This window comes from Zingiber officinale, chromosome 6A (genome assembly GCF_018446385.1).
Source record: "Zingiber officinale cultivar Zhangliang chromosome 6A, Zo_v1.1, whole genome shotgun sequence".
NCBI classification, from domain to species: Eukaryota; Viridiplantae; Streptophyta; class Magnoliopsida; order Zingiberales; family Zingiberaceae; genus Zingiber; species Zingiber officinale.
Window position 1 is genome coordinate 104867987 of NC_055997.1, and position 72089 is coordinate 104940075.

The following is a 72089-nucleotide window of genomic DNA, read 5'->3' on the forward strand; positions in this document are numbered from 1 at the left end:
TCGAAGTCGCTTCCCTCGACTCTTGTCCTTGCTACCTTGTCCACAGTCCCTCGGGTGCTCTATCTTTCATCTGACCCGAATCCATCAAGCTGAGTCATATGCATATCTTATAAATCTGCACACTCACATACACATAATAAATACAAGGGTAAACTTAACTTAAACCCTTTGCCCAAACCATCAAAACCCATGGTCACCCCAGACCATCTTAAAGCAAGATTGCTCCAACAATCTCTCCCTTTTTTATGTTTCGCAATACATTTAAGTTAGGAAAAATAAATAGCAAATAAATATGCTAATACACATTTGGACTTATGTTGGTAAGACTACACACTTGGACTTACACTGCCATGAAATGGACTTACATTGCCAATGCTACACACTTGGACTTACCATCGAGAAATGGTTACAACATACATTGAAACCTATCACAAGACTCTCCCTACACCTAAACTCCCCATTGAGTTAGGAATTTCTCACAAGGATATTTAAGAACCTATCACAACACTCCCCCTACACTTATGCTCTCCATTGAGCTTGGAATTTCACCACCGTAAAGGTATTTAAGGTTTTCCCACTTAAACCTTACTTCTCCCCCTTTGCCTAATATCAAAAAGCTTTCAAAAATATTCCAATTATCGAAACTTATCATCCAAATTGACCCTAAACTCATGTATTTATATCCCAGGATCTCATACGCCTATACGAGTTGTCCCGGTCAAATACAATGCTAAAAAATAGTTTCAAACCTATATCAGTCAACTGCCATAAATCCCAATCGATTGTCCTTATCGAAACAAACCCACAGAACCATTTTATGTTCGATAAACACTCTTACCAAATGATTAGCACACTATTTTCAGCCTAAATAACATTCTGAACCCAACTTCAAAAATGCACAAAAAATTCTATAGATATCCAAAAATCCCCAAATTTCATGGAGAGATCTGATTTATGTATGTCTACTTGGAAAAAATATATTTAAAAATGTACATATCTTGAATCTCAAGATTCACACAAAATCCAAAACTAGCTAAATGGTTCAATTGAACCTTGACCTAAAGTCCTAGTTTTGACTTTCTCTTGATGTATTTACCCATACTAAACCACAATGCATTATTAGCATTGATTTATACGGTATCTATACAATCAAAATCAATTAACATGTAATATGCCTCCAACGTCATATTTCTCGCATGACAACACATCCCATATGTGACAATTCCCTAGGTTTGAGACTCAAATCCGTCTCTAAAACCCTTTGACACATTTGATAATCCATCTTGAGTCCCAAGTATGATCTACTTGAGATGTATACTAAAATCCTAGCTTTTTGTATGAATATTTATTTTGAAATGAGAATCACATTGATCAAATGTCTTCATTTAGTAAAATACAATTGTCCATTTAATTTATATTGTAGATAACATGGTGTGTGGCGTGTCACACAGAAGATCATGTTATCAGTTCCTTATAAATTATAAATAGTAGCTCACAACCAAGATGGATTGGGACAAACCATTGAAATGGTTGTAGTGTAATTTGGTATTAGTTTATCTTGACTATAAAATTACACTAGTACACTATGTGTGTATTGAGCAGGACCATTTGAGGTTGTTTCTTTTTATATTGACTGCATAAAAGAACATAACCTTTGTTATTATGGATGCACGTACTCTTAATCCCGATATAATAACAAGCACATATACTTAATATTATTCTTTAATTTATAAATAGATGAGATTTATTTGTTAAATCAATAGGCCCGATAAGTTGGAAAATAATATTATTTATATGGTGTGTTATTGATTATAAAAGAAAACTGTGTCATAGTTATCTAGGTTGATGATGTCTCCTTGAGGAGCTCATAAGGATTGTCATATAAACCCTACAGGTGGATTTAGTCCGACATGATAATGAAGTTGAGTGGTACTACTCTTGAAGCTAGATATTAATTAAGTGAGTTGTCAGTAACTCATTTAATTAATGGGCATTCGATATCTTAAACGCAGAGAGATTAATGCACTCATGATAAGAAGGAGCCCATAATGTAATATGGGATTAGTGCGGTAGTTCAATAATAACTCTTTAGTGGTATGAGTTATTATTGATGAACTTGAGTTGAGTATTCGGGGCGAACACAGGAAGCTCAAGTTCATCAGGAGGCCAAAACCAATTCCTCCTCTCGGTCCCTACTGTAACCTCTATAAAACCTCGTGTTCACCCGTTTTGATTGTCTTTCTTACCCAAATGAGGGGTCAGTCACATCCTTGCTTGGTGCCCAAGCAAGGGTTCGGCCAAGCCCTCTTGGTACCCAAGATGTGGGTTGGCCAAACCATGCTTGGTGCCCAAGCATGGGGTCAGCCATACAAGAAGAGAAAAGGAAGTTTTGTTGAAAACAAAATTTTATTAAAATCTTTTCTTTTATAGCTTTCTACAATGGATTAAAAGAAAGATTTTAATTTTGTTAAAATCTTTTCTTTTTTTTGTAGTTATCTACAATGGTTAAAAGAGATATTTTAATTTTGTTAAAATCTTTCTTTTTTTGTAATTATCTACAATGGTTAAAAGAGAGATTTTAATTTTGTTAAAATTTTTCCTTTTTTGTAACCAACCATTATAGGAATAAAAGGAAGATTTTGTTTAAAACAAAATTTTGTTATAATTTTTCCTTTTATAGCTATTTATAATGGTTTAAAAGAGAGATTTTAATTTTGTTAAAATTTTTCCTTTTTTGTAACCATCTACAATAGCAAATAAAAGGAAATTTTATTAAAAACTTTCCTTATTAGCCGCTAGCAAAGATTATAAAAGAGGAGGAGGGGATGCTCTCTAATAACACAACCTAAGGCTCCTCTTCTAATTTCTTGTGGTCGACTCTTCCCTCTTTTCCCTTTCCTCATCATAAGGGCCAACGACACTTGGAGAAGGACCTTCACCTTGTGGCCGGTTAATTGCTTGGAGGAGAAGAAGAAGAAGAAAGAGGCCTCTTCACTTTGTATTCTTTGGTGGCCGAAATCTTGGAAAAGAAGGAGAAGGTCGGGTGTCTTTGTCTTGGTAGATCGTCGTCCACACGACGCCCAAGAGGAGGAGAGGAATACAGCAGAAGATCAAGAGGTCTTTAGCTACAAGGAAAGGTACAACTAGTTCTTTATTCTACTGCGAACTAGTTTAGTTTTTCTTTGTATGGATCCTGAAATACCAACACAAGAGGCTAGCGATTTTGTGTTTTGATTTTATGCTTTGATTTTGTGTTTCGATCTTGTGCTTCGATTGATGTCTCTTTAGTTAAACCTAGAGTTTACTGTGAGGAGTTTAAATATTCAATTTCTTTGAAATGTTTTGTCTAGGAAGTGGTGGATGATTCCATAACCAAGAAGGTCGAGTGCCTCGCCAATGACCTGGAAGCCAATCATTGAAATAGATATTTAATCAACTTCTGTAATATGGTTTAACTTCTGAAGAACTCATGAGTTGAACTTGGAGTAAAAATGTTAAGTTTCATTTCCAATCCAAGTTTAACTTATGAAGAACACATGGTTTGAACTTGGAGTAAAAATGTTAAGTTTCGTTTCCAATCCAAGTTTAAGAACACATGGGTTGCTAGGAAAAGTTCTGTACTTGTACAAATTTTTATACAGGGGAAACAGAACGGTATTCCAAGTAGCACCCAACACCATTTACCATAGGTCCCAAAGGTATTTTGAGCTCACCCTTGAGCTCTTAACCTTAGCCACCTCCCTAGATGATTTATCCACCATATCTAGGCCATATCGGTGTACCTTGGGTGATACTTGGCCTACAAACTTAACCTTTTTGACCTTAGATAACTTATCCTTGGTTAATTTCTCCTTACTTTTAAATAGCTTTCCCTTGTCATTTCTTGACTTCTCCTTGCTATAATCATATATAGCCCTAGCATAAGACTTTCCCTTAGTCTTAGAGACATTAGATTGGTATCCCAAACTTGATCTATCATTGTTGGGTCTTTGACTACCCAACACCATATCTAACCCTCTAGATCCAACATTGAATCTCTCTAGGGTTTTCTCCAAATGATCAAGTTTTGCCTTTAAAGTTTGATTTTTTCTTTATAGGTTCCTAAACCTAGAGTCAAAATGTCCACTTTGGACATTCCTAGACCTACCTTTCCTAGGTATGTGTTTCCCCTTCTTGAGATTAATACCTTAGTTTTCCATTACCTTCTTCTCCTTATGTAATGAGAATCTAACATATCTAGGTTTATCATGCATAGATACTTTAGGGTTATGATCTACATTGACTCTATTTCTATCATGATATTTAAAACTAAAATTTTACATGGGTAAATAATGATAGTTATTCCTAGTATGAATGAGAAAGCAACAATTTGAATTACATTTCAAGTTAAGGTATATCTCCCTTACCCTTGAAGTTTTCCCTTGACTTAAATTCTTTTTCTTTTCCTATTTCTTCAAATGCTCTAACTTTTTGAGTTCTCCCTTCCTTGGACATTTGGTATGGCAATGACCCATTTCACTACATGTGAAGCATCTAATATGCTTCTTCTCCTTGGCTCCTTTCCTACAACCCATGTTAGTATTTAAATAACTTGATTGGGTTTAGGAGTCACTACAACAAAAACTGCAAACGACAAGACCCCTACGACAACGGTTTTAAGAGAAAGCGTTGCGTATTTGCTCAAAGACAACAGTTTTTGCCAAAATCGTTGTCTTTGAACTCCCAATTAAATATAAAAGACAACAGTTTTGACAAAATTGTTGTCATTGAGCGATTTTTTTTTTAAAACGACAACACTTTTTACAACGATTTTATAAACCGTTATCTTTATCCACATTTTTAGCAGCTATGACAACAGTTTTGAAAAAACCGTTGTAATTGAATTTGGTCATTCCCCCCCCCCCCCATCGCTGTTTTCCTTTCCCTCGCTGTTTTATTTTTGGCGCCGTGTTTTTCCTTCACGCTCCCGAACCTAAGGCAATTTTCTTTCCCTCTCCCCATACAATCTCTTCACGCCTCCCCTGGATCTTCCTCCACGACGGTGTGCTCCTCTCGTTCCCTGGTGAGCAGGTTTCTGAGTTCGACGAGGCCCTTTGACCTTCCATTGTTGCTTCTTTTGCTCGTGGAACCTTTTGATCGGACGAGGTATATTTCTTCGGCAAAGGTGGCACTCCTAGTTCGTCGATTCATAACCTAGGTCTTGTCTTCTTTGGATTTGTGCTAGAGCCATAGTCAAGGTAGTTTCATAACCTAGGTCTTGTCTTCGTTCATAAATTTTGTCTCAAAAATAAAACCTACTTTTGATTCCACTATGCTTGTATTTGCAAGCTCAACATTCTCTTTTCTTCTTATTTTTAGCTTTTGATTTGTTTCATCATGCCATTTGCTTGCTCATATGTCAAAGTTTGTGGTGTTTGATCTCTGAAGGTGTTGGTTTTAAGCATCGATTTCTGTTTGTTATTCACTTTTATTGGTCGAAATAGTGTGTTCGGATAGGTTTTCTAGGTCTTGCACGGCTTGCCACTTGATGGACGGAGATGGAATTTGGGGGAACAGAAAATTGGTAGAACGAAAATGAAGAAAGTCCTTCCTTTTTATTTTGATTACTGATTGAAGTTTATAGTTGTTTCACACATTACCCGTTTGATTGTTCTTCCCATTTCCATGAGCTTCTTGGCTTTTTGTTTTGTTCCATGTGAACGGAGTCGGTTTCTTGTGATAATTGCTCAATACACTTTTAATTTTGTTTCCTTTGGCTCTTTAGACATATGTTGACACTTTTGTACGTTCATGCTCATTTTTAGTTTTTTTTTCTTATCTAGTGCAAGTTTAGGCTTTTTACATCCTTTACAACTGCACATTGAATTATAGCTTGTTCTCTTATTGAATTTCATCATCTGAAGTTCATTATTTTTTGCTCATTATTTTAATAATTAATTAATGTCATCTTTATTATTTATGCTCATTTAATTTTATTAAGGAATATTTTTTTTTAAAAATAATTAGATTAGATCAAGACACATGTATTTTTTAACATAAACGCAAACATAAGATTAGATCAAGAGTTGAGATAATAACATGAACAAATAAGTTGAGAGGCATTGTAACAACTAGGGTGAGGGTTTGTTAGCCAATAATCTTTCTAATTGATCCTCTTGTATATATGTACACCCAAGATTTGTTAATATCACCATTTATTTATTAATTAGTTCTCACAAAATCACACAACACATTTATGTCCGGTTGGTTTATGTCGAGTATTACTCTATTACCTTGAATGTTTTATTATAGTATTTGGTACTTGAGATTGTGTTTTGAACTTGTTGTATAATGTATAGTTTTTTGAAGGTAGGTTTTGACGCGTTTTCGGTTGATAGTTATAAAAAATGGACAAAGATTGGATGTCAAAGAATAGGTTATCACTTGAATATGAGGTTGGGGTAGAGTTTTTCTTGTAATTTGCATTACGAAATGCTACTGATCTGAATGAAATACCTTGCTCATGTTCAAGATGTGGTAATCTGCAGAAGAGAAATGTTGACATTATAAGGGCACATTTGTGTTGTAATGGTATAGATTTAACATACCATAAATGGACTTGGCATGGTGAAAAGACTGAATACAATAACTCAATGAAAGATGAACAGAAATCTTTTGGCGAGGAACCTATTGATATGGTACATGCTGCATTTGATAGTTATGCAGAGAATCCAAACCAATTTCATAAGCTACTTGAAGATGTTGATAAACCTTTATATCCGGGGTGTGCCAAATTTACAAAGTTATCTGCACTTGTGAAATTGTATAACTTGAAGGCAAAATATAGTTGGAGTGACAAAAGTTTCACAGATTTACTAAGTTTGTTTGGAGAAATGCTTCCTGATGATAATGAATTGCTTTCATCATTGTATGATGCAAAGAAAAGCTTATGTGCATTAGGGATGTATTATGTGAAAATTCATGCTTGCCCTAATGATTGTATCTTATACCAGAAGGAGCATGAGAATTTGACTAATTGTCCTGTATGTGGGATGTCTAGGTGGAAGTTAGGTAAAAAAGGTATGATAAATGGAGTTCCTGCAAAGGTCCTATGGTACTTCCCTCCTATTCCAAGATTTCAAAGATTATTTCGGAACAAGGAGATATGTAAGGAGTTAACTTGGCATGCTGATAAAAGAGTACTTGACGGTTACTTGCATCATCCGGCTAATGCGCCCGCTTGGAAAGTAGTGGATCACAAGTGGCCAGATTTTGCTGCTGAACCTAGAAATCTTAGATTGGCCTTAGTTCTGCATATAGTTGTTGGCCAGTTGTGATGATCACTTACAACCTTCCTCCATGGTTGTGTATGAAGAGAAAATTTATGATGCTGACTTTGTTGATTTCAAGTCCCAAACAACCGGAAAATGATATTGACGTTTACTTAGCACCTTTGATCGATGACTTAAAAAGATTATGGGATATAGGTGTTGATGCATATGATGGATGTCGATAAGAGAATTTCTTGCTTAGGGTTGTCTTACTATGGACAATCAATGATTTTCCTACATATGGGAACATGTCAGGTTGTGTTGTGAAAGGATATTGTGCATGTCTTATTTGTGGTGAAGAAACATATTCGACAAGGTTGAAGCATAGTAGAAAAATGAGTTATACAGGCCATAGAAGATTTCTTCCTACAAATCATCCTTATCGAAGGCAAAAAAAAGCATTTAATGGGAACCCAGAGCTTAACCCCACACCAAAACCATTAACTGGCCATGAAATTTTGGATCGAGTTGAAAGAAGTAATTATCGTTCGGGAAAAGCAAATGGAAAGTTTCAGTTAAAGCAAGGCGAAACTGTATCATGCTGGAAAAAGAAATCTATATTCTTTGAACTTGATTATTGGAAACATCTACATGTTCGGCATGTTCTTGATGTAATGCATATTGAAAAAAATGTGTGTGAAAGTCTGATCGGTACTTTGCTTGACATTCCTGGAAAATCAAAGGATGAAGTAGCTGCAAGACTAGACCTTGTGGAGATGAATTTGAGGATTGATTTAGCACCAAAGATGGGGGAGAAGAGAACCTTTTTGCCAGCGGCTTGTTATACACTAAGTAAGGATGAGAAAAGAAAACTTTGCAAATATTTGTTTGGAATAAAGGTCCCCACAAGATATTCATCCAATGTTAAAAATCTGGTGTCGATGAAAGACTTGAAACTTATTGGCCTTAAGTCACACGACTATCACACTTTGATGCAACAATTACTTTCAGTCGCCATCCGTGATGTCTTGCCTAAAGATGTTAGAGATACTATCACTCGATTTTGTGGCTTCTTCAACGTGCTATGTAATAAAGTGATAGATGTCTCGAAGTTGAATGATTTGCAAAGACAGATTGTGACAGTGTTGTGTTTGCTTGAAAAATATTTTCCCCCATCTTTTTTTGATATAATGATTCATTTAACCGTTCATCTTGTACGGGAGGTCAAATTGTGTGGACCGGTTTGGTATAGGCAAATGCACCCATTTGAAAGATTCATGAAGATCTTGAAAGGGTATGTGCGAAATCACAATCGTCCTGAAGGGTGTATAGACGAATGTTATATTACTGAAGAGGCTATGGAATTTTGCTCGGATTACATGTCTAGTGTGCATACAATTGGGATCCCATCAAGGTATTGGCAAGTACAACTTACTAGGCCTCTATCTAGCTCAATATTACACTCAACTTGTCATGATGAGTTGCATCAAGCACATCGTTATGTCTTGGAAAATGATGTTGACGTTGATCCTTATATCGAGTAATTCTCTTACTTATTAATATTTATTGCACTGTTCTTACGTTCTACTAATTAATTTATCAGTATTCCATTAGTTAACTTATCCCTAATCTGTTCATTAGGGAGCACTTGGAATTTTTGAACTCAAGCTTTCCTCATAAAGCCGAATCCAAAAAGTGGCTACAAGATGAGCATAATCGGGCGTTTATTGGCTGGTTACGTGATCGTGTGAGAGTAGTTGGCAATTCCAGCTCTCAAATATCAGAAAGATTGAAGTGGATAGCGCGCGGACCTATCAATCAAGTGTTGAAGTACTCTAGTTATTTGATTGATGGAGTTACGTATCATACAAAAGAGCGCGATGATACACGAGCTGTTCAAAACTCCGGAGTAAGCTTAGTTGCACAGACAATGCAAGTTGCTAGTGCGAAGGACAAAAATCCAATTGTGTCGGACATGACTTTCTATGGAGTTATTCAAGAAATTTGGGAGCTCGATTATCACAATTTTCAAGTTCCGATGTTTAAATGTAATTGGGTTGAGAATAATACCGGTATTAAAGTTGATGACCTTGGATTCACGTTGGTAAACCTCAACAGAATTGGATTTAAATCTGACTCTTTTATCTTGGGGAGTCAAGCAAAGCAGATATTCTACATTGAAGATCCTCAAGATCCTGCATGGTATGTTGTATTTGCCACTCCTACTAGGGATCACATGGAATACATAAATGGTGATGAGTTGGAAAATGCTACAATCCACTATCCAAGTTTCACAGGAGGGTTTATATCAATGGAATCAATGGGCGTTGACGGCATAGATGAAAATGAACCATCATGCGTTCGTGAAGACTGTGATGGGACATGGATTGACAATAATTAAGTGTAATCTATTGTTTAACCTGTGTGTAAATTTTGTTTGTTGATCTATTTTGTTAATATATTTATTCTTATTGTAATATAACTGTCATTTGTCTTCATTCTCGCTTTATTTTCTCTATAATTTAAATGCCTAACAGGTTGCTGCCTTTTGCAGGAAATAGGGTTCTCATCAGAATTTGGATGTGGACACTATGGCAGCTAATGCAAAGAGATTACTGAGGATTCAGAAGGCTAAAGAAAGTTCTTCATATTCTACCACTAACAATAGTTGCGAGGGTCAAACTTCAATGAAATCTACAGAAACGGAGTCAACAAGAACATCGAGGGGGTGTACACATTTGGATAGGCTTGTTAGGCTAAGGGTCCAAGGAATTAAAAAGGATGTTAGCTTCAATAAAATTGGATAGCCAGTTGGAGAATTTGCGGGTGAAATGCAAAGCTACATTGGCGTTCTCGTTCGAGAAAAGATCTCAATAACTTACAAATCATGGAAGCAGGTGCCAAATGATGTTAAAGAGTTAATATGGGAATCGGTGAATGTAAGTTAGAATGCTTTGAGAACTTAAATGAGCTCTCGAATGGTTATGCTATATTTAACGTGCTTGTTAAATTTTTTATGTGTTTTTACAACTGACGTACAATATTGACCCAACTTGGAGGAAAGGATGTTTACATTCAGCAAATAATAAATGGCGCCAATATAAAGCTTTTCTCACTCAAAAGTTTGTTTTCAGCAAGCTAGATAAACCTGATGAGTTGAAAGATCCCCCGATTGGCTATGGTATTTCACAAGAGGATTGGAGTTCCTTTGTAATAACTCGCATGTCTGTCGACTTCAGGGTAAGATTCATAATTGATTTTAATTTTTAGAAGATAGTCCTAATGGTCCTTAACTGATGTTCTACAATCGGATCTTTATTTAACATAGTGTGATTTATTTATTCGCTGTCAGTTTTAAAATTTCCAATTCTCCACCTTCTGAAAAAACCCATACTAGGAGGTTTTTATCTTACGCAAATCTACTCGATGCTAGGGTTCATACTTTTACTCCTTTATGAAATCTTTACTTTTGTTATAACATAAAGTCGAAGAAACAAGCAATATGTTTTTGATAATGGCTTAGATAACATTATCTCTCTTTCATTTGCTTTGTTTCTTAATAGAAGAGATAATTGTTATAACAATACTTCTAACAGATAACATTACTTGTTTCCTTGTGTAATTCTAAGGCTAAGGGTTCTCTAACTGTTTGTTTCCTTGAACCTTCCATAGATTGCTATTTTTTCTCTACACCACAAACAATTTGCATTAAAGTTCACATATATATATTTTGAATGTTGATAGTGAACTTAATTGATTTTAATTTTTAAGTAGAGAGTAAGTGATGAACAAAAGAATATAAGAAGGCAGAACGTATACCCTCATCGGTTGTCCCGTAAAGGGTATGCACGTTTTGCTGACGAAATTGTGAGTATGTTGAAGCTGGTGGTTTATTTTTGAATATGATTTTGTAGGAATAGGGCATGATTCATTTTTTTTTTTGTAGGCATCTGATTTATGTAATGATGATGATATAAATCGAGCTATTGTTTGGAAGAGAGGACGAGTCAATAAGGAGGGTGAATTTGAAGGCGATGATCTCAAAATTACAGCAAAAAAGATTGTATGTGATACATGAAAAATAACTATTTTTTATTGATTAATTTTGTTGTTAGTAACTATTTTGTTTGTCTGGGCATGTTAGGATGATTACGTTCAACAAAAAAAGGAGGGGAAGCTGCGGTTTGAAGGGGCTAGGAAAGATATCCTCACAAATGCACTAGATTCTAAAGAACATGTTGGGCGTGCTAGGGGGATTGGAGGTCATATTACTCCAACAATCTATTTTAATATTTCCAAAATCTGGAATAGTCCTCTGTAGGATGGTGACTTAATCCTTCATCATCAAAAGGAGTTGTTAGATGCAAAGAAGCTAATCTCAGAACAAAGTGCACCGATAGTAGAACAAGATACACACATACAGAAACTTGAAGAAATGTTCAAAAAGGGTGGATGCCACTTTGAGTTTGAGGAGAAAGGTAGTTGCTCGGTGAAGTTGCCTACCACGAGTGAGGATAAGATCAAACCAGAGAAGAGTAAAATTTTGAATGATGAGGACATGCAAGTTTTAAGCAAGACTGAGTTTTTGCAGGTATATATGTATTTAATTGTAGATACTTTATATTATTTGCAATAATGAGTCCATCAATGTATGACATGATTGATTGTCTTCTAGGGTATGCCAGTTGCACTGTCATTGGAATCAAAGTCCAATATTGTGGCCTATGGTACAGTTGTTCATGCCAATGGGGATGGAAAATTACTTCATGGTGTCCCGTTATCCATGAATTGCATGCGCGTCTCGATTGATGAGGTTGTGGAGAATTCAGCAAGGTTGCCCTTTCCCATTCCAAATGAATGTGACACCATTGGTGGCGCAATTGGGACCCATGTTGCTTGGCCTGCACGTTGGGTAGTGATGAAAAATGAGGTAAATTTCTGACTCATTCGGCCACCACACTGTGAGTACAAATTTAATTCTTCATTGGGAATTTTTGAGGACTCGTTTCAGCAACCACAAATTTCCAGCTTCTGATTTGGTCAGTGTATGGTTTTCTGGTTTTTTTCTCATTTGCTTGGCATAGTTGTTTAGCTGGATTTTTCCAACCAAACCTTCTTAGATTTTGATTGAAGGTTGTACGTATTTGTTGGATACAATTTAGTAATACAAGATATATGAGAGCTAGCACACACATGTAATCTGTACATTGAGGTTCATGCATGAACAGGAACATTGATGGTAATTGAAACCCAATTAAAGGGTTGTTCAGAAAGATGCTGAACATAAGAGATAGAACTTTCTACTAACATATTTATATTTGCAATTTGTAGAAGCCTCAAAGGAAGAAAAGTGTTGCAAAAAGAAGTAATCCTGTCTTGCCATCAAATGTGTCACGGTCATTACATTTATTGTACTGTTACTCTATGCGTGTTTTGGACAGCCCCGAAAAAACTATATCAATTGTTTTTTATCATGATTTCTTTGACCATGAATACGAACTACTAGTGAACATTGAAGACATCACACCTATTTATGAGTTGGAGCCAATATCTGCTAATTGTCTGGTTGCTTACATGTGGTAAGTTTTCACATCACTCATTTTTTTCATTTTATTTGTATTAACATACTAACATTTTTTTGCTTGAATGGAAGGTTTCTCTTCAAAAAGATGAAAAAAGAAAACAAGGTCGATAAGTTCAGATTTGTGGATCCACAAACACTTCCAGTAATGCAATATGTATCCAAACTTGACAAAAATGAAAAGACTGAATACTTGAATAACTGGGCAAGTGTGTTGGCTGATAGGCTGAGTGGTGCAACAAAAAATCAGCTAGTTTTGACACCTCACAATGTTGGGTAAATAAATATTACAATTTCATTTTTAATAGATTTATTTCAACAATTCTGTTTAATTTATGCATTGACTATCTGTTTTGTGCATAGTTGTCATTGGATTTTGACTGTCATCGACCCTTATGTGGAGATGGTTTATTTGTTTGATTCACTTAATCATCACAATCATTATGAGGACTGAAAATATGTAGTGGATATGTGAGTACATATTTGTTTTTTAATTAAGCATTTAATTTAATTTATTACTCATTTGTCAACTCTTGTTGTACAAAGGAGCTTGAAATTGTTCAATTTGAACAAGCAAAGGAAAGGGAAAAAGAAGCCTATGTGGGAAGTCGTAAAGGTTTGTATATTATATATACACACATATATGTTTACTTGTGATTAATTTAAAACTATTTAATTGTGCATTATTCATTGATAATTTTTTGTTAACATAGGGTCCTCGACAACCTAATGCTAAACAATGTGGGTTTTATGTGATGAAATTTATGAGAGAAATTATTGAAGGAAATGCTACCGACGAGATGGATTCACTTAGCTCAATGGTAATATTTGACATATTCTCAATTTTCTCAAATAATTTCTTTTATTGGACTTTGCTTCTTCATTACTGATTTTTATACTAAATTAATCTGGGTTTGTTAATAGTTCAAGAAAACAATTTACTCCAACGAAGAAATTGACGAAGTACGATCCGAATAGGTGGATATTGCGTACTAAACTATATTCATTACTAGGTGATCCGGCGGAAAGAACAGGGACCCCCCCTCTGAGGGAAGTCAACGCCACGTGGAGGTCAATGTGCCCGACGTCCGACCGGAGAAGAGGAGACCGGTCGGCCGAACGGGGTCCCAGCTGAACCAAAGACGACCCGACGGAACTGGGGATTCCGACGCTCAGGTTGAACAGAGTCATATGGCCGAGCGGATAGCCCGTTCGGCCGAAGGCATAAAGTAGCATACTGCAAACAGTCTCCACAGAGCACATTACCAGGAATCTCCTAAGTGGACCAGTACATATGACCGACCGGACGTGAGGTGAGTGCCGACCGGCCGGAAGCCCGGCATGGAGTGAGAAGAGAAAAGGACAAGGAACATCTTCTGACAGCAGGCATGCTCTATGACCAGGCCATACTCCAAATCTTACGACAGAGGGTTCCGCTGTCCCATCAAAGACATGCTTGGACTGTAGCAGTATGGTGTCAGGTAAGCTTTCTGACAAGCCCTTACTGAGGTATGGACTTAGGACACGTATTTGCCTCGGTATGGGTGCATGAGCTCCTTCCCAGCTCTATATAAGGAGCCTCGCACTTCACCGGAGGTACGCATTCTACTATATTTGGAGCCACTTCTTTGTTGTCTGCTTGCCTGACTTGACCGTCGGAGGGTCGTCGCCGGGAACCCCTTCCCGGCCCGACTTCCCTGCAGGTTCGCCGGAGGACCATACGATCGGTCGGGGATCTACGTCAGCGACGCCGAGAGCGCCACGTGCCCAGCGTCCGTTGATTCAGCGTTTGGACAGGATCAATTTGGCGTCGTCTGTGGGAACGCTCCTGCATCCGATCGGAAGCAATGGACGAAGTTGGACGACCGCACTCGGTGATGCTCTCGACAGAAGAACTAGACGCTCTGATCGAAACACGAGCAGCTAAGCTTGTGGAACAAAGGCAGAAGTCGCAGGCCGAGCGGATTGAGCAGCAAGCAACATCAGCATCAGGAGGCCGAGCGGAAGCACCGCAGGCCACGGTTCCATTTCATCAGGCCCTATTTCGCACTCCTCCTGAAGCCGCAACAATTAATCGAGATCGAGGATCTTCATCAGATGAAGTACCAAGACGAGACAGCAGAAAAGGCAAGGCTCCCCGAGCGGATGCCTCGCCCGAACGGGTCAACCGTCAATTCTCAGAGGCTATCCTGCGGGACCCTCTGCCAAAGCACTATGTGCCTCCGACGATCGGTGAATACAACGGAGCCACCGACCCGGACGATCATTTGGGTAAGTTCGACAACACCGCTACCCTTCATCAGTACACAGATGGAGTGAAGTGTCGAGTTTTCCTTACCACCCTCTCGGGATCGGCTCAACGGTGGTTTCGGAGGCTTCCGGACGGATCCATCACAAGTTTCAAAGACTTCCGAACAGCCTTCCTCGACCATTTTACAAGCAGTCGGCGCTACCAGAAGACTAGCGTGAGCTTATTCGCCATCAAGCAAGAGCCTAGAGAGTCGCTCAGAGCTTATATCCAGCGATTCAACCAGGTGGCCATGGACATTCCAACGGCCACCTCCGAGACGATGATGAACGCATTTACGCAAGACCTCGTGGACGGGGACTTCTTCCGCTCGCTCATTCGGAAGCCACCCCGAGACTACGACCATATGCTGCACCGGGCCAACGAATACATCAATGTGGAGGAAGCTCAAGCAGCCCGAAGGAAGGAAACTCCAACCGAGCGGGCTCCCATTGCCGAGCGGAAGCCGCACACGGCTCATCAGCCACCTAGAGGACCGCAAGCTGAAGCAGCTCGCCCCCTACAACATGTAAGATCCCATGCCATTCAAGCAGTGTCTGCTGAGCGACCCAAGCCTAAAATGAAATGGACGCCTATGTTCTGCTCATTCCACCGGACGGACACGCACAATACAAGAGATTGTCGAAGCCTTCCCCTGATCGCTCATCCTGTCCCTAGGAGTGGTGGTCGTCGATCGCCATCATCCGACAGGCGACAACGCCCTCGTGAAGCCGATCGGATGATATCTGATAGGCGACAAAGACAGACTCCCGAGCGGCATCATACTCCGGGGCGTGAGGACAATCCCCGGAGGTCTAGGGAGCAGCCTAGGCCGTCAGCTCGGGAAGAAGAAAATAGAAACAACACTTCCCGAGGCGAAATCAACATTATAGCTGGTGGACCGACCGGAGGAGACTCTAACCGAGCAAGGAAGGCTGGCGTCAGGCAGCTCCAGATCCATGCTGTTGGCTGCAGCCAAGAAAGGGCAAGCGGACCCGAAATCAGTTTCGGGCCCAAGGACTTGGAGGGAGTCGAAGTGCCACATGATGACGCTCTCCTCATCAAAGAGGTAATAGCCAACTACACTATTTACCGTGTTTTCATTGACACAGGAAGCTCGGTCAATATTATATTCAAAAAGGCCTTCGACCAATTGCAAATTGATCGAGCCGAACTGCTGCCCATGACAACCCCCCTCTATGGGTTTACGGGCAACGAAGTCTTGCCGGTCGGACAGATCCGGCTGGCTATTTCGCTAGGAGAAGAGCCGCTCAGAAGGACGCGGACTGCAAACTTTGTCGTGGTGGACTCTTCATCGGCATACAACGTAATATTGGAACGACCGGCTCTCAGTGAATTCTGAGCGACCGTCTCCACTTTCCACCAGAACATCAAGTTCCCGGTCGAAGACAAAGTGGAAGAAGTACGAGGAGATCAACTGGCAGCTCGGCGATGCTACGTCGAGATGGTACGAGCAGAAGCCAATTCTGCTCGGAAGGCGCCCCGGATTGAGGTAAACACCATAACTGAAAAACCTCCCTCTTTGGTGTATGAAGAAAAAGAGGAAGTGCAGATTCATTCGACCCGACCGGAGGCCACCACGTTCGTTGTGGCCGATCTGGAGGCGAGCCAGAAAGAGGAAGTGATCAAATGCCTCCAGAGAAACTGTGATGTCTTCGTCTGGTCGACGCACGAGCTGCCCGAAATTTCGCCGAGTATAGCGCAGCACGAGCTCCACGTCCGACCGGACGCTTTACCGGTGAAGCAGAGAAAAAGGGATTTCAGCGCTGAACAGAATGCCATCATCCGAGCGGAGGTTGAGAAGCTCCTGGAGGCCGACCATATAGGCGAGGTCCAGTTCCCGAGCTGGCTGACGAACGTAGTATTAGTCTCCAAGCCGGGCAACAAGTGGAGAGTGTGCATAGATTTTCGGGATCTCAACAAAGCTTGCCCGAAGGATTTTTATCCTCTGCCTCGGATCGATCAACTGGTGGACTCCACGGCTGGCTGTGAGTTGATATGTATGCTCGATGCTTATCAAGGCTATCATCAAGTGCCGCTAGCCCGAGAAGATCAGGAGAAAGTTAGCTTCGTTACAGCCGACGGCACGTACTGCTACAATGTGATGTCGTTCGGCCTGAAGAACGCGGGAGCAACTTACCAACACTTGATGAACAAAGTGTTCAGGGAGCAGATCGGAAGAAATTTGGAAGTATACGTGGATGATATTCTCATCAAGTCCGTCCGAGCGGCCGATCTCTTTAAAGACATGGAGGAGACTTTCCGAACGCTGAGGAGGTTTGGAGTTAAGCTCAACCCTCAGAAGTGTCTGTTCGGAGCAAAGGGCGGGCGTTTCTTGGGATACATAGTGACCAAGCGGGGCATCGAGGCAAATCCCAGCAAAGTGAAAGCACTACAAGATATGCCGCCCCCAAGAAATCTGAGGGAAGTGCAGCGCTTGACCGGTCGGATAACTGCTTTGTCCAGATTCATCTCCAAGACTGCCGACCGGAGCCTACCCTTTTTCAAGATCTTGCGTAAAGCCACTAAGTTTCACTGGGATGAAGAATGCGATCGGGCGTTTGAAGATCTGAAAACATACTTGAACTCTCTGCCTGTGCTAGTCAAGCCAGCTATGGGTGAGCCACTTTGTATCTATTTATCTTCTACTGAGCAGGCAGTTGGATCGGCACTAGTAAGGGCGAGCGGAGAAGAACCTGTATATTTTCTAAGCCATATTTTAAAAGATGCTGAATCCCGCTACACTGGGCTTGAGAAGCTGGCTTTTGCTTTGGTCCTCGCCGCTCGGCGCCTCCGTCCCTATTTCTTGGCTCATACTATCATCGTCCGGACGAATAGTCCATTGGGAAGAGTGCTGTTGAATCCAGAAGCGTCCGAGCGGCTCATCAAATGGACAACGGAGTTGAGCGAATTTGACATTCAATACCAGCCCCGTTCGGTGATAAAGGTGCAGTCCTTGGCAGATTTTGTCACCGAAGTACAAAGGCCGGAACCCGAAGCCATGTGGAAAATATTTGTGGATGGATCGTCCACTCGGCTCGGAAGCGGGATTGGCGTACTATTACTCTCTCCTCACGAAGAAAAGATGCACTTATCCGTCCGGCTGGATTATAGAGCTACAAATAACGAAGCAGAGTATGAGGCCCTTATAGCCGGCTTACAGGTCGCCCGGCATGTGGGGGCCAGACGGGTGACGCTGCATTCAGACTCTCAGTTGGCCACTCAGCAGCTCTCTGATACTTTTGAGATTAACAACGCTAGGCTCAAACTCTACGCCGAAGCCTTCGAAAAGCTTAAAGCCAATTTCAGAGAAGTCATTATCCAGAAGATACCCCGAGCGAAAAATCAGGCGGCAGATGAGTTAGCCAAACTCGCAAGTTCAATAACGCCAGTCGTCATCCAGCAGCCAATTGAACAAGTATCTTTGGTGGCACATGTCGACCGGATGGAAGGCCTCGCATTTCCGAGCGATTGGAGGACACCCATCATGGAGTTTCTCCGCTCGGGTGCTACACCGTCTGATCGGGATGAAGCCCAGCTGTTAAGAAGGAGAGTCGGTCAGTTCACGCTTATTGGAGACCAACTCTACAAGAAGGCTTTCTCTCGTCCGCTTTTGAAATGCGTGAGCTCGGAAGATGCGGCGTACATCCTCCAAAAAGTACATCAAGGATCGTGCGGAGGGCATCCGGGCGGACGGTCGTTGGCTAGGAAGATTTTGTTGGCCGGATACTTTTGGCCAACTCTGCAAGCAGACGCCGCTCGTACAGTCGCGACGTGCCTTTCCTGCCAGAAGTATCACAACTTCTCTCACCGACCGGCGGAGGAAATGAAAGCAGCTACCGTATTCTGTCCGTTCGACCAGTGGGGGATGGATAAGGAACATCTTCTGACAGCGGGCATGCTCTATGACCAGGCCATACTTCAAACCTTATGACAGAGGGTTCCACTGTCCCATCAAAGACGTGCTTGGACTATAGCAGTATGGTGTCAGGTAAGCTTTCTGACAAGCCCTTATTGAGGTATGGGCTTAGGACACGTATTTGCCTCGGTATGGGTGCATGAGCTCCTTCCCAGCTCTATATAAGGAGCCTCGCACTTCACCGGAGGTACGCATTCTACGATATTTGGAGCCACTTCTTTGTTGTCTGCTTGCCTGACTTGACCGTCGGAGGGTCGTCGCCGGGAACCCCTTCCCGGCCCGACTTCCCTGCAGGTTCGCCGGAGGACCATACGATCGGTCGGGGATCTACGTCAGCAACGCGGAGAGCGCCACGTGCCCAGCGTCCGTTGATTCAGCGTTCGGACAGGATCACTAGGCATAAATTACTAGACTTCAAAAGATAGTTGAACACTTTATTTGTGACTCCATGACTTATTGATTTTGATTCCTTACTGCCAATAATTTGTTTATTCACAGCTAGCTATCTCCTTTGCTCAATACTTCATTCTTGCATTTCTACCATGAGCAGAATTAGTTGACATTTCCCTTATTTATTGCCTCTCTTTGTGTTCCAAAATTAATATGGCTGGGTTGTGTGAGTAGCTTATTTAGTTGTTTCCGAATTATGCAAGGATTGACAATGTGGAAGTTATCTCTTTGTGAATTGTTAGATGATGACCTTTTGTATCTTATGAGTTGCTCTACAAATTTCTTGTTTGTACTCTCCTTATGGTTTTCGTCTATATGCCATGACTTCATCTTGTTTTTCCTCCTATAATTTATTATTTTTTCTTTTTACAATCGCGAATGACAATTATGATGCTTCATCAAGCATAACTATGTTAATCTATATGCATGTTAGTGATTGCTTGAGAATAATGAAATGAAGAGCTTGTAAAGGCATTTCGTGTATGATCCATAGTATATTGATATACAAAACATCTATATACTGCAATTTGATTTCTTAATAGTTTGCTCTATATACTTTTGCTTGGACGAGCAGTGTAAATTACCCATGAATTGCACGTGCATTGCAGCTAAATTTGTTAGATTTTCTCTTTGTATTGATGAAATGGGAATGAAAAATCTATTTTTCCAGCTGGAATGTAGTGAATGTTATAGCTCTTAATCTACACTTATTTGATTGACACTTTGGTTCTTTTAGGTGTCCTATGTAATTATTAAAGCTGTGCGTATGTGATTTCTATTTTGAGGAATTTGTGGAATTGCTTTAGCTCTACAAACAATTCACCCTACCATAACTCATCATGATGATCCAATTCTTTTGGTTCAAGTTTTAATTGGAAGATTTTGAACCCATGGTTTTTACTTTCACTTATGCTTTTGTGATGGGTCTGTTTTTTGCAGATCAATTTGCAGCTCCTGGCAACTTGTTACTTGCAAAATGGAAAAGCATATTGTGCCTACCAGGTCTCAAAGGTAATGCAGTCTGGAAAATGGCACAGAAAATTGCATGAATATTTTGTTTTAAGATGTTAATGGATGTAATGCGCTTTGCATGGATTCTATTGATCTTGGATGATAGTTCACTTAAATAATGTTAGCTGCATGTAGTGTTAATTATTTAGTAAACTATGCTAAGCTAGGTATCACTGCTCCTAGTAGATTCCATGTACTATTATTCTCTAATAAACACCTCTTTTTGTTTCCTTCATTTGGTTTGTTTTTGCCTTCTATGCACTACAGATTGGTTAATTACATTCTCCTTTTGGAATTCTGGAATTTGATAAGTTTTGTTAAACTTTTCTCTTGCAGGTCGGCCAATTCGTGAGGCTTGAGTTTTTTTGATGCAAGAAGTGAGCTTTGTTAGGATGTAGCTTGCCTTGCTATTTTGTAAATTAAAAGCCATATGGAGAACAACAAATGGAAAACATGTGATTTAGTGTATATGGAGAGTAATGGAAAACATGTGTATTTTGATGAGTAACAACTCATTTTGTATATTTTTGTATATGTGGCTACAAGATGAATTATATATGGATGTTTATTTTGGATTTAATGTAGTAAATATTTAGTTTTTTATTGGTGGTTTGCTTATAGTAAAATAAGATTGGTTGTTTGGTATTAATGAACATTAAAGACAACAGTTAAAAATGTTGTAAAAACTAGGTAAACCACAACGAAATTTTTTTGTAAAAAGTGATAAAAGACAACGGTTTTATCCGTTGTAAAATATATTAAAAATGTTGTTAAAAAAAACAAAATGTGTCAAATATTATCTACCACGACAGTTTATATCTGTTGTAAAATATGTTTACCACAACGGTTTATTTCTGTTGTTGAAATTATCTACCACAACGGTTTTAAAATGTTGTCGTATCCTTCGTAGCCAAATTTTGGGCATATAAATAACAACGGATAAAAACCGTTGTCAAATGTCTACAAAGACAACGGATTCAAAACCGTTGTCGTAGGGCAATACATTCTACAACACCCTCAGTTACAACGGTTTTTTTACCCTACGACAACGGATAATATCCGTTGTCGTTTGCAGTTTTTGTTGTAGTGAGTTACCTTCTTCTTACCCATTGGACACCTACTCTTGTAATGTACCTTCTCATTGCAACCGAAGAAAATAATGTGGTCCTTTGATTTGACTTCGGTGGAGATGTTTGCAAGGTTGACTTCCAAGATTTCTTCTTCACTTGTCTTGGATTCTTCTTCAACCCTTGAAGATGTTGATAACACTTCCTCATCTTATTTCTCCTCGGAAGTTGAACACACGTCATCTTCCGGTTGCTCCTTCTCCATTTGAGCCACTTCATCCCTTTCTTCGGACTTTTCTTCTTCTTGTGTAAGCATAAGTTCTTTGCCTAGAACCTTCTTCACTTTGCTCCATAAATTGTGGGCATTCTCGTATTCTCCTACATCACTCATTACATCATTAGGCAAAATATCACTTAATATTGATATTATACCTTTGAATTTGTCTTTGACCGCGAGGCTTACTCTTCCGTCCAATAACTTGGTCGGAGTTTCTTCCCTTTCTTATCTTTTGGGACTTCAAATGGTTCCTCAATGACCATCATGGTGTCTCAATCAGTCTCGAAGAAGTTCTTCATTTTCACCATCCAATAGGTGATGTCCCATAAGCTTCTTCCTTTATACTTCGATGGAGCTATCAAGTCAGCCATCCTTGAAAGTTGCTCTTCTCGGCTGTTAGTCCGATGAAGTGCGACCTCGCTCTGATACCATTTGTTGAAAATCGGTTGGACGGCTAGAAGGGGGGTTGAATAGATGACTCTCCCAATTTGTGGTTCTTCCTTCACTTGTTAGTTACATAGCAGAATAATACAAAACAAACAAGCTAAACACTAAAGGAAAGATAAACCACTAACACGCTCGTTTATGTGGTTCGGAGATAACTTGCTTCTACCTCACAACTGTCTGTAAGGTGGATGATCCTTATCCTTCGATGGATTAACCCCCGACAAACTCCGGCTACCTCAAGTCTCCTTATGGGTGGAGAAACCTCACCACAACACCACCTAAGACCTCTTGGAACACAAAGAACACTTGAGAACTTGTTGACTACTAATTTGGGTTATCCACCACTAAATCTTAACCAAGTTTTCAAGCCTTGGTTATATAGGCTACGGGTTGGAAAATCTCGCCTACTAATCAACTAGTAAAAGTGTCAGGCAATTACCCTCTGTGAAATTTCGATCATTACATTCCAACGGCTCGATACCAGTCGACTGGTGAAAGTACTAGTCTACTGCTCCACATTGACCGAGTGAACAAAAGCATTCTGTTCACTCCCAATCGACTGTCCAGTCGACTGATGAAAGTATCAGTTGACTGGTACCCCGAGTACAGTCTCTCAGCACTCGGACCCTTACCCTTACGACTCACTTGACTCTTTCTTGTAGCCTTGACCTCTTGCCTTCAAGCCTACTTCCTTTGGCTCTGGTTCCTCGGATGCATTCAAGTCCGCGGCTTGTCCCAATGTCATCATTCGCATATGCCTCGAAGTCGCTTCCCTCGGCTCTTGTCCTTGCTGTCTTGTCCACGGTTCCTTGGATGCTCCATCTTTCACCTGACCCAAAGCCATTAAACTGAGTCATATGTGTATCCTACAAATCTGTATATTCACATACACATATCAAATACAAGGTAAACCTAACTTAAATCATTTGCCCAAACTATCAAAACTCATGATCACCCCAGACCATCTTAAGGCAAGATTGCTCCAACAATTTCATGTTGCCCAACATGGTCATGAATCATCCTAGAAGAAGAGGCACCCAAAAAACATCAAATATGAGCGTACAGAGTGGAACACGACCAAGCCGTGTTGGTGACACAATCGTGTTCCTCGATGTCTTGTGACCAAAATAACAGTAAATTTCAAACGGGCATAACTTTTAACTCGGATTGAAACACCGGACCCACAACCTATCGAATCGAAGCTCGTTTCAAAATCTATAGTTTCGTATAGGGTGGAATTCATAAGAGAAAATGGATGAGACTCTTAGTATGGTTTGGATGAAAATGATGTTTATGTATTTTTAGCTAATTGACAAAACTCATGAGTAAAAGAAATAAGGTTCTTACTGATACATAGATGTGGAAATAAGCATTTAAGATAAAGAAATAAGGCTCTTGCTATATTATTACATCCTTATTGGAAATAGAAGAAGAATTATTCTCAGTCATAGTTGCTTGCCTCTCCACACGATCATCATTCTCAAAATAGTAAAATTCACCATCCTCCTTAGCAATATCAATCATTCTCTCCGATCCCTGCTCTTGTAATTGACAAGAAGTAACAAAAAACTTAGCAATGCAGTCAAGATTATAAGTTTTCTTGTTAACTGAAACCAAGATGTATGCTAAATTGAGAACATAAAGTACAGAATGCATAATAAAAGAATATGAAAAATGGATAGTCTTTTTCAATAATAGAAGAGATAGTTTCATCTATTATTTCTACTCAAGAGATCTTATTACATGGTGTCTAGGTGTCAAATAGAGATGGATTACTAATCATATGATTTGATTTACCAAAATCAAATGTCTAAGGAGTTTATTTTTGTATATTAAGAGCAATACCTTGATGAGCAAAATTATTTATTAGTGTTGGAATTGTTTATATTTTACTGATTTAATAGTATACACAGTTGTTCAAACTGATCCTTGTTTAGAAACACCCATGAGTTGGTTGATTCGTCAAACTCTTTCTTTATAGTGGTTTGGAAAACTTTGGATTAACTCTGTTTCAATTGTTTTGTATTTGCAATTTTTTCCATAGAGATCCCAACACTTTTTTTAAGTATGACCAAGTTCATTAGATTGAGAATAACGCAAATTGGACTTTTGATCTCTAATAGATCTACTAACATTTTTTTTTTTTTGCAACAAATCCATTGTTGTCTATAAATCTCTCATTTATAATACTTTCATGAGGGTCCTTTTTAATACCAAGCATGACTCAACGCTTGCTTGTTTTTCATCGCACTTCTGCAAAGGCTTCGCCAATTGGAGGAAGAGACCTTCGACCAAGAATTCATCCATGAACCTCATCAAGTTCCTTGTTGAATCCCGTCAGAAATTCATACAAGCATTCTTTTTCTATATACCTCTTAAACTTCATGTCATCTTCTAAATCATCACAATATAACTCATTCTATTTATCTAATTCCTGTCAAAGTGTTTGCAATGTATTATAATTAAATATTCTTGGGTTTATTCTTTATCTCAAAGATTTGTAATAAGTTTTTAAGATTTGAATAATTCTTCTTCACGGCATCTCAAATTGCTTTGACAGTTTGTAAGAATAAATAGGTACGATTGATATGTGGCTCCATTGAATTATCAATCATGTCATAACAAGAAAGTTATTGAGTTGTCAACTTGGGTAAATTGGGTCCTCTATGTTTGAGCATTGAATCTCACCAGCAATGTAGTCATGTTTCCCCCTTTCTCTTATCACCAACAAGACAGATTGAGACCATTGTAGAATATTTTTACCATCCAACTTATGACTTGTAATTTGCAACGATAATCCTTCTTCAAAGGGTTGTGCGATCATGAACGAATTAAATGGTTTGGATGTGCTTGATGAAGACACATCCTTAGTCATGCCAGTCTTCGAGCTCATTATTCTAATGGTATGTTTACTTGAAAAAATAGAAATAAAAATTATGGAAAGATTTTCACAATGAAAAATTTTCTTTTATTTACTTTAAAAAAATCAGATGGACTATTTTCCTTTCTATTATTTACCTAACAGATGAATGAATTTATAAATCCGGATCTATTTATTTATTTTATTTTCCTTTCCATTCCCCTCCTCCCTTTCTCTTTAAGGCTATGTTTACTCTAGAGTGTGGATGAGGAAAAGAAAGGAATCAACGATAGAAAGTTATCTTTGGAGGAAGAGAAAAGAAAGGGTGAAGAAATCTTTTCCTTTGCACACTTGTTTACCTTGATAGAGGAAAGTGAATACTTGTGATGTAATTTTGTAAATAAAAAAGGGTGCATGCGTCATTTTTTTGGTACATAGTGTAATTTTGTGAGTTAAAAAAACTACATGCGTCATTTTTTTTTGGTATATAATGTAATTTTGTGAATACAAAAGGGGTACATGCGTCATTTTTTTTTCCATCCGCTGCTTTCCGTCCGATTTTGAGGTGATCAATTTTGGCTCCAAAATTATCCGCTGATGGATTGCGTTACTTTTCCTTCGGAAAATTTTAATGAAGTAAACGACGGAAATTTTTCCACCGTGAAAATTTTTCCTTAATTTTACTTTCCACTCTCCCAAGTAAACAGAGCCTAAATCTATTTCTTTTCTCTTTTCCTCCTTTGCCTTTCCCCAGATATTCTTTTCCCTCTCCTTTCCCTAATTTGGAGTAAACAAAGCCCAAGAGAAAGAGGGATAATCTTTATAGCTCTAAAACCATGAAACTGATTACGAGAAAATATTTGTGTTTTATTCAAATAATTTAACACACATATATACAACTTTGCTCACAAAAGAAAAATAAAAAATGATTAGGATGCCGGACATAATATTTAGCTAAAAAAACAATGAATAAAGGAAAGAATTAATTAAAAAAGAAATCAAAAATGAAAAAAGAAATAAGTTCATCTTCTTCTAAAAAAGAGTAATTTATCATATATTTCAATGAATATTTTACTAAATATTTTAAATATTCCAACAATATGTCTTTTTATTTATTCTATACTGTTTGCCGTAACAACCCATTCCATTACAAATTTAAAAGAAATAAACTAAAATATAATACAATGAATATATTTTTGCAAACAAATTTAGTAGTTAATAGTCTTATTTTCTTCCAATTGAAATACATGTCTTACTTTACAAATAAGTACTCTTTGTGTTTCATAGACCTTTGAACTCATATAATACTTTCCTTTTTCCAATTTAGATCACTTTAAGTTCATATAAGAATTTTGACAAAAATGGCTACTTAGAATAATCTTCGTGAGATTATACGTTTTTAGTCTTTGACCATTTGGACTCCTATACTATTTTTTTTTTTAAAAAAAAAAAAACTTTGATGATTTATATAGTAATTTTTGGCTAAAATTACTATATGTGTTATGACCCATGTGAGCTAGATGATTACGGGCTCGTCGTTTGAATGCATAATGGAATACTTGAATCAAACTTAACGTCACATATGTGACATCATAATTTTACTTAGTATCCGTCTCTTAAGATGATTAATCAAAGGCTTAGTTCTAGCAATCTATTACCACTAAATTTTTTTCTTCTCAAATACCTTCCGAAAACAAAAAATCCTCTTACAACCTATTCTTGCAACAAATACAACAACTATATAAATATAAATACAACCAAAAACGCAAACAACTTTGCAAATGACATATTTTTTTGAAAGTTTTCGTCTATCAGTCAACTGATCTTACTCATTAATCGATTGATATAATTTCATATACTGTTCTTGTCGTTAAATGACATTTGAACCTTATAGAATTTATCTGATTTTGTTGATTATTTGAATTTCAGATGACTATTGAATCTGATCAATCGATTGATATCAATCAATAGAATCTTGCAATTGAATCAATTTGCTTCTCTTCAATCGATTGATATCAATCAGTATAATCTTGCAATCGAATCAATTTACTTCTGTTCAACTCCTGATCAACATAGTTAATTGATATCAAATATTAATCAACTCATGCCATCAGTCGAGTTAAACAACTGAATCGATAAACCTCTATTTAATTTCTAATCGATATCAATCGATTGGTGTCATCAGTCAAATCAAACAATTGAATTGATTTGCTTCGATTAGATTTCTAAAGCAATCAATCGACTAATCAAATACATCAATGGACTGATGCGGTAGCAAATCACTATTTATGAGTACTATAACAGACTACTGCCAACGGTAGCAATAGTGTAGTAACATTGTAGCAATACTATAGCCACCATATTTTTTTGAAGTTTTGGATTTTTACGTCCATTAGTCGATGAATGCATTTTATTAATTGACTAATATTTCTATTATAACCTTACCAAAGTCGAATTCTTGTGTTATCCGATATCTAATTAATTTCAACCTACCAAGGCTTCTTTACCTCTATTTCAACCTTCATAAATTTGAATTCTCGTCTTGTCTGATATACAATTTGACATAAATTTATCAAGACTTTTTTTATCCAATATCTAGTCAACCTTGATCTGTCGAGACTTCACGTCTTATGCCAACTCTCTGTTAAATTTCCAACAGCCAAGTGTTTGGTCAACTTGGATCACTTGAATTTTTTTCTTGTTAATTACCTGTTGGACTTCTGATTATCAAGTGTCCGATTAACCGTGACTTACTTGACTTTCTGCTTAATCAACTTAACATATCGACTGTCAAATATTCGATCAATCTTGATCTACTTGATGTCTCACTTGATCAATATATTGATCAAATATCAAAATTCCAACTCTAATCCACTCAAGTTGGATGAAGGCGCCGGAGGAGTCAATCGCACCAATAATATGAAATTATGCTGGTCCAATTTTGTAGATAAATAATTCTCTATATTTCCTAAACCCTTTGAATTTATACAATGCATTCCTTTTATAATTTGTACCACTTTAAGTCTATATAATAATTTTGCCAAAATTATTATATGGACGTAAACTGGTCTAATTTTACAATTATTCCTTTGTGCTCTTTGAACCTTTAAAATCTTTGATGTCTTTACTAATTTATACCAATAGAAATTCATGTAACAATTTAGCAAAATTGAAAGCAACAAAACTGGGGTGATTGTTAGGACGAGGGTTAAAATTTATTTTGAAATTTCTACAAGGTTTATACGGTAGAAACACACTTTCTGCATGAACAATACATAATAAACTCGAAAAAAGAATAGATCAGACACAAAAACAGAAATACCTAGACAACATTGATAATATAGATCACAGAAGACAAAAAGAGAAGTTTGTCAATGATATGTTTATAAGGAGAATAAACGACGGGTACAAAGAGAAAACATTATTAGATAATCTTTCACGATAAAGATTGTTTGTTGAAAAAAAAAAATGATAATCCCAGTTAATTTTATTGAAAGATTATTTGTTGAAAAAAAATGATAATCCCAGTTAATCTTATTGAAAGATTATTTGTTGAAGATTATCAGGATAATTGCTGAATTGAAATCTACTTCAAAAAAAAATCAATTTTCGAGTTGTTAAGATGATCTAAGCTGATAATTCTATAATATCAAGCAGAAGAAGGAAGGACTGCTTGGGATGACTAAGCTGCCTAGTCGAGGTGCCGAGGCCGAGATATCTTGGCTGAAATTATGAGGTCTTGGCTGAGATGCTGAGGTTGAGATGTTGAGACCGAGATGTCTCGCCCGAGATGTCGATGCCGAGATACTAAGGCTGAGATGCTGAGGCCGAGATGTCTTGGCCAAGATGCCGCGACAAAGATATCTTGGCGAGATGCCGTGGCCGAGATGCCGAGGTCGACATGTCTGAAGGCGAGATGTCTTGGCTGAGATGCATAGTGAAAGAAATTTTGAGTTATGCGATGAGCGTAGTTTTCTTAAAATAGATTCGTCTTTCTCCGGTTGTACTTTGAGATTATGACGAACATTCATTTCTCAGGATATAATGATAAAACAATGTACACAACCAAGGACTAATTGTTCATGATGAACAAAGTATGTACCTGATTAATATCACGAAAATTCTACTAAGCGAAATGTCTGACAAAAGAAATTTGGGGACGAAGGTGGAATAATTTCTTTACTATTGTGCCTATCCTTTTTTTTCTTCTTTTTGTCATAGTCTCCTTATATAGAAGTTCGGAGGAGGTGCAACAATCAATGATTGATTAATGGTCCTTTATTGCCTTTACTCGCTAAGATCAAAATGTAAGTTGCCGACTATTAATGATCGATCGTTGTCACTCGATCGGTTATGGATTCACAATTAATTCATCTGTTATACATCAATAACAAGCCAAAGAATTATTTTCGTGGCAAAATATTAAGTGTTCCACTTGAACAAATTTAACTTGACTGGTCCAACATTCGATGTGCATAGGTCGTGTAATGAACATTTATTGTTTTTACTCGTCGAGATCAAAAAGCAAGCCGTTGTCCATTAATGATCAACCGTTGTCACTCGACCGGTTATGGATTCACAATTAATTCATCCGTTACACATTAATAACAAACAAAAGAATTATTTTTGTATTAAAATGTAAGTTGTTTCACTTGGACAAATTTTATCTTGACCTGTCTAGTATTCGATACATGTAGATGACCAATCTGATATTCAATGTGTGTAAGTCATGATCGTATATGAGTCAACTTGGTTCAATATAATCCTGACCTTGAATTTACACCCCTTACGCATTCAAGAGAGGATCTCCCCATACATTTATTCACAACTAAAATACTTGTAAATCAATACAAATCAACCAATATAAAACAAAAACTTCATTCATAATGGAACATCTTTCCTCTTCACTTTTTTTCCCATTCACATATATCCAACAAAAATATATTAGTTGCTAAAATTTAATTGTTGTATCAATAAGCATGCCTATGTCTATTGGTTTTAGGTGAAACAAAATTCACAAATGGTCTTTCAAACTCGTTATATTTGTTCAGTCCCCGCCACATGGGAAACGTTAAGGAAATCAAATGCAAACAATAGTTCCTCATTTATTAATTAGCATTTGCTTCCCATCTCATCTCATCTAATCACATCATCCTTCAACATTTAGGCTTGTAGCATATGCACATAAAGCCTATGCTGCATTTGCCACCCGCATAGCACTCTATTTGCCTACACACAGCACTACATTCCTCCTCGAAGCAATCCGATCCCGGATACTTGCGGCTCCGGCGATAGCATACCGTACTCGCATCAGCACTGATCGACAACTCTACCACAGCAATGAACACAGTACACACTAAGCTTCAACATTCGGACCAAAAAGAAGACAATAAGCAACTAACCTGAAGCCACGAGGATAAGGAACAAGAACACGAGATTGATAGATACACCCCTCCTTTCCATCCTAGCTAGTGAGAAATTAATCCTGCATTTGCTGATCACTGAGCATATCTCTATTTATAGATTGAAATGAATTAAGCATGCAAATGGAAGGTGCATGGATTTATTCCTGCAAATATTGTAAAAAGGAATCATAGTATCAATGAGCTAGTTAATGCACCTTTGTATTGATATGATAAGAGAATCATTTTCATCGGTTTAAATTAGATATCTGATGTCAATTAAGAATCATTTTGCCGGAGGAGTAACTTTATTCCTGCACTGCAGAATCAACTCTTGTATAAGGAAGAATGAGCATCGAGGAAAGGCAGGGCAGGGGAGGGCATTTCCATAACTGAAAATGATGCTTTTCTAAATGAGAACTTTTTAATAGTTTAATGTCAATTCTTCAATCTTTCTCTCCTCTTCTCCCGTACGTGTATTTATCTTTTGGATTTTCGAGTTAGTATTTGTGCGTGTCGAATCTGTAAGTCTCTAGCCTTCTCGATCGATTAAGTACTCCAAAAGATAACACAACTTGATTATATTACCAATCAAAAGTTCATGATCAAGTTTGGTATCTAACTTAATAAAATCTTACTTCTAATTTTATGTAATAAAATTTAAACAGACTTGATTTATTTCAATGGCTTGATTTATTTTATGCTCGACTTGAATTGATTATCTTATCACACAAGTTTAAACGCCTCAAAACTTAGTTTGGCTTCTTTGTCGTCCTAATTTTACCACCCTACTCTTCAAGGGCAGAGACATCAGTTATCACACGAGACCAATTCTAATTAAAAAACAAAACAATACTATGAACATCTCGCAAACATGATTCCATATATAAGACAAAAGTTAAATGAAGACAATTTTAACTTTAATAAACAAAAACTGAAGTTCAAAAAATTGGATATCCAAGAATTAAAATTAAAGTTTAGTGCCAGAAATTCAAACAGCAACCGACGAGAATTAAAATTAGGAACTCCTGCAACTGCTCACCCTCCTACTTGGATCTCTGCCTCATCTTCCTGCGCTTCCTCTTCAGCCTGCGCATACGCTTCTTCTTCCACTGCAAAATGTCAAATGATTATAAAAAATACAACCTCACTGCAGAGATCCAGAATGAACTAGCATGTTCAACAGGATAAATAAAACTAGAAGCCGATCCAATCAAATTGGATATAAAAGTAAGAAGAAAAAAAACACTATTTTAGAAAATTTCTGCGAGCCAATCTTTTTCTAACCTAATTGGATGTAAAATTCAAAACAAGAAAAATCACAAAAAGGATTCTATCACCATAATCTTGTAGTAGTTTTAGAACAGTTGTACTGAAGGAAAGAAACTCAAATTTTCACAATATCAATGCATTTAGCTGCTGTATGTAAATTTTATTACTTTTTTGGTAATTATAAAATTATAGATAAATAGCAATAATATCAATCAATCAGTTTGACCAATTGGACCAATTGAACCATCAAGCTAATAATTTTAAAAATTCTACACTTTATGTAAATGTCAAAAGAGAATGGCCACAAGTGGTTAGTATTTACACAGACGAAAGCATAAAAAGCAGGCCTTCAAAGTTTGCATAAGTCTGAATTTGCTTCAAAAATTCCCAGGTCAATCATGAATGGAAAAGGGCAGAGTAATAGAGAAATAATATGCATGTACATGGCATTTCTAGGATCAAATGGCACACAATTAAACATCCAATCAGGATAACCACACATTAAATTTGGCACCCGTGCCATTATACCAGAAGGAACAAATAACCATTGGAAGTGGTAATGGGATCAATCAAGAAGCCAAATTTAAGATTGATAGACAGGAATATATAGATATGGATGACTCTTGACAATAAATGAACTATTTCGATTGTCTATCCTGTAAAATGATTAGCAAATTCATAGTACTCGAGAGGAATCTAAGAGCTATGCCACTGAGGTAAATTTTGCAGGATTGAGATCAGACAGCCAAGGGTTAGTCTTCAATCTCCAACACATAAGAATGGCCAGAGATCAGAAACTCTAGTCCACATAGAAGCCTCATCATTACTCAATAAAACTCCTGCTAAATCTGAATTTTATAGTGATTACTATAAACTTGCATTCAAGCAACAAATAAAAACAGATCAAACTAATTTAGTTGAGGGAAATTCATATTACTTAAATTTTTCACTTGTGAAGAAGAATGTAAATAAATAACATATAACCTGGATACAAACAAGAAAGCTAATAAATAATCAATGGACGTGATTAAAAAGCTAAGGGATAGTAATCAACCTCTAGGACATAATAATGGCTAGAGATCTAGACTCCAGTTTAAAAATAAAACTAGAGTCTAGACAGTATTCTTTAAGAATGAAAGTTTAAAAAAAAACTTATTTTCTCAGCAAACAAAAGAAAAAAACTTACTTTCGATGCCCACACTCCATAAATCAATACAATAACGAAAAAACCCAACAGATTTTCTATCAAAATCCAGACATTGAACACAATGTCAGGTTTTTTGAACTCAAAAGTAGTTTAGGCAAACAAACTAACAAAATCTCCTTTGTCTACATTCATACACTTCCATAAATCCATACAATAAAGAAAAATCAACACCAAAAGAGCATACAAGATAGAAAAAATTCTCAAAGCCCGAACATTGAGCACAAAGCCAAAGATCCAAAAAGTAGTTTTAGTGGCAAAAGGAGAAATTAAACTCAAGATGACAAGAACAAGTATTTTTTTTTTTTACCTTAGCCCTCATATCCCTATCTCTCGACTCCCTGTCTCAGCTCCCCAACGTTGTTTCCCCTGTGGCGTCCTCCTGCCTGTGAGGACAACTAGGGTTCGCCCGTATTTATAGACGCAGGAGACAAACCCTAAGGCCATTTAAACTGAAATGGACGGACGAGATGTGTTCTTGGTTATTTTTATTTATAATCCAAAAATATCCTTATTACTACTTTTGACATGTTACAGGATTTAAAAAATTAAAATAATTAAATAATATAAATTCAACAATTTAAAATTAATTCGTGTTTCCTATTTGAATCTGGCCGTTGAAAGGACCAAAATACCCACACCTCCGCATCTCTTTCTTCCGGCCGAAGCAACTTTCTGGGATCTTCCTTTCAGCCCCTTCGTCTCGCGGACGAATTTGTCGGTTTTGATCTCTCACCTTCGTTCTTCGATGGCGACGGAAACCAAACCTGCGGCTGCGGAAGTGCCTAAGGTCGACCTCTTCGACGACGACGACGAGTTCGAAGAGTTCGAGATCGGGGAAGGTAAAATTTTTAGGGTTTGCCCGTGTAGACTTATTTCCCCCCCTTTTTTTTATGCTGTTCTGCGCATGCTAGTTTTAGTCGTTTTCTTATTGGCTTTTCTTAACCTGTCTAGGGTTGCGATGAGGTCAATTTAGAGTTTGTAAACTTTTTCCATCAGTTCTACACGTCTTCGAACCTTCTCATCGTTTTTGATAGATATGGCTATCTGATATGTGATATATCCTTCTTAATGATTTTATGTTTGATTGTTTATCTGTAATCGCCCCTTTAGGAACTTTTGAAGGTTAGATTTAAGTTATTTGAAATCATCTAGAAAGGCATTTCTGGATAAACTAATATAACAACTACTTTTGCAAAATTTTCCATTTAAACTCTAAAATGATTTATCTTAACCGATGTAAGAAAATACTATCGAATTCTATGCAATGAAGTACATCCTATGCTTTGTGGATTGACACATCATGAACTGGTGTGAATACATTAAACATAATAATCGATATGACTGTTATAAGTTGTTAGTAGGGTGGGTTTTTACTATTCCATAATACTCGCCTCAAACTAAAGGTTAGCAGTTATGGCATTCATAAAATTATGTGTCAATCCACAAAGCGTCTTGTAGAAAAAATGAGATGCAAGAGGCAGAGCTCATGGAAGCCATTTGAATCCCTGTCTTAGAATAAGATTTATTCTAAGTGCATAATATTTTAGTGGACTTTTGTTCATGTTCATTGTTTTTCCTTGTCGCTTAGAAAGATTATGTAAAGAAGTCATGAATTCTATGGATAGGAGAAGAACGATTGACTTTGTTAATTGTAAATGAGTAGCCTTTAAACACTATCAGCGGATATTAGGTGATGGGCAAATTAGTCTATAGATTTTTTATCCTACAATTCAAGAAGTCATTGTACAAAAAGACTCAAGAATTTCTAATTATTTTACACTGTCACTACTAAGTTGTATCCACTGGCTTCATCTAGCAATCTGGTTGGATGGGCTTTGGATAGGCTGATGAGATAGGATGGTGAAAATTGATTCCTTCGGTTGGTAACTAGTCCTTTTGATTGTAATCTAATTCTGCCATACATTATGAGATTGTAATTTGTAATAGATTGATTAGAAATTATTCCTCGCGGTAATGTTTATTACTTCAGATGTGTTATATTGTGTTCTTTTGAAGTTTGCCCTAGTATTTTGCTTGTGATCAATAGTAACCCCAATTGTTTAAAATGGGCGCCATCAAGATTTCTACCTATGCTGATAAAAGATATTGTAATATTTTCATTTGCTACTTGATGAAGTCGCTCTTTATTAAATAAGAGAATGTATAATATATGGAATTAGACTTTTGTTGATTTAATGGTGTGAAATGTTCTGTTTTTTCTTTTCTTTTAATCACTCCGAACAATGGGGATCACTACTCCACTGTAATGTACTTGTTGCAGAATGGGAGAAGGGAGAAGGCGAAGAAACTATGCAACAGTGGGAAGATGATTGGGATGATGATGATGTGAATGACGACTTTTCGCTGCAACTTAGAAAGGAGCTTGAAAGCAAATCAGAGAAGAGTTAAAATTATGTTACAATATTCATTCACTTAGATGGTCTTATGAAATGCACAAACATGATGTCTTTATTTCTTTGCATTTTAGTTGATACCGAAATATCCTGGCACTAGACTTTCCAACTTGTTTAAGCTACACTTTACTTTCGTAAGCCTGGCATCCTTTTTAGTAGTTTTTTTTTAAATTTTCGGATGTTTTTTTACTGGAATTGCTTGATCGTAATTGGCTAAATATAGTCATAAACAATAATCCTAAAGATGTAATTTTGGAGCGGACTTCATGTGAACAATTGGAAAGGTCGATGTTTTTCACGACTATGCAAGGATTCATGATTGTGGAAAACATGAAGACTTGAATATTGAAGATATCAGTAAGATTTGCGTATGATCGTCTATTCGAATTAATCCTATAATAAATAAACAATGTGACACAAAATGCGCAAGCACAATAATAGGTCTCTAAAAATGCTTTAATCTGAGCTTAGGTAGGTAAGTAGGTAGGCTGGGGCATAATTAGGATAAATATGATCAAACTATATCGACCAAACCGTCATCGACACGAAAATAACATAGTAATCAGTTTCATTAGTCAGCTTACATAAAATTAATTGTTCATGGATCTCAACTTCAAGACCTTCAACATGATAACTATAACTTGCGAAAGAGCGAAATTAACCAACTGAGACTAAATTCCCAAGCAGTGTACTGCATTACTCAGGCAGAGGCGGATCCAGCCTGAGAGGGTTCTCCACCTGCTCTTCTGCGCTCAGGCGGGGGGCCATCCCTCCGTCTCACATATTTTCGGCTTTCATTCTTTGAGCTGCGTTGCTTTGGTTGATAAGTAGGATAAGTGCATGGGATTATCTCCCCGTTTATATATTTGTCACCTGAAAACAACCAACAAAAAGTAGAAAAGAAAATTTTGCTCATAAGGCCATGAACACACACGGTGACAGAAAATAACTCTGAATGCTTGTACATTAACTAACCTCCATAATCTTTGTTCTTAACATCGATATATGAATCAGGTAGTACCCAAAGAACACCCGGTAATCCTGCAAGATAGCAAAAACATTGGGCATGCATTATAGTTGAACTTTCAAAATACAGGTAAATTCTCACAGAACTAAGGATACCCTTGAACTTTTCTGATGTTTCTTCAGATACAGTACACTGGAAACCAGTATAGGTTGTCGTACTAAAAGCATACATGTTTTTCTTAGCTTCTTCCATGCTGCAAGGCAACAAAACAAAGGCATGTGACTAATTTAAATGAGCAATGACTTTATATGCAACTTACTGGCAAGAAACTTTACATGCCAGCAGCCATCTAAAACACAAATGGCATATGATAATAGCAAAAAAGCAGCAATTTGTTCGAATTAGTTCTGCCACATTTAAATTTACCATCTTATGTGAATATTGTGCAATATTTATTCATTGATCAAAACCTAGCAAACTGAATCAGCTATATGATCTTCATTGATCAATCTGCTATTCCAAGGGTAATGGGATAAATTAGACGACTGGCTGTTACAAGTAAATAGAGGATCGGAAGTGCAAAAACCTCCTATGCAACAATTTGTCTAAACAAACACCAGTTTCTCTAAGGCTGTGCTAATCAACATCTGTATATTGATTAAAAAAAAAGTGGAGAAAAATCTATTCGCTGTAAACTAGCTAATGTGCATATATATACATAATGTGGATAAAATTATCACTAACTTAAACATTGCTCGATGAGCAGCACATGCACGACCTAGAGAATAACAACGTGAACACAGTTCATTGCGAAAGAGGAGATTGGAGCACACTCACTCTGGGGCCTATAAAAGGGGAGTGCTCCAGTTTTTTTAACACTTTTTCTAAGACTTTTGTAGTTTCTTGTAGCTCTTGGCAGCCATCTGCAACTTTTAGCAGAGGGAGAGAAAGAACCTCATTCATGGTGAGGGAAGTCCATTTCTTCCATTTCAAAAGCCATGCCAAAGTCTAAAAGCTAAAACCAACCATTCTAGATTGGATAGGACCCTGAGCTAATTCAGCCAGACTATATCCAATTGGGCAAACTAAATCAAACCCCATACTAGATCCAAAGTGCAACCAATTCAGATGAATCCACTGGATACTGAACCACTTTGGCTAGACTACATTCTATTCGGGCAAACTCAACCAGACCCAAGTCTATCCTGACCAAACTCAACCCAACATGTATTTATCCACACACCCACTTGCTTAATCTATAGTCAGAAAGAGCTATTCCGCTCACTGAAAAGCTAACTCATCAATCATCTTCAATTGTACCCATCCAATTCTGACCAATGCATCAACGGTTCTTGAGATTGAGTATTCTTCAATTGTATCCAAGTCTTATTTTTTCTTCTTCTTCATTTTTAATTTTTTTGGATAATTCTATTTTAAGTAATCTTGATACTAAGCAGATTATTTAGTAATCTTACCAATGCATCTAATTTGATTATTGTATAATAAATAGGTTAAGAAGTTTATAAACCAAACTGGATTACATGAAATATACAAGCATCATTCCATGTCACTGCCAAAGTGCTGTACAAATGGTTTTCGGGCAAATGTCATAAGCCTATAATACTCGAGAAATTGGCACCCATTTTCCCCCAATTGTATTATGACCTAAATTCAGAAGGATGGACAAAATTTGAAAGAACCGAGTTAAGATTACCTTCCAAGGACAGTAGCAAGGGTGTTTAGATAGGTGTCGATCATCTGCTCCCGCGTGGGCGCTGGATCCTTAGGAAACTCCATCACGATGAGCCAATGGTTATAATCGCAACCCGGAAGCAGGATCGTCTCCCTGGGTTCGTCGCTGCTACCGCCTCCCCTCCTCGACGAGTAGTCAGAACCAACAGCAGTCGCGCGGATCGTATAGGCTGCGCGACGGCTGAAGGAGCGAGGGCCGTCGACGGCGTGGCGGAGGGAGGAGGCGAAGACGGCGCGCGGGGGAGTCGGGGCGGGAGGAGGGAGCAGAAGAGGACGGGTTGGAGAAGGAGAGGTGAGTACGGGTTTTAGGAAAATGAGCGCAGAGGAAGAGCTCGCCATCGCCATTAGCGAGGAGTTTGGAGAAGGGAGCAAGAGGGGAAGAGGTAGATAAGGTTTTGGTTAGGGTGTAATTATTAATATACAAGATTTTTTTAAAAAAAATAAAAAATAAAAAATATGATGATAACATGTTTTGCAGTCCAAATGTATAAATTTGCTAAAATAAAAAGGATATTCTTTATTATTCTTTTTTAAATGCATTATTTAAAATTGTTATAGCGGTTACATGGGTAAGATGTATTATTTAAAATTTATTTTACAGCAAAATTAATTCTCATCAATTTCTTATCACTATTTATATGGTTTCACAATATATTCACAAATACTCGAGTTAGCATTTGTTTATTCGTGACTATGAAGTAAATTCATGTGAGTCAATATTTTCGATCATATTAGACTAACCTGTCTTACTTGAACAATTTTAGTTATTAATTGATCATGTCCATATTCGATTAATGAAAACTAAATTTTCAATCAAAAAATTAAGCTTGGTGCCCGTAACTCATTACAAATCTTGTAACTATGAGAGCTTTATCAAACAATATATCTGAGCAGTTCATGTAATTTAATTATATGATTATCAAATATTTAAGCAACATGGCTAGATATACAAGGATGTCATAATCGATAAAAGAAGATCAAAACGACCAACAACCACATGATGGTAGTTGTCACAGAGTCAATTTCTATCTTAGAAATTTCCTTGTGTTATCGAGTCTTGCACTTAATTTTGCCCACAAATGCGCCACATAGACAATAAAATACGCGAGATAAAGGCACAACAAAAATCACAAGCAAACAACACACAATTGTAAAAAAAAAAAAAACTCACAACCTTTATATTCACAACAATAAATGATAGGCTACAAAGTGGACTCTTTACATATTTGCTCACGTCTTCCTCTACGCCTTGCCATTGCCCAGCGTTCCTTGTTTATAATACATAGGCAACAGTTGCTTGGTGGTTACAAACGATCCAATGAAAGGTTTTTTTTTTCAACTATCATTCCATATGTACAAACTTTTTGTCTACATCATTTGCTGTTTTAGCACCGTGCAAAATATCAGCCAGCACCTTTGTAATTGGCCCATACACGGCTCGGTGGACTTAGCTAAAACAACCCCCTTGTTGCTCCATCTGTTATGTTGCATTGCATATGCCCATCGCATGCCATCACTCGCATTTCCTGCAAGCCTGCTTTAGCTAAATACTCAAACCTAGTATGTCTAATCCCTGCATTTGTTTGTCATAATCAAGTTGACCTCCCACTCAACTTGTACTTGGGCAGCCATCATGCGCTACCGCAAATCCTATCACTACTTGACATGCCTTACACACATGCCCAATAAGTTGGATCAAAGGAGTAACGATCCAATCTTTATGCCCAGCCTTGCTATTGAGTTAGAGGGATGACAAACCTCCCCCTACCAAAAGAACTCAACATCCTCGTCAAACGCTTTTGCATGTATGTCTCAATTTTCCTTTCGAATTGTCAAAGTGTAACATTCCTTTCCCAAGTAGCCTCCGATTCAAATTTTCCCTTCCAAAGAATCAAGAATTCTTTCTTTCTATTTTTCTTGCTGATTTCGAAGGTTCTATGGAGATTTCTTCAACATTATTGATGAATTGCTTCTTCACAACGGGTGGAGCTCTCTTGGCAATGCTTCTTGATAGATGTGTTTCATCTACATGAAATTTCTTCAAAAAACTTATATGAAATGTAGGGTACATCTTTAGCCTTTCAGATAAATTCAGCCTATAAGTCACATTACTAATTTTCTCCACGATCTCGAAAGGTCTATCATACTTGGTAATTAATCCTCTATGAACAGTCTTGCTATTGATTCTCTTCTAGATTTGAGGAGTAAGTTTTAGCAACACTTTATCCCCAATAGAAAATTCTAAGGGTCTTCGACTTTGATCAACATACTTTTTCATTCTTTTTGCAGCTTTTCTCAAACGGTCTTGGACTTCCTCAAACAACTATTAGTTTTCTCTGGCATATCTATATCTTGCAAGGTATATCTTCTTGCAAGGTATATCTCCCCATATTTTTGCTTGGCTATTGCCACAGAAGTTGTTGGTTGCTCCCCCAACACTATCTCAAAGGATCTCTTTCAGTGGTTGAGTACTTGTGCAAATTGTAGCAGAATTGTACATTATCTAATAAAAGTTATTAATTTTTCTGACTTGCTGTAACATAGTGTTGTAAGTACTCCTCAAGTAAATGATTGATCCATAGTTTATGAATGGTTAGTAGTAGAGAATTTCATATCCATTCCTATCATGTTGAATAAGGAAGCCCAAAATCTCCTAGTAAACCTTGTGTCTCTGCCACTCACAATATCATTAGGTGAACCGAAAAACGTTACCACATTTCAATAAAAGAGTTCAACATCAATTTTGAGAATTTATCCCCTACAACCATGATAGAAGATATGTCATTAACCTTTGGAAACCCATTAATAAAGTCCATAAAAACTAAAACCTAAGGTTTTCTAGAATAGACAATGGTTGGAGCAATTCCACTTTTTTTGGTCAGTCTTATCTTGTTGGCACACAGACAAGTTTTCACATAAGTATCCACATCATTTTCTATCTTAGGTCAAATGTAAGAACGGACCAAAAAAACAAGCATTCTTTTGACATCGAGATGACTAACCCATTTGTTGGTGCATGGAGCACCAGACGATTGAACCTGAGTTTTGATTATATCAAAGGGTCCAAAGTTAATTTGTCTTGTGATCTAATAAGTTTGAATGAGCTTGTAGGAAAAGTCCTAAGTGTTCTTAGGTAGAAGTCCTAGTGGATTCTAGGTAGGTGGAAAATGCTAGGGTGTGGTAACCCTAGCTCCTAGGGGGTGGTAACCCTAGGTGATGAAAAATCCTAGCTACGGTTAGGCAGGTGAAAAACCCTAGGGGGCGTTAACCCTAGGGTAACCCTAGCTAAAGATAGGTAGGTTTATTTCAGGGAGGAGTTATTAAAAATGATGATTTAAAAAGCCAAGAATGTTCAAAGTAAAATTTAAAATTAAGGTATTTTTTGCAAGTATTTTGTAAAATATTTTTTTAAGTAGTTTCAAAAGAAATTTCAAAATACTTGTAAAGCAAATTTCAAAAACACTTTTCAAAAAAAAAATAAAACTAGTAATATTTTAAAGCGTTATTGAAAGTAATTTTTTAGAGTGATTTTTAAAGGAGATGTTTCAAATTAATTTTTTAAAAGTGAGTAAAGTTAATTTTCAAAGTATTTCATAGAGTAATTTTTAAAGTGACTTTTGAAGGGTATTTTCAAAGTAAATGTTGAAGCCCATTTTCCTAAACAGATAAAGATATTTTCAAACTATTTTTAAATATTTTTACAAAGTGTACGAATTTTGTAAATTAAAATATTTTTCAAAGAAGTTTTCAAAACTTTTCAAATACTTTCAAAATAATTTTTAAAATAATTTTTGAAGCATTTTCAAAAATATCTTACAAAATATTTTTCAAAGTAATTTCAAAGAGTAATTTTTAAAGTAGTTTTAAAAAAATTCCTCCCGCTTAACCTGATATTACTTTGAAACTAATTATTTAAAAAATTTGTCCTTAAATGTCTAACATTTAGTTACTAACTAGCTATCATAAAATAGTAATATTCACTTGGTTAGTTAAATTAAGTGCATGTATCCAACTAGTTATCTACTAAGAATGATTATTTAACTTGATCGTTGTATTTTTATATTTTTCACCCAGACTTATTTTGATGTACTGATATAAGTATCTAAAGTTCAGGTAAGGTCATATACATCTCACGTCATTCTATATTTTGATTACACGAACAAGATAAATCTAGTGTACTTGTGAGATGCAGACTGCCTACAAACTATAGATGCATGATTTCTAAGGGAAAACCTAAGTTAAGTCCATAACAAATTTTGAAAAATTAGAAAAATAGGAAATTTAAGAAAAATATGAGTAGCCTAGAAGTTGAAAATTGCTTGTAGATAAAAATGAAGTAAAAGATTAAGTTCTAATCTATTGTGTACATTCTTAACTATCGTCGTAAATTACTAAATTCTGATTCATGGGAGTGGTTTGGTAAAGATGTCAACTAGATTTGACTTCGACTCAACGTAATTGAGTTCAATGTCTCCTTTAGCAACATAATTTCAGATAAAGTGATGTTTAATTTCAATGTGTTTAGTTCTTGAATGATGCACTGGATTTTTTGATTAAATTGATCGAGCTAATGTTATCAATAAATATTTTTACATCTTTATAGTGTAGGTTAAAATCTTTTAAGGTGTGCATCATCCATAATAACTGTGATGCACATTCCACCATTGCTATGTACTCTACTTCAGTAACAGATAGAGCAACACAGTGTTATTTTCTACTAAACCAGCTGATAAGTGATGGTCTAAGGAGTTGGCATCCACCACTTGTACTTTTTTGATATAATTTATAACTGGCATAATCTGAGTCAAAGTAACCAATGAGTTCAAAACTAGTTGTTCTAGGGTATTAAATTCCTACATTGGGTGTACCTTTTATTATCTAAATATTATTTTTACATTAGTTAGTTGAGATTCATTAGCACAGGTTTGATATCTAGCACACATACTAACTGTAAATAAAATATCAGGTCAACTTATAGTTAAGTATAACAGAATACCTATAACACTTCTATAATATTTTAGATCTACTAGTTTTCCATTTAGATCACTATCTAAAGTTATGTTAGTGGTCATCGCTATTTTTATTTCTTTAGAGTTTTCCATTCTAAATTTTCTAAATAATTCTTTTGTACATTTTTATTGATAAATATAATTGTCTTCATTTGTTTGTTTAACTTATAAACCTAAAAAATAGGTTAGCTTACCTACTAAGCTTATTTTAAACTCTTGTTCCATTAATGTAATAAATTCTTATAAAAAATTTTAATTTGTTGATCCAAAAATTATGTCGTCTACATATACTTGGGCTATAAAAATGTTTGTCTTGAGAGTTTTTACAAATAAGGTTGAATCAACTCGACCTTAATTGAACCCCTTAGAGATCAAATATGTGGATAATCGTTCATACCAGACCCTAGTGTGACTTGGCAAGCATGTGGTATTGGTAAGGTAAGTCCTAGTGTAACTTGGCAAGGAGAACTCGATAACTAGGATGAGGCCGAAGGAAGCTCTTGAAGGCAAGGCGTGAAGGATGGGGAGATATCCGAGGGACGCAAGGCTGATAGAGGATGCTAGAAGGCTAGTTCGAGGTTGGTCGAGTATGGTGGTATAATCCGACAACTAGGATGAGGCCGAAGGAAGCTCCTGAAGGCAAGGCGTGAAGGATGGGAGATATCTGAGGGATGCAAGGCTGATGGAGGAGGCTAGAAGGCTAGTTCGAGATTGGTCGGGTATGGTCGGATACTAGACATGATGTACCAACAGGTCATAAATTGACCGGATGTTGGTTTTAGGGGGCTTTGAACTTGATTGGGCAAGTCCACAGGAGCTGGATCGATCAACCGATCGATTGGCTCATGCCCAATCGATCGATTGATCGATTGGGAGAGCACCCGTGACAAAGGGTTCTCCTAATCGATCCATTGATCGATTGGGAGCCTTTGCCGATCGCACAGAAAGCCTCCCAATCGATCGGTCGATCGATTGGGAGTCTCCAATCGATCGGCTGATCGATTGGGAGGTTGGATTTTCGTGTGATATCTCTGGAAATCGCACGAAACACAGTGAATCGATTGGGCAATCGATTCAGGGGATTTCCAGAGAGCACAGAGGCGCTCTGGATCGATCGGTCGATCGATCCAAAGTCTCCCCAATCGATTGGGAGCAATCCAATCGATTGGGATTCGACCGTTGGCGCAGATAAAGGCATTGGCGTGTGATTTCTTCGGAAGAACTTCATTCATTTTCTACACGAGCTTGCAAGGGCAATTTCCACAGCTTCTCCACAGCTCTCCCCGCCAGTCTTGAAGATTCTTGGAGGCACGTCCAAGTCAAGAGGCAAGTTACGACAAGAAGAAGAAGAAGCTAGGGTTTTATTGTATAAAATCTTGTAAGAGTTATTTGTATTTGGCTTTCTTCTTGCTTATTGTTGTATTGTGAGCTTGTAAGGCTTCTTCGCCTTCGGTAGTTACCGTAAAGGAGGGTTTTCATAGTGGAGGGTGTGTAAGTATGTGGATCTTTGGACTAGTTACCTCTTCTTGAGGTGGATACCAAGTAAATCTACGTGTTAGTGTTGTAGTGTGTTGTTTCTTTTATTTTCCATTGCACATCATCACAAGAAGCAAACAACAACAAGACGAAGCAAACTGACGCAAAGCGCGATGAAACGCTATTCACCCCCCTCTAGCGGGCACATCAGTCTCAACAAATCACACGCTCCTAAATAATTTCCTATAACCATCCTTAAAGGAAGTTTAATCTAGTGATCCGCAAACAAACTCATCCATTGTGGAGGGAGACACTCAGAGCAAACACGCAAGTTTGTTGTATCACTTACAAACCAGTAATGGAGATCGTGGAATTTATTACTAATCCCTCTCCCACTTAGTTATTTAAGGTGAGGAATTTTAACCATACAAGCACACATCACACACATCACAGTAAATAAAAGCAATAAATATGAAAATTAATTTTTCCAACTATTATGACTTCTTTCATCAATGTCCTCCGTGTGCTGCCAACCCTAGCTGCTACTATCTTTAGCCACCGCAATCAGGTCTAGTCGTCGCATCTATCTTGCTTCTTATTCCGCTGCACCTCTGGTCCTCAAATAGTACCACACCTCGCAAGGATACAATCCGCGACAAAAATAGAATTTTACATTTATCGATCCTATATTCCACAAGGAAATGTACATGTAATCTAGATCGAAACAAAAATGTAAAATCCTAAAACTAATACAGCTCCTGTTGTATTTAATACATATAATCATGCACACACATAAAATGCTCTTGACATGTCCGAGGGTCCAATGACACACAATCACAATAGGTCATAATAGTTGGAACCTACAACCACAGAGTTAGCATATCATACTATTATCCTGCCTAAATTATGTATGACATGTGCATAATTAAACTGAAAACCAAACACACAGAGGCAAACCCTAGCTCTGATGCCAATTGTTGCTTGCTACTTGGAATATCGTACCGGTTCCCCTGTATAAAAATTTTGTACAAGTCCTGAACCTTTCCTAACAACCTATTGTGTTCTTTAGAAATTAAATTTGGAATCACAAACAGAACTTAACATTATTGATTCCAAATTCAACTTATCTATTTTTAGAGGTTTAGACTTGGATCGCATATGATGCTTAACATTATTAATCCAAATCCATCTATATTACAAATTTGATTAAATATTTATTTCAGAGATCGGCTTCTAGGTTAAACATGACGAGACACTAGGCCTTCTTGGGTATGAGATCATCTACCACTTTCTAGACAAAGTCTTTCAACGAAATTCAATATTTAATCTCCTTATAGTAACCCTAGGTTTAACCATTAAGAATAATCGAATCACAAGATCGAAAAACAAAAGAAACACAAAATCGAATCATAAATTCGAAACCTAGAATCGTTAGCCTCTTGTATTTGATATTTCAAGATCTAAACAAAAGAATAAACTAGTTATGATGTGGAAATTAATAACTAGTTATACCTTTTGTAGCTTATAGACCTCACAATCTTCTATCGTATTGCTCTTCTTATCTTGGACGTCGTGTGGGCGACGATCTACTGAGACGAGAATCCACCCAAGCCTCCTTCTCCTTGCAAGTTTCGACCACCAACAATCTCCTTGAGATGAAGAACTTTGGCCACCAACCAAGCTCCAAGGGATACTAAGAAACCAAGTCTCCTTTCTCTACTTCTTCTCCAAGCAAAATCCGGCCACCAACAAGCTCCTTGAGAGTTGATGCCGCCGACCACCAAAGAAGAAGAAAAGGAGGTGATGAAGGATGAGGGCCGACCACCACTAAGGAATAGAGTAGAGGAATAATAGATGTGTTGTTGTGAGGTGAGGCACCTCTACCCTCTTTTTATATTCTTTGGTCTTGGTAAATAAGGAAAGTTTTAAACATAATTAAAACTTCCTTATTTTCCTTGCCAATAGCTAATAAGGAAAATTTAATTAAAATTTCCTCATAAACCTTTAATGTGGTTAGCCCCTACAAGTCCTCCAAACATGGAAAGTTTTAAACACAAATTAAAATTTTCTAATTTGTTTCCAAAAATTTTTAAAATAAAAATTTCGCTTTTAAAAATTTCCTTCATGGTTGGTTATAAAAGGAAACTTTTATAAATTAAAATCTCTCTATTAAAACATGTGGATGATTACAATAAGGAAAGTTTTCTCCAAAACTAAAATCTTCCTTTCAATCTACAAATAAGGAAAGATATCAAACATTTCTCTTAATCTTTTGTAGAAACTATAAAAGGTAAAATTTAATTTTAAAACTTTCTTTTAAAATCATGTCTTCCAACATTAGGAAAGATTTTAAAATAAAATCTTTTTTATTTTTATTGTGGTTGGCCACCTAAGCTTGGGCTCCAAGCTAGGGTCGGCCACCACTTGATCCATCCAAGGCTTATTTTGGTCGGCCCTTGCTTGGGCTCCAAGCTTGGCTTGGACGACCACCTATAGATGGGGTAAGAAGATGGGTTTAGGTGGGTATAAGACTTTATAAATAAGAGACTACGAAAGGGACCGAGAGGAGGAATTGGTTTTGGTCTCCCGATGAACTTAAGCTTCCCGTGTTCACCCCGAACACCCAACTCAAGTTCATTAATAATATCTCATTCCATTAAAGAGTTATTATTGCAGTACCGCACTAATCCCATATTACTATATGAGCTCCTTTTTATCATGAGTGTGTTAGTCTCCCTGTATTTAAGATATTGAATGTCCACTAATTAAATGAGTTATTGACAACTCACTTAATTAATATCTAGCTCCAAGAGTAGTACCACTCAACTTTATCGTCATGTCGGACTAAATCCACCTGTAAGGTTTACATGACAATCATTATGAGCTCCTCAAGGGGACATCATCAACCTAGATTACTAGGACACAGTTTCATTCTATAATCAACAACACACCATATAAATAATATTATTTCCCAACTTATCGGGCATATTGATTTAACGAGTTAAATCGCACCCTTTGATAAATTAAAGAAATAAGTATTAAGTATATGTGGTTGTTATTGTATCATTATTAAGAGTACACACTTCCATAATAACAGAGGTATTGTTCTTTTATATAGTCAGTATAAAAAGAAACTACCTCAAATGGTCCTGCTCAATACACTCAGAGTGTACTAGTGTAATTTTATAGTTAAGATAAACTAATACCAAATTACACTACGACTATTCCAATGGTTTGTTTCTTTCCATCTTAGTCATGAGCTACTTTTTATAACTTATAAGGAACTGATAACATGATCTTCTGTGTGTGACACCACACACCATGTTATCTACAATATAAATTAATTGAACAACTACACTTAGCATATAAATATAGATATTTGACCAATGTGATTCTTTATTTCAAAATAAATATTTACAAAAAGCTAGGCTTTTAGTATACACTCTAACAAATACTTTTCTCAAACAATCGGGCTTAACACAATTACACATTTAAATAAAATAATAATAGAATCAAACTAAATACGAGACAAATAATTTTACTTAGTTGGCAATTAGATGGTTGTTAGTCCAAGGCAAATAGGCTCACTATGAATAGTGATCCTATCCGAAGGCGTAAAGTTGGAAAGTCAAGGAGGTGGTAGTTTTGTTGACTGGATGAAGACCTCGCTCCTCTCTGCAAAACAAAACCAAACCAGGGAAGGGGTCCCTGGCGTTGGCCCTCCGACGCCCAAGTCAGAAAAAGAAGAAGAAACAGTAGAAGAGGAAACAAAGATCATAGAAAGATCAATCTTGCCTTTTTTTCATACCTATCGTACTCTTTTATACCTGTCTTGGTGACCCTTCATATGCCCCTATTTAATGATATTAACTGTAGACAGAAGGCGTCTTTGTCTTGGCTTCTCCTTATTCAATGATAGATGGAGTGTTTTCTTTTGTCTTCTCTTCCTCTTATAATTATTTAATTTTTCCTCTTTTATTATTTTATCAGTTCATCATGTGTACAAATGCCAACGCCATACATCGAGCCGGACGAGTGGCCTACACGGTTCGGGCTCTTGGCCCTCTCGGCTTACTCTCTTGTCGACCGGGCTGACCCGACATTGGTTTACTCAGATGCCCGACCGGGCTGTGATTCCTCCAATCGGTTGATATAACCACTTCCCACTCAAGTAAGCTCCGACGTTGACCACCTTGACTTTGACCTACACCATGGAAATTGACTCATATCAGGTAGACTCCTCCTTATCGCCGCATCAAATAGGGTTATAAATGAACCGAGCGTTCGTGAACAAGCTTGGTATTCGACTTGATAAAAATTTGTTTATATTCGTTCAATATACATAAGGTTAATTAAACAAACAAACTTGAACATCTCGTTAAACTAAATAAACTAGCTTGAACACATACATGTTCAGCTCATTAACGTTCGTGAACAACGTTCGTGAACAATGACACGAACCATATTCATTAATAAAACTCTTTTCAATATACTAAATAAATAACAAAATAAAATAATATACACAAATAAGTTTAAATTATCAAGCTCAATAATCAATCAAACAACTAAAAATTTTAAACAATCAAACAAACTTGAATTGAGAGCACGATAACATATAAACGAACCAAGCTCAAGTCAAGTTTGAAGTGAGAGCTCGATAACATTTAAACAAGCCAAGTTTTAAATAAGCTCAACCTCATAAAAATAAACCAAGTCAAGCTTGAACAATCATTTCAAAAGCTAACAAGCTTGAACAATCATTTCAAAAGCTAACAAGCTTGAACACCCCAAAGCTCGGCTCGGCTTGGCTCGTTTACAACCCTAACTATGAAGATCTCCTTCTTGAACAAAACATCGGAGGTGGAGAAGTCTCATATAGGAAATTAAGCTTGAAAATGAAAAACGGAAAGAGATTCGTAGTACAGAGTGTGTTGTATAAAAAGGAGAAGACCATGGTTCTATTTATAACCCACTAGTCAAAAATGACTGTTTGTTGACGTGGCACGGTCCGGGCACCTGGACCTTCTTCGGGCGCCCCCAACATGGCAAATCTTATCGTCACGCAAACGGCTATGCAACAAGTACAGGATAAAATTTTATCCTACTCCGGGCGCCTGGACCCGCTTCGAGCGCCTGAGCTCTTGCGGATCTGATCCACAGCGCCGAAGAGGTCGAGGCGCCCTGGATGGCACCAAACTGGTCTAGGCGTTCGGACTAGAGTCAACTCAAAGTTGACTTTCTGCCAAGCTTCCACTCTAGCTCTGATCGCTTGGGTGATCTCAGTTATCTGGAATAGGGCTCAACCAAACCCATTTTTTGGCCTTCTCAAGCAGTCTTTCGTTCCAGCTTCTCATCCCTCGGAAACGTCACGTGCTTCCTTCTCGTCTGCTAACGTACTCTTCCACAACACCTCGTCCTTCGGACGCACTGAGTCCGTCAACTCTCTCCCGTGCCATCTTTCTCGCTAGTTGTGTCTTATGCTCGACTTTCTGTACTCCTAAGTTCTTGCACACTTAAACACAAGACATCAAAAGATAACAGGACCTAACTTGATTTGGTTGATCATATCAAAACTACCACGGGGTACTTACAATCTCCCTATTTTTGATGTGAGCAACCCAAATTAAGTTAGAGTAAAGCAAATTAGCAAAACAAATAACATTAAAATAACATGTACATAATTTGTAATTAATAATAATAAAAAATATGCTCTCCCCTAAACTTAGAGGGTGTTTGGCTGAGCTTATAAGCTCTCGAATACAGCTTATAAGCTGTTTTGAAGCTTATAAACTCTTCAAATTTGTTTGGTAAATTTTTTTTCAAATAACTTATAAGTTGTCAAAATAAGCTGTTTTGGAGATTATAAGCTATTTTTAAAAAAGTATGGAAACCCTACTTTTTAAAAAAAGATCTTATTTTAATAATTTGTTTCTCTAAAATATCCTTATATAATTTCATAAATCTCCATCTTATCCTCCATAAATTTTTATAAGCCTAATATCTTTTTATCTCCGCCCACTTTTCTTCCAACGTTGTGTTATCTTCTCCGCCAACGTCTCTTTCTAATTTTCTCTCTCCCGATGCAGAAATTCGCCCAAAACCCTCTATTAATAAAAATCTCAAAACCCTCTATTAATAGTATTATATCCTTTTTTGTAATTTTATTAATAAAAAGATCTTATAATACCAAACACATCAATATCTTTAAGTTGTTTGTAATAAGTTCACCCAAACATTTTAACAACTTATTTTTAAAATAAGACCTAACAACTTATAAGCTCCTAAAACAACTTATAAGCTATACGAACTTATAAGCTGTTTTTAATAAGTTTAGCCAAACACCCTCTTAATCTCTGATTCTTCCCTTTTGATTATATTAAAAATAGGAGAAATATTAGAATTTTTTTTTGAAATAAATCTAAAATAATCTCTAAGGGAAAAATTTACTAATATTAAGAAAACTTATGGAATTAAAATTTTCAAAATTTTAACTTTTGTGATTTATAAAGTAGTTTTGGAGAAATAATTTTAAAATGAATTTTAAGTGTTGAAAATTTTTGAAGATTTTTATAATAGTTAAACAAACATATCAAAGCGGTTATAAAATTTACAAAAACTTGAAAATAATTTGAGCAGTAATAACTTATTTTCTATCGAAAGATGTATTTTCATAAAAAATACTTAAAAATAGTTTTTAAGTTCGAAAAAATCTTGAAAAAATTTCTGAGAATGTAATAGAGAAATTATTTTTCAGACAAAATATATTTTTAAAAAATTACTCTTTGAGAATTCTTAATATTAAAAGTTAGTATTTAGATAAATAATTCATATAAAATTCAATAACGATAAAAAAAATTTTTAAAAATATTTTCATGAATAGAGAATATGATAAATTTTCATAGAAAAATAAAGTTTGTAAAAACAACTCTGCAAAATATTTTTAAATTAAAAACCATATAATTTTTGTTAAAAGATTTATAAAGAATAATTCAACAACTAAAAAATTTTAAAAAATTTTCTACGAGTAATTAATAAAGTCCTCTTTCTCATAAAAATTAAGATCAAATTAATGTCAAACAAAAATTATACAAAACAATTTATTTAGACAAAAAAAGTATTAAATCAATTTAAAAGTAAGACATGCATAAAAATTTAATCAAATCATGGTTTTAGAACCTAATATGTAGGATCGAGACGTGTTGGCGGTGAATAACACTCATGGCTATTTCTCATTTGTTTAAAAACTTTGGAGTAAACACAATGGACTAAAAGAAACAACAAATAATCGCAAACACCAAGATTTACTTGGTTCGGAGCTTGTGACGACTCCTACTCCAATACTCGAACTTGAGAGTGTTTTTGTTGGGCAATCACTATAGTATCGAAATTTTTTTACAAGTATTGATTATAGAGATGAAGCGTACAAGTATTGTATAAAACCAAAATAGTTACCGACAACTTGGAGAAATTGATCTTCTGGCTTGATCGTCGTCAGAGCAGTGTTTAGACGTTTCCGGAGTGCACGCAAGAGCTCAAGTTATTCTGAATGTTTGTCTTTGAAGTTGTTAGTCGAACCTCATTTTATAGCTGAGCTAGACCTGATCCAAATCTACTAATCTCAGGATCAGTCTTTAACCTGACACTGATCGATTGATCGATCCTCCCTGATTGGTCGACTGAACCTTCTACATCTATCTAGATTCCCATCCAGATACTGTCGCTTTGGATAAAGCCTTCGTTCGGTCGACCGATCCAATTGTTCAGTCAACCGATCTCGTTATCCTTGTTGGCTTATCTGGTTCAATCAACCCGATTCAATCAAGTCGCTGCGTATCCACTATTCGATCGACTGAACCCGAGGTTCGGTTGATCGATCCCTTGGTTGAATCCAATCAAGCCACTACTTATTTGGTCCTTTTGCTCGAGGGTTCGGTCGATCGATCCCAATATTCGGTCGACCGAACAAGCTAAAATTCTAACATGCAAAGTGTTAATATTCTTGTAAAACAGAGTTAGAATAAAAGGCAAATAACATGTAAAGATAAGTTTTGACAGCCTTCGTACTGTCCGGTCCTGACTTTGAGTTTCGCTGAAACTCTAGGTTGGACCGATGCCTACTATTCTCTCTTCCGGGAGCGCGTCCTCACCTACTCTTTTCAGAAGAGTTACCTTTTGCTAGACTAGTCCTTTAGACTGTTTGGACTTTTGCTGAACATCCGAGACTTCAAGGCTTTTTCGTTGGACGTCCAATTCCCGACTCATCCAATATTTCACCTGGTGTTCGCGACTCCTAGGATTTTGACCTAGAATCCTTGACTCTAGGATTTTACCAGACATCCTTGATCTACTAAGATTTTGCCCAGTTCCCCAAACCAGGACTTCGTTGTCTAACCGCAACTAGGACTTTCTATAACCTAGGGTTACTTCCCCCTAGGGGTTTCCAACTGCCTAGAATCCACTATGATTTTTGCCTAAGAACACTTAGAACTTTTCTGCAAGCTCAGACACACTTGTTAGATCAAAAGTCATCTTAACTTTTGAACTCTTTATCATAATCAAAACTCAGGTTCGATCGTCTGGTGCTCCCTACACCAAAACAATATATGTTTCTACCTATTGGATTGATTAGAAATTATTTCAAAATATATTTTCATAGTAATTTCCTAATTTAGCCCTTATGGTATGTAAAATGCTAATTTAGTCCTCTAAAGTTTGAAGTAGTAGCATTCAAACATGCAGAATCTTCAAATGTTCTATTTGTTCTTTCAATTTTTTATTTTCTATTTTAAATTTGTCAAAATCTTCTAATCGACAGGATGCTGCTAATGTTATTTTTAATTCTTCATTTTCTTTTAAAAAATTTTCATTTTCAATTTTTAAATGACAAAAAATTTTCAAAAGCATTTTTATAAGCTTATATAATTTATCAAGAGGTAGAGATCGTACCTAACTTACCTTGTCGATTTCGTTGTCTGATACTCCCCTATATTGCTACTTCCTTCTGACGTGGCCCCCTTTTATCGATGCTCTCTATGCTCATTTCGGATAAGCTTGCTTCATGATCTTTTTGGTGACTTACCATCAGTGCAAGTCTGGCATAGACTACGACTTCCGAATCTGATGACGATTTTTCGTCTCACATAGCCTTTAGATTTTTGTGCTTCTCCGAGATTTGTGAGTTCGATGACTAGCTCTTTTAGTTTGGCATGCAGTTGAGAAATTGTTTCACCTTCTTTTAGTCGCAGATTAGTCAGTTGGTTTTGAAGTAAATCTCTCCTTACGAGCTTGACTTCGGATGATCCTTCGTAAAGCTCTAGGAATTTTTTCCAGAGGTCTTTTGTAGACTCATAGACTCCGATTCGATTTACCACTTGTGGTGGCAACACGCTTAGTAAATGGAATTCTGCTTTTCCATTTGCCACAAATTCGGCTTGTTCCTTCTTTATCCAGTGTTCTTCTTTCTTCAACTTATCGTTATTGTCAGTAGGTACTGCAAAACTATTTTTTAAAATTAAAAAAATATCAAAATTAGTTTAAAAATATACCTCCATTTTTTTCTTCTAGCGTGTGAAGTCTCCTTCGAACTTCGACAGGTGAATGCTTGTTCCAACTATCGTCTTTGCTTTAGTTGGCAGTTAGTCCTTCTGAGATGACCTTGTTTTGATACCAATTGTTGATCCTTTGTGGCCGACAAGAGGGGGGGTGAATTGCCCTGCACAACATAAAAACGACAATATCTTTCTCAAACAATCGGGCTTAGCACAATTACACACTTAAATAAAAAGAAATAATAGAATTAAATTAAGTACGAGACAAACAATTTTACTTGGTTGGTAATCAAAGGATTGTTACTCCAAGGTAAATAGGCTCATTATAAAGATCTCATTCTCGAACAAAACGTCAGAGGCGGAGAACCCTCGTACATGGAAAACATAAAGAGATTCATAGTACATAATGTGTTGTATGAAAAGGAGAAGACCAAAGCTCTATTTATAGTCCATTGGTCGAAAATGATCGTTTACTGACATGGCACAGGTCAGGTGCCCTTGGCGTGGCAAATCTTGTCGTCACGCAAAAGGCTACACAACAGACGTAGGATAAAATTTTATCCCGCTTTGGGCGCCTAGACCTGCTTCAGGCGCTCAGACCCTTGCAGATTTGATCCATAGTGTCGAAGAGGTCGAGGCACCCCGGATGGCACCAAACTGGTCTGGGCGCCCGGAATAGCTCTGGGTGCCTATATTAGAGTCAACTCAAAGTTGACTTTTTGGTTAAGCTTCCGCTCTGGCTCTGTTCACTTGGTGATCTCGGTCATCCAGAATAAAACTTACCTAAACCCCATTTTCTAGCATTCTCGAGCAGCTTCCGCTCTGACTTTTCGTCCCTCGGAAACACCGCGGGCTTCCTTCTTGTTTGCCAGCGTACTCTTCCTCGGAAACATCGCGTAATTCCTTCTCGTCCTTCCGTAGACTCTCTCCCATGTCATCCTTCTTACTAGCTGCATCTTTCACTTGACTTTCTGTGCTCCTAAGTTCCTGCACACTTAGACATAAGACATCAAAAGACAACAAGACTTAACTTGATTTGGTCGATAATATCAAAACTATCACAGGGTATTTACACCTATGAGGCACGTCCAATGCCTTTAGGGGTGCTTCCGTGCCACGAAGTTTTATCTGCCATTGGTCCAAGGTGCCTCCAAGCGCCGATCCGAGGCGCCTCCTAGCACCTTTGAGGCTCCTCGGACACTGTTCATCCGAGGCTGATTTTTGCTACTTCAACCCTGTAAAATGTGTTAGTCTAAAAATAAAGTGTAACCTGCAAAATAAAGTTAATACAATATAAAAAATATTATGAATTAGATCATGTCTTTTCAAGACTAAGATTTAGTATGGTTTCAGTTTATGTTTCTAAAATGGATCTAAATTGGACTAATGTCTAAGTCCTAAATTGTGACTCGTCCTTACTAAATCACTCTCCTCTATTGATTTACTTTACTTACCATACAGAATTGCTTGACTCACTTTTGACCTACTAAGTCTTTCCGTAAATTGTCAGGTCTGCAGATCCAATTAGCCTTCATACTATATGATATCAAAGAAGGCGTGAATATTGTCCCCACGGGGTGCCCAGTTGATCATAGGGGAGTAACAGTTTTACTATAATGGGGGCATGAATCAATTCTCGGTGGACGTATGTTTTTTGAAAGAACTCTTTTCATCCCCTAGTCACTTGACAGTTTGTTATAAGTTGACTTCATGATTTACCTCACTTCATATAGCTGGGGCAAACTATGAAGGACGTATGGAATGAATGTAATCACATTTGTTACAATGAAGATGTGAATATTATTCTTACTTATCCGGTCTAAGATCAGGAGAGGATATGGGTTGACTCCTCGTCTTGTCAGTGGTTGGATCTTTTGGCAAGTTGGGTGCATCAAGTCGATTCTTTATGTTGGGTCATCTTCTATTGGATTGCCTCCCGTCAGGTCAACTCTTGTAGGGTGGGTTTTAGTAGGGCTGGTTATTATCAATCTTTTCTGAGTTGACTTCTATTAACAGAGTACTATTGGGAATCGAATGAAATCCTTCGGACAATGAAGATTAGAAAGATTAAGCAAAGAGATCCAAGGCATACCTTGTAGGAGGAACCTTCGGACAATGAAGATTAGAAAGATTAAGCAAAGAGATCCAAGGCATACCTTAGTAGGTCCTCCAGTACTTAAGTCAAAAGTCAAATTAAGTATGAGAGTTGAAAGAAAGATAGTAGTGAAGGGAAAGAAAATAGTAGAACTAAATCTGCTCATACTGGCACCATTTCCTAATATATTGGGGGTGGATAGATGAGGCCGCACCTCTGTAATTCTGTGTCCCTTGAGTTTTAGCAGGTTATGATTGATTTGAACGTGACACGGATTGACTTAGGTTGAGCTCGCCTGGGAATTGGCAAACTCTATTTAAGTTTAGGTACAAGTTGATTATCTCGAGCCTAAGTCCCATCTCAAATCGGATGACCTAACCCAAATTCTATGCTAAGTTGGACAATTGAGGGTTGCATTGATTAAGTTATGGGCATGATTCAATCATAATTCCATATGATCCATCCCTCGGTCCAAAAAATGTGGACCAGACCACGATCCGACCACAATTCTATGTAGTTCGTTTATTGATCTATAAAAATATGGATCAGGAGATCTGGTCACTTGTTCACCATCGGCGGTCTTCGGATGACCTTTGGCCACCCACTCCGATCCAAATTATAATTTGGAGGAGACGGTGAACACAGAAAGACATCATAATCAATTGTGGTTAGATTACGATCACGATCATGATCCAGTCACAATTCTATGTAGTCCATCCTCTGGCCCATAAAAAAATGGATCAGATCATAATTCAATCATAATTCTATATAATCCATCCCTTAATCTATAAAAATATGGATCAAAAGATTTGGACTCCCATGGGCACAGTAGATTTGATATTAGATACTCAAATGATAAAATTATTTTAAGGGTCGATTTCTATAGAATTCATTTTTCTAGAGGATTAAATACCTCTAAAAAGATCATTAGATCATAGATGTACCTCTCTTTATCCAGTTTGGAATGAATAAAATCACCAATGGTTTATCTATGCCGCATCATTTACCATACAAACAAACTTAAATATTTTATTGCTTATTGAAAAGGACGACTATTTCAAAGTTAAAGTCTAACAAGGAAAAACAAACCGTATCAAATTTTTTCTCATTGGAATAGATGTCCAAAGAATAAAAATAATAAATAAACATTGCTAAACAAAATTATTAAGATAATTATTTCTTATACTTGAAAATAAAGATTTAAGAAGGCAATTTATTGAAAACCAAGTTTTTCCCAATGGAGAGAATACAGAAAAAGGATAAAAGGAAATAAATAGGGGTGTAATTGAGTCGGGTCGAATCGAATTCTTAAATATTTGAGCTTGATTCGTTTATAATCGAGTCGAACTTGAGCTTTATTTAACGAATATATTCATGACTCTGAGCTTATTCGAACTTTTATCAAACCTAAACGAGTTTAATAAATATAAATTATAAATTTAAATATTAATTAAAAACTAAATTATATATTTAGAGAAAGTTATAATACTCTTATTAAAATTAATAATTTTATTCTAATAAATAAATTTAATATATTTGTCTATATTTTCATAAGTAGAGTGTAAAATCTATAAATTTAATATCAAAATTATTAATTAAAAAAAAATGATTTATGAGTTTAACGAACGTGTTCACGAGCTAACGAGTCGAGTATTGCGAATATTGAGCTTGATTTATTTATCTTAACGAGTCTCATTAAACGAATTCAAACAAACTTTTATCGAATAGCTCACGAGTGACTTGGTTTATTTACACCATTAGAAATAAATATAATAAGAAAAAAATAATTTTAAATAAAATAAATTAAAAAACTAGTTCTTGATATAAGGAAAGAAATTAACAATCTTACCGAATATAAAATATTCAAGATTAATGTAGTAAAAGGAAAAAAATTAAAATGAGCATATCTACAATAAACCATTTTTAATTTTTTTTATTAATTGTTAGTGACCGTTTTCTATTTTTAGTATTAGAAATTAATATAATTCTTAATAAGTTTACATTTTTTTATTTAAAATATTTATTTTATATATTTTACTTTCGAGTCAAATCTGTAAAACATTCAAGATTTTATATTTAAATTTAAAATATAAATAAATAAAAAAAGGCCATCATTTCATGCTTTCTAAATTACAATCCTCAAAAAATAGCACTCAATTGAAATTTTAATGCTTACCTATCCACGCAAAATATCCAAACATTTTTCATAAATTAATAACACGGCTTTCATTTTTTATCCAAATATGTAGAAGATTTTTTTTATTATTATTATTATTATTATTTTTTTGGAAAAAGGCTTATTAAGGGAAGGGGAATTAATTTATTATTATATTATCATTTTCTATTTTCCACGGCCCTTCCATAATTCCATTCCAACGGGCGCCGACTCTTTTCATTGGTTTTTATTTGTATCGTTCGTCACTGCTCTCTCTCTCTCTCTTTCTCTGATCTCTGTTATGGCGATCTCTAGGGTTTGGATCTCGGCGGCGCTCCTCGCGCTTCTCGTCTTCAGCTCCGCCGTAGCGGAGGAGAAGGCGGCTCCATCTGCTCCGGAGGCGGAGGTCGAACCTTCGTTCGTGCTCACTCTCGAGCACGCTAACTTCTCCGAGACCATCGGCAAACACCCCTTCATTGTCGTCGAGTTCTACGCCCCATGGTATTCCCATCTCCTCCGTTTCGCCATTTCATTGTAGATCTGTCATAGGAGGGCGATCCGGAGCTCTGTCTGAACGTAGATTCCTTGACGAAATGAACACTTGATTTCCATTATTTGATCTTGGAAATTCTATTTCGTGTTGGAGTGCTAGCTACCGCGTCTTCTAAATTGTGGATTTGTTATCTTAGTGTGCGGCGATCTTCTCCATGAACTGATTTAGGCTTTGGAGTTTGTTCTTCTATATCATGCTTGGACACGTTTGTCTGTCATCCAGTTTCGTTTCCCCTTTTTAAGTTTGAATAGGTTCTTATCCGAATATCACTAGATGGCGGATAGTATAGCTGCTACTTTTGTTTTTACATACTCATGGCCGACTTAATTATAATTCTTCCCCACCTTCCTGTATTTTGAATGTGGCCATTGGGAATTTGTTTACCGTTCATTGAGTTGCAAAGTAATTAAAGCTTATCCTGAGTGTTAAAATAAGAGATTGTATGATTTCTGCAAGTAGAAAGAGTACAAATTGGTTGCAAATATCCATTCATTTTCTTAGAGAATTTGTTAACAGTTTATCATATATCCGTCAATTTTTAGTAGCTGCTATTTTTAATTCATTTATGTCATCATCTTCAGTGACAGATAATGCTTCTTACATCGACTTTACCATTACCCAGTTATTGAATAATATTTTATGTTTTCCTTGATAGGTGTGGGCACTGCATGAAGCTTGCTCCCGAGGTAAATTTTTCTGTAACAGAATTAAGGTTACTAGTTGTGACTAGCTTAGCACAATGACAATCTCCCTAATACTTTATTATCTCTTATTTGTAGTATGAGAAGGCTGCATCAATCTTGAGCAAAAATGATCCACCAATTGTTCTAGCTAAGGTTGATGCAAATGATGATGCAAACAAGGAGCTTGCATCAAAATATGAAATCAAGGGCTTTCCTACACTAAAGATTTTCAGGAATGGAGGTGATGCCATTGAAGAGTATAAAGGTCCGCGTGAAGCTGATGGAATAGTTGAATACCTGAAGAAACAAGCTGGTCCTGCGTCCTCTGTAATTGGATCTGTAGAAGATGCTGGAAACCTAATCGTTGATAAAAAAATCTACGTCGTAAGTAATCAGTTTGCTTGTTTGTTATCTATGTAATTCTTTTTGTCCTCATACTGTTAAAACATTGTACAGGTTGGAATATTTCAAGAATTTTCTGGGGAGAAATTTGAGAATTTTATAAAGGTTGCTGAAAAACTACGTTCAGACTATGACTTTGGACATACCTTAGAAGCTAAATTCCTTCCACGTGGAGATCCAACTGTAAAACTACCAGTTGTTAGGCTCTTCAAGCCCTTTGATGAACTTTTTGTTGATTTTGAGGTACCTTTGCTAGCTTACATTGTGCTTCAATTTTGCTAAATATGAAACTTACCTGATATATAAAATGCACTTCCAGTGATTAAATGACATTGGTCTTGCAGGATTTTAATGTTGATGCTCTAGAGAAGTTCATTGAATCTGCAAGTATGCCTGTTGTTGCTACATTTGACAAGGACCCAAGCAATCGCCCTTTCCTGATGAAGTTCTTTGACAGCCCCAATAGCAAAGTAAGAGGAGTAGATTTGCTGTACTTTTATTTGTTTAAATTTACTTATTAATGCAACAAACAAATAGTACTTGGTGAACTATATCCTTGAACTATGCAAGCAATTATCTTTTACTACTCTTAGCGAACAATATCAGAATCTATGTGGTGTTCTCTCTATATTTTTCATATATGGTTTCCTTGTTCATTTTTGTTCCAGATATTCTGGCATCTTTCTTTTTTGTAAAATCCTCATCAAGGTCTTATCCCCATGAAATATTGAGTACTATTTGTGAATAGTTGTATGTCTCTTAACATGTATCCATACACTATTGATGGATTCATCTGTAAATGAATTGAGCTGACATTTATCAGTAAACATATATATTTCATTATTATAGTATTCTTTTGGATATTTAGTTTGGTAGCCTGTGGAATTTTTGACGAGCATGCTTATTTATTGATTGAGTGACTTTGGCATCAAATCTTTGGGTAATTATATATTTATGCTTATATTTCTTATCTTTGTTCAATTTTGTGTACTTTCTAGATGCATTTCTATAATTTACAAATGTAACTTAGCTGAAATGGCATGCGTCAATCTTCTTTTTAACCATTTAACTGCCTCATGTTAATTTTTATTTTCTTTCTGATTATACTTTATCTTTTCTCTTTTATTTTACATTTCCATATTTTAATAGAAGCCTTTATTTTTCTGTGGTGGATCTATCTTAATTTTGTATCTTTCTATCGATAGGTTTTGCTTTTTCTCAACTTCACCAGTGAAAACTTCGATGCTTTCAAGTCTAACTTGTATGAGATTGCTGAGAAATATAAAGGGAACAACTTAGGCTTTTTGATTGGTGATCTTGAAGCTAGTCAGGGTGCCTTCCAGGTCAGTGTTGGTGAACCCTATCTTTATCTACTTTCTGTCCTTTTTTTTGTCTGTTGCGTGTTTTATGATTCTCCATTGCACATATAACAGTACTTTGGCCTGAAGGAAGACCAAGTTCCACTCATCATAATTCAAGAAAATGATGGCAAGAAGTATCTTCAACCCAATCTCAGTCCTGATCATATTGCCACTTGGATGAAGGGTTACATGGTAAGTTCAATAAATTTTGACATCTTTAATAATTTAGATGATTGATTGTCTCATATTGCCACTAGAATCTTGGAGGGAAACACTAGAAGAGAAATGTTTTAAGCTTAGTAGATTAAAGACAGAATATATGGAATTTAAGTTTAACAATATTAGAAGTAATGAAACAATTGTTAAAATAGGAGAGGACGAGTTGTCCGGAACCGAGAGATTTAAATATTTAGGATCATTTTTACAAAATGATGGAGGGATTGAGAGAGATGTCTTACATAGAATACAAGTAGGATGGGTGAAATGGAGGGTCGAGTGTTTTATGTGACCGTAAAGTACCTCTTAAACTTAAAAGTAAGTTCTATAAAATCGCAGTTAGACCTGTCATGTTATATGGAGTTGAATGTTGGGCTATGACTCGAGCACATGAGCAGAAGATGAGAGTTGCAGAGATGAGGATGTTAAGGTGGATGTGTGGACATATGAAGATGGACAAAATAAGAAATGAGAGCATTAGAGAGAAAGTCGGAGTTGCATCTATTGAGGAAAAATTCCAAAAGACACGTTTAAGATGGTACATGCATGCACTTAGACGACCAATAAATGCTCCAGGTAGGCGATGTAAAACTATGATAAACAAGCATATCAAACGAGGAAGAGGAAGACAAAAAAAGACTTGGTTAGCAACAATAAAACAAGATAAAATTTATTTAAATATAGATGATGATATAATAGGAGATAGAGTTTAATGGCGTAAAAAGATTTATACAGCCGACCCCACCTAGTGGAACAATGCTTGGTTCTTGTTGTTGATTGTCTCATACTAGAGGCCAAATTACTCTTTTGTTGTGGGTCATCATTTTTAATATGAGAATGGATTTGGAGTTTACAGCTCTTTAGTTAGATGGTTTAAGAGTAATGTCATTGGAATTTAATTTAAAAATTACACTTTGATCCACCACAATTGGAAGTCTCACCATGCTGACCTGGGTAGGGTGCATCATAATGTGAATGAAGTGGGATAACAGGAGTGGCATAATAAAATAAAAGCCCCATGTGGAGGAAGCGTGGATTAGCATATAATTTGTGACATGTCCCACCCCATCCCAACCTGACTTTTCTCTTCTTGCTCTCTATCAATCTTGAGTTGGACACACCTTTATGGGTTTGCATCTAATGAACAAAATAAACAAATCATTATCTTGCGTAGCCATAGCCCTATTTGATGAGGATAGTGAAAGGGATTTTAACTATAATGCACCTTAACCCTTCTCACTCTTAGCAGGAGGGGTTAGAAAGAATATTCACTGACATGATATGCACCATTGTCATCCTTGATCTAAATCATGGTTGTCGATGTCATATCAGTATCAATATTGGACATTCAAAAACTTAGGTATTGACCTCATTGGATTGATAAAATCAGTGGGATCAGAATCAGTAAAGAAAAATTCATCAAAAATAGAATAAATATGAAAAATAATTAAACTTGATTAATAAATAAGAGTAAAAACAAGATAAATAGTCAACACCATCCCAATAAATAATTTTAGTATAGGAATATATACTGACTGCTATTAAAAATTGATGACTTAATCAATAACATTATTACAAATAATGTAATTGCTAGTATCAAGATATTTTAATCAATTCATTTTTAATCTATATTAATAGTACATAGTCATAAAATTTGTAATTGCATATCATGTATGCATTAATGATTGCTATTGTTTAACAATGTTTACAATTTAATCAATAATGTTAATTTTATATTAATAATTTACTTATTAATTGTACATGAATTAAAAATATTAATTAATCAATCGCATCTTAGTTAACAGTATTAAATTAATAATTAATATTTTTTTATAGAATTTATAATATCAATAAAATAGTCAAATGCTTCCACTTAGACATGTTGTCGACACCATTCTTCATTCCTGTCAATGTTGCAGATTTCGGCCTAGGCGATCACCTAGGTGCTAGGCAGCCCCTAGCTGAATCGAAAACCATCTATTCGGCGAATGTAGGCGGTATTGTTTATGTGCGGTCCTAGGCGTCAAATAGCCGGTTTGTTCGATCTAGGTGGCCGGTTTGTTCGGTCTAGGTGCTAGGCTCCAGTCGAGCGCTTGACTGGCGCCTAGCGCTTTCTGCAACATTGATTTTGTACGATACATCCCCATCCACCTTCTGTCTATCTGCCTCCACTCTCACCTTTTTCTTCATACCTAATTTTATTCTTCATATATTAATAACACAAAGAATTATCAATATTATTGATAATATTTTTGGTAATTAGTTTCAATAAATTATTTAATTTTTATATTTTCTGAATAAATTATATAGTTTTATAATAATTGTTAGATAAAACAAATATCAAACGATGTCTTAACTAAAAACGATGACGCATTGGAAATTTAGATAAAATTAATAAACATAATTAATTGAAATTGTTTCATGTATTAGAAACTAGAACTTGTTCCAGTGACATGGATCACTGCAGACGCTTCATTCCTCATTTCCATCAGGATTTAGTTTCTAATTCTCTTCCATTCTGTCTGATTCATGCTGAAATCAATTTGATTCCTGTTTTTTTTTGTTTTTGCATACCTCTAAGAATCGATAACATTGCTTGATTTCTTGGCCAAAATTGGATCTTTGCTGATCCGGATCTAACTTGGCTGATCTGTAGCAGGATCGGTGGAGTTTAACAACCATGATTTTAAATTGAAGAAAGGTGTCATTATGTTCTTTAGTAGAATTCTTGATGGTACTTTAAACTGACCACACTAAATAAGATTTAAACATCTCCCTCAAAGGAGATATTGAGTTATATAGGTTGTTCAATTTCCATACACCACCAATCATGGTTTAAAGTAATAATCTGATGCAGAGGGTCAGGTAACGTTATAGCGGCCATCATTCTCACTCTTTGCAATGGGAGGAGTTAGAAAAATAAACATCGTCATTATTATCATTGCTATCCTTTGAAAGACAATGGTTATGCTAATACAACTGTTGGATAACACTTTGAATCTTGCACTATATAAGATTCCAAAATCCTCCAAAAGAAGATTTTGGGTTTTAAAGGGCGTTCAATTTCCAAACTGCCTATCAAGGTTTTTAAATCAGTACTGGGTGGTTGGGAAAAAAATGCCTGTTCGGCATATTAATGCATGGTACATTTTGGTGCCAGTTTGGCATCATTTGGGAGCTCTCCTGTGACTTTCTCTGATGTTATGGAGTTGGAGGTGCTGCTTGTTTAGGGCAGCACAGAATAAGATTTTAGTCACTATAATGGGAGTTTGAAGCTTGAGTGGAAAAAGGTCAAGTGTGGGTGGGTATTAACATTGTGTAAAACTATATTGAAAATTTTATGATCATGAATCTTAATTGCTTTTTATTGTCAGACTAGGTTGTAACTTGAAAATAGGGTGAAATTTTCACAATGCGACACCTTGACGTTGAATTTTCACCAAACACAGCATTAGTTTTTTTGGAGTTACTAATCATATGGCTTTCTGTGCGTTTTAACAATAAAGGATGTGCCATGAGGTTGAATAGAAACAGCACATAGCTCACTTTGTTGGGCTTTACATAAAGCTAAATGGTAGTATACAATCTATGTATCCTACCCCAATTAATTGGGACATGCAACTTGGTTGGTAATCTTTTTCCGCTGACTAAACAATTCAAATGACCACTACTCATTTTCATTGTCCTTCTATTGGTTGATAAATCATTTCTGTCATCTGATTTGATGAGAAAGATAAGTTTTTTGCGACAGTCTTATTTCAGTTTCTGTGAATTTTGGATCCCATCCTAGTATCATTTGTTTCCCATTTCAACAAATGAAATGAACTTCACCTGAATGTACATTTATTCACTTAGACATTTTGAATCGGTCTGATTGTCCATTTGTTATCGTTTTGTGTGAATGCAGGATGGTAACTTAAAGCCTTATAGAAAGTCTGAGCCAATACCAGAAGTTAACACTGAGCCTGTTAAAATTGTTGTTGCTGATAATCTGCAGGAAGTTGTTTTAAACTCTGGAAAGAATGGTTTGTTCTTACAAGAACCACCTTTTTTTATTTAGCTTGACTGATTGATCCTGTGGTTTCTAATTTATGTGGCCTAGTTTTTTTTAAAATTCATTTGGTACATTGATTAGTATTAGAATATTGAACTGTTTGTCTTAAGTGTGTATTTTCCTCACAAAATGTACAATCATCATTTGACACCTTATCCTGCTATAATGTTTAAAAATTCTGCAGGAATTTGACACAGTTGAACAATTAATAGTTCTGGTTAGGCTTCCTTGATATTATAAGTAATTGGTGAAATTTGGCTTGAATTTGTGTCCTTGTGAAATTTGCGGGCCATCATTTGTTCTCAAGCTTGGCTAGCCGTGATGCTTAGATCATCTGTGGATGATAATAAAATTCCATTGCTAGCACACAAAATAAAACCTCACTATGTGTTGTTATATTGCCTTATATTAAACAAGTTGTTTATTTAATGATAGTGACATTCTATATTGAATCTTTGTGTTTGTTGAATTTGTCCAGTTTTGCTAGAATTTTATGCACCTTGGTGTGGGCACTGCAAGAAACTAGCACCTATTTTGGACGAAGTAGCCATCTCATTTGAAAATGATGCAGATGTTGTCATTGCAAAGATGGTAACCTTTTCTTTGATAATGCTTTTGTGGATGTCCATAGGTGTTACAAAGATAGTTTTGATAAGCTGTTACTTTCTGGTTTCTTTTTTGAAGTAATAGTTTGATTGCAAACTAGATACACATTCATTATTCATTTTTTGCTGATATTCTGATATATAGTTTTATTTAACGATTGATTTTGTATAAGTTACATAATATAAGGTCCTAGCTTTTATTTTAAGCAATTTGTCGGTTCAAACCGTTGTAGTGAAATAAGCATGTGCAAAAATTTCAAATTTGGATGACTTACTAGGCTGAAGGATTATTGTGATAAACTCTTGTCTAGATTTCTAGATTCAAAATATGCTTTTGCATTCAAGGTCGGTCTGAAGCAATGACTATAAAATAGTGGATCTGTTCATTTGAGTGGATGTTAAGATTGATGCATTGGGTTGCCAAATTAGTTGATACCTTTACCACCTATGCTTAACCTTGTTCTAATTAGTTTTCTATTTTTCTCCCGTAATTGATGGCTCTGGCCAAATTATGTAACCTGACAAAGCTTGGTTATTTTTAGTGAATTCATGTTAATTTTTATGACAAAAAAATTAAATATACAATAAATATATCCTTGCATTTGTTATTCAGTAACTTTATTCATGGCATAAACATTGTTATTTATAGTTCCTTTTTATCCCCACATATTACGAAGTAACTTCTTTTAACCTTTTTTTTTCCTTCTGTTCTGTTCATGAAATCTAGGATGCTACAGCAAATGATGTTCCCAACGAATTTAATGTTAAGGGTTACCCAACGTTGTACTTTTCATCAGCAAGCGGCCAGCTTTCAGTGTTTGAAGGAGATAGAACAGCAGAGGGCATCATTAACTTTCTGAAAGCAAATAAGGATACAACTAGCCATTCTGGCTCAACAGACTCTGTAAAAGTTGAAAGTGTATCAACCGACTCTGTAAGAGATGAGCTATGATCAAGGCGGTCAGTCATTCAACCTTGTTACTAAAATCTATCAACTGCTATACTTTTTGGTTCGGCCCCATTTTCTGTTTGTTAAAGATTTAAAAAAATATCACATCAGTCCCTGAAGTTTCTCATTATCACTTCCCAACTATTTTTTTTTGTTTAATTTTGAGTCACTTTGACCATTGTGCACCATAGTAGTGCTTTCCCTTGGAAATTCGAGGGAACAAAGTGATGAACAAATTGCACTGGGCAAATTAATATGCAAGTTTGTAGACTGTAAACTTTGGTAAACGGAAACTTGCCCTATTTGTTTTATTTACTTTGCCTTATCACACTTTAACCTGGAATTTCTCCTTTGCATTGACCCCATCCATCAAATGCTATATTTTTATTTGTTTATTTATTTATTTATTTATCCTGAGATTCGTTGTCTTTGTTTGAGAAATACCTCGATGAATTGCTTCCTGATTGTCCTTTTTTGGCTGCAGGAACCTAGTAAGTGTTAGCTGCAGAGGGAGGGGAATGCAGAACTAGAAACAATGTCAGTATCTGAAATCTCATAGCCTTGAGTAATAAAGGCTCTTGAAAAGCCCTGATTTACCCTTTTGGATTTTGTATCCGTATATGTGATGATATGGACAGATGGTTCTAATTATGTTCCGGAGTATGGAAAACCATCTTTACAAAAGGGAATTCCTGTTTGTCCCTGTGGTTTCATTTGTTTTTTAAATTTTTATTTCATGGTTTTAATTTTCTCAATTTCCTCATTTTTATGGTTTTGAACTTTTGATTTCGATCTGTTATTTTTTTTTTTGTGGAACATTGATTGAAATTGTTTATCTCCGGCTGTATTCATCTTTTTTAATTTTTTTGTTTTTTGAATTGCTTTATGGACCAAATCAATTTATCCATTTTTGATATAAAGCATATAAAAGTTGATCATAACGACCAGACATTAGTCAAGTGACGGGTTGATCGATTAATAGAGATCAAATGTTCTGTTGGATTATATTATCATTTAAATTCACTATTTTGGTCTGTTTATTATTTTTTTTTTGGGTATCTTGTCCTCTGTCGAGCTTTAAGAGTTTGAACGTGCATTAATGTTGACGCTCGAATTATCGTGGAAATCAATTCTAAAGATATGTTGATGAAAATGGTAGATTTAAACCTCTATATGGTACGTTGCAGAAGATTGGCTTGTGAAAATTTATTATCTTGTGAGACGGTTTTCCCCATGGAAATGGGTGCCAAAAAAACAGGCTTTAAATTTTTATCAATGTTATGAAGTCTCTGAGTGGAGAAAAAATGTTTAATTATTTTTGTTTAATGAAGTTTTAGAATGTTCAAATATATTAAGGTAAATTGAAGAGTTTTAATTATTTTTATTCAATATATGTATTTTTAAAGTATTTGATGACATATTGAAGATCTTAGATAGTTAGATTAATGATAATAATAATAATAATAATAATAATAATATTATTATTATTATTTTTAAATTTCGAGTCTTTTGGCCTATTAAGCATTTTTAGTTAAAAGTTTATTACGAGTTCAAAAAGCTTAAGTTTATTTTTAAATTTATGTTATTGTACTTGTGGTAATTTGTTGAGTGTATCTATGTTTTCTTTTGCCTCCCTCTTAATTTAGAGTTCTTCAGGTTATCAAATATTTTTGCTATGAATAAAGTTACATTTTTAGTGCTCCCGAGTCTTTTCATATCTTTATTTTTAAATTTTGAATCTTTAGGACTCTAAAGATTACTTCTTGGTGACCTTTGAGTTTTTTTTCTTTAAATTTGAAGCACTTTAGGGTGATAAAGTACCCTTTGGTCACTTTTGAGCAAAAGTGCCTAATGGATTTTTTTTTTTTTTTTTTTAACTTGGATTTGTAAACTTGCACCTTTGCACATTTGGTAGTCCCTTGACATTAAGGTCATCAAACATTTTTCGTCATTTAACCTTTTTTTATCAAAAAGTGTTTTATAGTCATTGATTAAATGTGTTAATGATTTTAAAGAAATCTAAATATAAAAACATAACACAAATATATTTAAGGGATTATCAAAGGTACACTAATACATTTTTTTTAAGTGTGGATTCAAGGAATTAGCAAGAGTACGTGAATGCCAACTTTGAAGAGATCTAACAAAAAGTGCTTAATAACTTTTGGTCAAAAATACATGATGACTTTAAAGAAGTTAAATCTAGAAACAAAACATGAAAACAAATTCAAAAACATTAAGATGAGGTTTGATTTAAGGGTTTATAAATAAAGAAATATAATTATTTTTAAATTTTGTGTTTGATTGATGAAAATATAATTAAATTTTTAGAATGAAATCTAAAAATTTAAGTATTGATGAAACTCATTTCTTCCCGTAGATTTTGATGAGAATGAGAATAGGAAATAAGTTTTGGAAGAAAATATCTTTAATATATTTATTTAATTTTTTTTATATCACTTTCTTTCTCCTTATTCTCTCTCATCATACTTTCTCTCTCTTCATTCCATCATCACACTTTCTCTCTCATCATTCTTCCTCTCTCCTCAATCTCCCCCATCATACTCTCTCTTTTTATTTTCTCCTATCACACTTTCTCTCTCTTCATTCTCTCTCATCACACTTTCTCTCTCACCATATTTTCTCTCTCCTCATCCTCTTTCATCATGTTTTCTCTCCCATCATTGACCCCGCGAGTCATCCGAGTTGGTATGTGGCGGGTGTTGCCACAATGAGGTCGCAGGGTCGATTCTCGGGGCAGCTGGGGAATAAATCTCCTATCCTCGTATTACACCCTGTCCGTCACATGCTCGCTCGGATGCTGTGATTTACCTCCCTCGTGATGGCCTTGGGTCGGGTACGACGGGGGCGCTGGGGGCGAGCGTTTCGCCTTTTGCCACAATGTTTTCTCTCCCATCACATTTTCTTTCGTTATTTTTTCTCATTCCACTTTCTTTCTCATCTTACTTTCTCTTTCCTCAATCTCTCCCATCACACACACTCTCTCTTCATTTTCTCTTATCATACTTTCTCTCTCTTTTCTCTCCCATTACATTTTCCCTCTCATCATATTTTCTCTCTCCTCATCCTCTCTCCCATCATACACACTCTCTCCTCATTTTCTCTCATCACACTTTCTTTCATTTTATTCTCTCTCATCACACTTTCTCTCTCCTTATCCTCTCTCATTCTGCTTTCTCTCCCATCACAGTATCCTTCGTCATTTTTTCTCATCACACTTTCTTTCTCATTATATTTTCTCTCTCCTCAATTTCTCTCTTCATTTCTCTCTCATTACACTTTCTCTCTCATCATATTTTCTCTCTCATCATATTTTTTCTCTCCTTATTCTCTCTCGCCATGCTCTCTCCTATCACTTTCTCTCTTATCTAATTTTTTTTTCTTAGTTTCCTATAAAGGGAAAAAAATTTGGTTTATTCCGATAGAAAATATTCAACTAATCAAACATTATTTTTAAAAATGATATTCATGCTTATACTCATTCATATTCCACAATACTATGATTCTCATTCCCATTCTGATTCCTATGAAATAACTAAACGCCAAGGCTCCGTTTGATAGGGGTGATAGAATTAGGATTGGGTTGATTAGTTGGGAGTAGGATTAATAATCACTTTGGTATTGTGAATCCTACTCCTAATCAACCCTAATCCTACCCCTAATCAACCCTACCAAACGACATATTAAGGGGGTGTTTGGTTGATGGGTTTGGGAATGAGGGAATGGAATGATAGTAAAAGATAGTGTTTGGATTGTGGGTTTGGGAATGACATTTTGGGAATGATTACTAGATTTATGGGAATCAACCAAACTCATATAACTTGATGGATTTCATTTCCATTCCTATTCTCATTCCACCCTATTATCAAACCTATACCCATAGTCATTCTCATCATTTAACCAAACACTCCCTAATAATTTTTTGAAAACATAATCCTAATCCTATTACCCCTACCAAACAGAGCCTAAGAGTATAATCATGCTTATTCGACACAAGTGCCCGTGAGATACTCAGTTGGATAGATGATGATATACTAGTTATAATTAGTTATAATGAGGAAAGAGATCAATTACCGACAATGCATATCTTCGGGGGGAATTTTTTTTTCTATCTCTAATCAACTTTACAATCCGCTATAAACTAACCTCATCATTTATTTCTTTTTATATAATTTAGAAACAGCCAATAAAAAAACATCTGAAACGAACCTTTTACTACCATGCTTATTTGACACAAATTTAAATTCAATTACTAAATATTTTTACTATGAGTCATCAAATACTTTTGACAATAGGTACTGAGGACGCTAAAAAAACTTTAATTTTAAAAATAAGAATATAGATGTACTAAAAGAACTATAAAAATGCAACAATGATAATACAGAAAATATGAATAAAAAATTATTAAAAAATTGAATTCTTTATGGGTATCATTTTCACATAAAACAATGAATTTTATGAGTTAAGAAAATTTTCATACGATTAAGCATGCTTCGACTCTTAAAGTTTAAGATATATATGATCTTTTAAACAGTCAGATTTATTTTCTCAGAATAAAGTATTAGACTTATCATTAATATTTTTCTCCTATAATAAGTTTATTATTATTTTCTTTTATTATTATTATTATTATTTTCTCGGTACAATAATAAGTGCACGAGACTCCCTATACACTCCATCATAGACCTGACTCGAGCCGAGTTTAAATTGGATTTGACTTGGACTTGTAATTGAGACAACGGGACGATTTCGAGTCAGAGCCGTCAGGCAGGGCTCAA

At 36.1% G+C, this 72089-nt stretch overlaps 3 protein-coding genes, 1 long non-coding RNA gene and 2 other non-coding genes across 7 annotated transcripts; 2 read left to right on the forward strand and 4 right to left on the reverse strand.

Annotated features, from left to right (window-relative positions):
- Positions 1-31436: 31436 nt before the first annotated feature.
- LOC121997236 lies at positions 31437-33459 on the reverse strand. The gene is made up of 2 exons (XR_006116252.1): positions 33359-33459; positions 31437-31684 (listed from the first exon to the last, which is right to left on the reverse strand). It is a non-coding gene; the product is annotated as an uncharacterized LOC121997236 (long non-coding RNA).
- LOC121998997 lies at positions 32280-32402 on the reverse strand. Its single transcript, XR_006116769.1, has one exon. It is a non-coding gene; the product is annotated as a small nucleolar RNA snoR80 (small nucleolar RNA).
- On the reverse strand, positions 32574-32677 carry LOC121998988. Its single transcript, XR_006116761.1, has one exon. It is a non-coding gene; the product is annotated as a small nucleolar RNA Z157/R69/R10 (small nucleolar RNA).
- Positions 33460-33687: 228 nt separating the features above from the next.
- LOC121997238 (protein DELETION OF SUV3 SUPPRESSOR 1(I)-like) lies at positions 33688-35603 on the forward strand. Its single transcript, XM_042551555.1, has 2 exons — positions 33688-33890; positions 35333-35603. Exons 1-2 carry the CDS (start codon positions 33797-33799, stop codon positions 35458-35460), a joined length of 222 nt encoding a protein of 73 aa, XP_042407489.1. The 5' UTR covers positions 33688-33796; the 3' UTR covers positions 35461-35603.
- A 361-nt stretch (positions 35604-35964) lies between these two features.
- Positions 35965-38572, reverse strand: LOC121997237 (multiple organellar RNA editing factor 9, chloroplastic-like). Of its 2 annotated transcripts, XM_042551554.1 has the most exons (4): positions 38147-38572; positions 36588-36685; positions 36441-36506; positions 35965-36338 (listed from the first exon to the last, which is right to left on the reverse strand). In XM_042551554.1, exons 1-4 carry the CDS (start codon positions 38527-38529, stop codon positions 36166-36168), a joined length of 720 nt encoding a protein of 239 aa, XP_042407488.1. In that variant the 5' UTR covers positions 38530-38572; the 3' UTR covers positions 35965-36165. The 2 variants fall into 2 exon arrangements, with proteins under 2 accessions (XP_042407488.1, XP_042407487.1); XM_042551553.1 differs by having other exon boundaries at positions 36441-36685.
- Positions 38573-58711: 20139 nt separating this feature from the next.
- LOC121997240 (protein disulfide-isomerase-like) lies at positions 58712-68003 on the forward strand. Its single transcript, XM_042551556.1, has 11 exons — positions 58712-58968; positions 59676-59706; positions 59800-60087; positions 60160-60348; positions 60450-60575; positions 61311-61448; positions 61539-61658; positions 65590-65707; positions 66215-66327; positions 67069-67301; positions 67775-68003. The coding sequence occupies exons 1-10, from the start codon at positions 58769-58771 to the stop codon at positions 67291-67293; spliced, it is 1548 nt and encodes a 515-aa protein (XP_042407490.1). The 5' UTR covers positions 58712-58768; the 3' UTR covers positions 67294-67301; positions 67775-68003.
- The last annotated feature ends 4086 nt before the right edge of the window (positions 68004-72089 follow it).

What these genes read in the sequence shown, in the direction of transcription:
- LOC121997238 (XM_042551555.1), top strand. Translation starts at nt 33,797, where the DNA reads ATGGCGACGGAAACCAAACCTGCGGCTGCGGAAGTGCCTAAGGTCGAC. An exon ending in AGAGTTCGAGATCGGGGAAG is followed by an intron (nt 33,891 to 35,332) that starts GTAAAATTTTTA and finishes TACTTGTTGCAG; the next exon opens with AATGGGAGAAGGGAGAAGGC.
- LOC121997237 (XM_042551553.1), bottom strand. Translation starts at nt 38,529, where the DNA reads ATGGCGATGGCGAGCTCTTCCTCTGCGCTCATTTTCCTAAAACCCGTA. An exon ending in CTTGCTACTGTCCTTGGAAG is followed by an intron (nt 36,686 to 38,146) that starts GTAATCTTAACT and finishes GTTGCCTTGCAG; the next exon opens with CATGGAAGAAGCTAAGAAAA. An exon ending in TAAGAACAAAGATTATGGAG is followed by an intron (nt 36,339 to 36,440) that starts GTTAGTTAATGT and finishes GGTTGTTTTCAG; the next exon opens with GTGACAAATATATAAACGGG.
- LOC121997240 (XM_042551556.1), top strand. Translation starts at nt 58,769, where the DNA reads ATGGCGATCTCTAGGGTTTGGATCTCGGCGGCGCTCCTCGCGCTTCTC. An exon ending in TTGATAAAAAAATCTACGTC is followed by an intron (nt 60,088 to 60,159) that starts GTAAGTAATCAG and finishes AACATTGTACAG; the next exon opens with GTTGGAATATTTCAAGAATT. An exon ending in AACTTTTTGTTGATTTTGAG is followed by an intron (nt 60,349 to 60,449) that starts GTACCTTTGCTA and finishes TTGGTCTTGCAG; the next exon opens with GATTTTAATGTTGATGCTCT.